Source organism: Carettochelys insculpta, chromosome 2 (genome assembly GCF_033958435.1).
Source record: "Carettochelys insculpta isolate YL-2023 chromosome 2, ASM3395843v1, whole genome shotgun sequence".
NCBI classification, from domain to species: domain Eukaryota; kingdom Metazoa; phylum Chordata; order Testudines; family Carettochelyidae; genus Carettochelys; species Carettochelys insculpta.
In genome coordinates, this window is record NC_134138.1 from 109872980 (window position 1) to 109945068 (window position 72089).

The window sequence follows — 72089 nt, forward strand, 5'->3', positions numbered from 1 at the left end:
TATCTTTACATTGTTTACAGTCACAGTAACAACTAAGCTTTGTTCTGTATCCTGTAATGTTTTCAGAAGAGCCTGGCATGTCCAGGTCAGCTATATTTATATAGTATTTTTACTATATAAGGATAATGCCATAGGGGGTCCATTAAATGTCCTTTACTTTCTTCACTGATAAATACCTATGTCCTTTAGGGGATCCAGCCATTTAGGCATTTCAGTTCAATTACTGGATAATTATGTACTTTGGGCCCAAGGGGTGGTGAGGAAGAATAACAATTAGGTCTAAGACAATAAATGTAGATTCTTTACATAATAATCCTTTGAAGTTTTGTTTACTACAGGCCTGCAAATATATGATTAGAGGTTATGCTGTATTGCAGGGCAACAGGAAGAGCAGTGAGTGAGAGAAAGTTGAAATGGAGCAAGTAATACTTCTAAAGTGGGCACAAATGTAATATAAATCCATTAAAACTCATTTGGAAACATTGCATGTAAATTAAGTTCTCAGCACCAAGTGACCCCCTTGGGAGATGTTTAGGGCATGGCCAAGTCTCTTTCAGTTCTGATAGCGACAAGATTTTTAACATGGTGACTGAGATTGGATGTTCACTCTTGAAATGGATTAAAAGTTAGCTAATTGAGGTATCTCAATATGTAATTATAAAGGATGGCTCATTGTCAGACAGGTGTGTTTATATTGGGGGCCTTCATGGATCTGTTCTTGATAGGCTATTTAACACTTTTGCCAATGATCTGAAAGAAAACAAAATAATCACTGATAAAGTTTGAAGATGGTGCAAAAGTTGGTGGAGTGATAAATAACAGAGAGAGATCACAAGTGTAGAATGATCTGTAACCTTTGGTAAATCAGGTGTAAGCACACAAGAGATGTTCTAATATGGCTGTATGGATACACATACATCTGGGAACAAAAAATGTAGACCACACTTACATGCTGGAGGACTCCATCCTGCAAAGCAGTGACTCTGAAAAAGATTTGGCGATTGTGTTAGCTGATCAGCTGAACATGATCTCCAGGTGCTGGGCTAAGATCAAAAAGACTAATGTGGCCCTTAGTTTCATAAATAGGAATCTCAAGGCAGAGTACTGAGGTTATTTTACCTCTTTATTTGGCACTGGTGATAGACTAAAAGAGTGCAGTCTATTTAGTTTGACAAAGAGAAGGTTAAGGGAGATCTTGATTGCATTCTACAAATAAGGGAGGGGGAGAACAAATATTTAATAATGGACTCTTCAAATTAGCAGTGAAAGGTACAATGCAATATCCACTGGCTGGTTGTTGAAACTAGACAAACTGAGCGAGAAATAAAACAAAGTTCTACAGGTGAGAATAATTAATTGTTGGAAAAATTTTTACTAAGGGCTTGTCTACACATGTCGCCACTTTGAAGTTTGACACTTGGAAGTTGCCGTGGGGGAGAATTAGCCTAATGAAGTGCTGCATATTCCCCGCAACACTTCATTAGTGATCTTCCATCGCCCTGATTACCATGCCCCCTTTGAAGTTGGGAGCAAGTGTAGTAGACCCAGCCTAAGAGTTATAGAGGATTCTCCAACACTGCTACTGTTTAAATCAAGATTGGATGTTTTTCTAAAATAACATGCTCGTTTCAATTATTATATGGCTTGTACTTTAGAGGAAGTCAGACTAGATGATCACAATGTGCCCTTCTGCCAGGACGTACTCTGGGAGGGAGGTGAAATTGATGAATGTCATTTCCAGTACTGCCATACCAACCAAATGCACCAGCTCACAGGGTCTACAGAGCCCTGGATCTGGCACAGTTGCTATGATTTACAGTTCCCTAGGGATGGCTCTGCTCTCTGTTCCTAGAATCTATGAATCGGTGACTCATCATTCAAGCCTAGCTCTGAACAAAGTCCATTTAGAACGGCGGGTGCATTGATGTAACATTTTGTACCGCAGAAATGGTCTGTGGTACGCTTGAATTCTCTGATTTTTCATCTATCAAAAAGAAGGTAAAAAAAGCAATATGATCATTAATCTTTGTATGTTGGTCATTGATTAAACATTTTATTTCCAAAATTATTTTATTGAGTAAAGGTAATATGCAGTTACATTTTTTTCTCTTAATTTTTTTTATGCTAGCAGCATGCAGGACAATTCTCCTTTCATTTTATGAATGGAAGAGTAAGAATAGTGCAGACTTACAACACCAGCTACTGTATGGAAGTGACCTGCATAACCTTTCAGAACATCTCCTGAAGAAAGACAGCTGTAAGGGCCTCAGGGCCTGTCTATACACTGTAAGAGTTTTTTTTTTATTCTGTTAAACATTCAAAAATCTATTGTGTGTGTGTTTCTTTTCCAAGACCCGTGCAGCTACATTTTCTCAACAATACATCTTGGTGTTTACATTTGTCCAGCTCTCTGTTCTCACAAGTGAAGGTCTCGGTTTGTGTATTTTGCAAGTTGGGTTTTGTATTGTATATCATTTATTGTTTTCGGGTTTTGGCAAACCATTGGGTTGCACACTTGAAGAGGTAATTGAATGCTGCTAAGGTCAATCCTGAAGGGATGGGAAATATTTTTTAAAAAAATAAAATGCTGATGGGTTATGTATTCTGATGGGTTATTATGTATGATTCTGTTGCAGTTTCTATAGGTCACTGTTGGTGGGTAAGTGCACTGGACATAATTACCTTTTGTGTTTGAAAACACTTAAAATATATTAAAGTACAGTGGAACAAAAATGCAGGAATTAAACTCATTAAAATGATGAATCGGAAAAGTGTCAGATTTTTGCCTACAGCCAAGCCACCTTGAAATATAAGCTTATCAAATCTCTTAAGCTAAGAAGTGTTGGTCCTGGTTAGCATTATGGATGGGGACCTCCAAGGAAAGCCCAGTTTCTGTGGGAGGTGGTTTTAAAAACTCAGTAGGTGGCACTCTTCTCTCTGATTCAATATTGAATAGTGAACTGCTCTCTCAGCATGATGTTAGGAGGCTGTGGGAGTTGCCATCTGTTCACTGAAACATAAAACAGAATCTTTTTTAACCACTTACGAGAATAGAATGTTAGCCCCACTTTCTTGGCCAGATACTAATATTAGTAACTCTTTTCTTGCAATGTAGGCTTTGTCTACCTTGCCCCATGGTTCCATGGGGTTGTGAATAGCAGTGCGCACCAAAATGCTGTGCTGTAACTCCCCCATGTGGATGTGGCGGGCATGGCTTAGTTCGTGTTAATGTAATCCTATTTGAAGAGGAATATTTTAATATGAATGAGGAACTTTTTAGTTTGTTCTGCAGCATCCACCTGCAGCAGCTGCAGCACAGAATGCTACTTTATACACTCCTTGTAGTCTGTACTGCAGGGCCCCAAAGACGAGCACTTAACTTCTTCCTCCTGTTCCAACCAGATGCTGAGTCCTTTGCTTTATGTGCTGTTTGCTGTATGCTGTTGTTTCTTTGTTTCACTCCAGAAGTAGCTGCACGTTTGCAATAGAATTGAGAGGCCTTTGGGCTGAAACTGGCTAGATAAATGGAAGTTGGTATTATAATGAAGGATAATCAAATAATGCACAAAAAGCCTGTAGGACTGTCAAAGGTTGGAGATATATATGGGTATGTCTACTCAGTAACAAAAACTCCTCAGCAATGAATCTGAGCCCAGGCCAACTCATTTGGGCTTGAGTGTTGGGCTAAAAAATAACACACAAACACTCTGGCTCTGGCTGGAGCTCAGGCCTCAAGAAGACTCTCTCAGGTGAGTTTCAGAGACAGCGCTCCAGCCTGAGCCTGAATGTCTACTGTGCTCTGTAGCACAAGCCACAGAAGCTCAAGTCAGTCGATCCAGACTGAGATTTGCTGCTATGGGTAATTTTTTTGCAGTAGAGTGAGAGGTTCCCATAGCTCAAGCTGCAGCCCTTTAGCCGGAGCTCCATGAGCCTGAGTCAACTGGCATAGGCCAGCCATTGGTTTTTAACTGAAGAGTAGACATACTCCTAGAGGGCCCATTTGGCATGGGTGATTAAAGTAATACGAAGAAAAGGGGCTCTTGAGGCTTGACTGTAAATAAGAGGAGTCTCTTGCATATATGTAAAACAACTTATTTTCATAGTCCTCATCAGCTCCTCTGAAGCTGGCTTTGCGGTAAGTGACAGTGTTCATTAACCTTGTATCAGTGTTCACAGTTCCAACCTGTTGACTCAAAGATATTCAAAGATTGGTTTGTGACTGGAACCTTTCACTAAGCTGTCATCAAAAATGAAGCCAAAAGGAGATATGGAGTCCTTTCAACTGGATCAAGACAAAATGCTGCTAACCCTAGAGCTCAGTATCATCTGAAGAAATTTGTGAAGTCTGAAGTCCTCTTCAGATTGGCATTTCATTTTCTATGTCATAAAGAATCATGATCATTCCAGGGGACTTTTTATATCAGTTAATGCCCCAGTCTGTTTTGATTATTCCTTTGAGCTATAATTGATTATTATCTAGGTTTTAAAAATGAAGGGTAAATAACGCATTAAAAATACAGTGGATGGAATTCTGGTTGCATCAGAGGCAATGGCAAAACTACTATGGATTTCAGTGGGGACAGAATTTCATTCACCATAATTAAAAATGTCCTGACACAAGTTTATCATCCTATTCTTCACTGGAATAAGATCATGTGTCAAAGCCCTGCATCTTAATCAACAAACAAGTTGATATTAAGTAAAGATTATCACAGTGTAACAATTCTTGTTTTTCTCACAATATGCTTATCGTTTTTAAACAGGTCTGTGTGTGCCTGTGTATTTGTGTGTGTATAATATTATATGGTCCTCGACACTGAATAATTTTAAAGCAACGTTACCTTTGTTTCTGACCCAGGGCAGAACTGCTCACCTTCTCATTGTACAGCATGGCTTATGTTCTTGTCTAATTAAAAACGGATAATGCTAGGTGACACTGGAATTTATAATAAATAATTAGCCCAAAGTTTCAGGACTCCATAGAAAACCTGTAGGGTCTAAGTTATAATTATCTGATTAAAAATGTAATAATCTCCATTTTGACTTTTATTATACAAGAATCTCATTCTAAGTAAGAACACAGGAGCTTAAGCAATAATTATGCCTCTGTTTTGCTGCTTTAGCAAACTAATGTATGGCCCTAAAGGCTTACCTAGATATTTTAATACATTTCTTATTATTGTTTGAACACTGTCAGTATTGTCATCCCTTTAAGGTACACAGAATATATTTTTATTGTTATTATAACATCATTTATTTAAATTTCTGTAGCATCCAAAAGGTGTTAGGTACTTCCCACACTCAGAGGAAACCCATGGTTTCTGCCCTACGAAGATGACAATTTAAAACCCTAGTCCTGCACCGGGCTTGGCAGCATCTCATGCACTTCAGTGTACTAGACGATCCCAGTATGGACAGAGGCTGAGGAACAAATACAATACTGAAAGGCCCAGATCCTACAATCAGATTTGTGCAGTCATCTGTATGAATCTGCCTGGATTGCAGAATAAGGCCAAAGTAGCTAGAATGATGATGTCTCTTTGATTTCTATCCCAGTTGTCTCTGTATCCAGCCATAAGTCAATTCTTCTATATTCTCTTTTATTTTTTCTTTTGTGTTTTAAAGCATATTTTAGTTAAAAATTATATTAGTCTTTTCCCAGTTTGCATTTAGTTGCTCAGCCAACCTTTTGATAAACATGCAAATGTTCAGACTTTTGTGTCAATATTTAACAGAATTTCTTTAAACTGAAACCCATTTAGCAAAGCAATTGTATATTTTCTAGTCTAAGTTATTTATACTATTTGGAGTAAGATGAAGTCCCAGAAGACTTGACGGTCTAACACTCTCTTGGTTTGTCATCTCATGTCTTAGCCACTAGACCAGATTCTTCGCCATATTTTCTCTGCCCCCAAATTATTATAATTTTAGGAGGACAAATAGCCCAGTCAAGATATACAGGGCATTAACACAACTTGGCATTAGAAGAGCCAATGTCAAAGCTGGAACAGATTCTTAAAAGAGTATTTTCAGAGGTGGACTTGTAGATATGACGTCAGTTTGGGAAATTGAGTAATTCAGTTTCATTATATTTTATTTTATGTCATCATGTCCATTATCCCTTTATCTTTTCCAAGCCACTCTGGATTCCTGAGTGCTGATATCCAGCATTGGTCCTATTATTTATATTGAATCAGGGTTTTTGCATTTCCGAATGGCATAATGACTATTATCTTGGAATTGGGCACAGTCTTCCTCAGCTGTAAATGAACAGAATGGGTCACATGACATTTGCCATCATTCCTTTCTACAATTAGTGGCAACCAATGAAATAAAATTCTGGGGAGGGCATTGACAGATCTGCCAATAGGGAGGGCAAAGGGGACAGTTGCCCCAGGTCGGTGTTTTAAAGGGGTGTGTAGCTATGGATGCTGCCCTACTACGTTAGTATTATTTGAGTCATCTAAGATTTGTAAGATTTATATTTGACTCTATGCTTTCTTCCACATATAGTAATACTCCCTCATCAGCATATCCTTCTTTATCATTCATGTATATTTTGTAAACTGGCATTGCTGTGTTCCATTGTCACCATTCCATTATGTTTCTGTGGTGCCTAATATATGAAACATTCTTATTTATTTCTGGGCACTCAAGTTCAACCATCTTACTATTTAGATTTTTTTTTTTTTGCATTTGTATACAAGGACTTAGAAAATTTGTTAATATTTAGTTGTCTGCCTTCATGTGATATCATTGAATGGGTCTCTATTTCTTTTGACTGTTTTTCTTCAGTTCAGTAGTCTGAAGAAGTGGGTCTGTCCCACGAAAGCTCATCACCTAATAAATTATTTTGTTAGTCTTTAAAGTGCTACTGGACTGCTTTTTTGTTTTGATAGTATATAGACTAGCACAGCTATCTCTCTGTTACTATTCCACTAAGGGATGTGTCTGTCTGAACTGTGTACTCCTCCACCTCTGTCTGCTTTTCCCCCAGCCCTGGACTTGGAGTAAGAGGAAGATAAAGTTCCAGAAGACTTGACAGTTTTCCTCTGAACACCATCATCTCATCTATTCTTTGAGATCCTTCTAACTGGTCCTGTGAATGAAGCTTGGAACCATTTGAGAGAATGTTCCCATAGAGGTCCTGGACTTTAATCACTTACCTAGCACCTAAATTTCGCCTCCAGGATCTCTCTTGTACCCTATGTCATTGGCATCTACATGTACCACGAATATTGGCTCCTCTCCAGCATTGTGCATAAGCCTGTCTAAATGTCAAAAGAGGTCCACAAAATTTGAACCTAGCAGGCAGTTCACCAAATCTACAATATTCACCTTTTGCAGTTCTCCCAGTCAGCATAAATCCAACTGTCTTATATTTCTAATAACTGAATCCACCATTACTATTACCTGTCTCTTCCTAATGATTGAAGTTCCTTTCCCCAAAGGAGGATATTCAGTATGAGAGGAAACCATGACATCATCTGGAAGGAGAGTCCCAGCTGTCATACTGTTTTCCTCTACTTCAACTTGATGTCCTTCTTTCTTGAAAATTTCATCTTCTTCAACAGGGCACAGACAGTCAAAAGGAGGGTGGCACTGCTCTTCTGTGTCCCAAAAGTCTCCTTTACAGACTTCTGTGTCTTCCTTACCTCCTCCAGTTCAAAACGTCTCCTCTACTTACCTCTCCATCCTCCTTAACTCCTCCAGTTCAGCCACTCTGGTCTTTGGAGACTATACTTGTCTTTGGTTGCTTGCACTGTATGCACGCATGTACCACCTGCTCACAAGTCTTGTAATTATCCATGCTCCATTCAGTGTAATAAACTGGATACCCCCCACTCTACTGCTAGACCTCTGTTGGCATTTGTTTTACTTTTGTGGGTGTTTTTTAGTTTATATTGAGCATTCTATGTGTCTGGTACTTTTTTTCTTCTGTTTTTCCTCTGGGCAGATATTGGTTTAAGTTTATTAGGTGTGTCTGGATCTTATGCTTTCATTCTAAGACTCCCTTGCAAAACTCCTCTGGTCATTAACTCTTCCTATTTCTTCAGAACTGTCTTATTCTTGACCTTGGAGTTGGCCCCACCCCTTCATTAAGGGACCCTGAAGGGATTAGGGATCATAGAGGTGGCAGGATAGAGCCTCATTAGGAAGCTCTTAGCCTTGCCTAGCTGATCACTAGGTTCAGTACACAGACACCAAAATAGAACAGATTTTGAACTTCAATAAAACAAGAAGGGCAAGCAGGCTATCCCACTGAAGAAACACAAAAAAACCTCAGTCCAAGTGTCACATAGTTACTCCTTCTTCACCTAGAGAATGCACTGGGGTTGGGTTCAGAACACTATTTTTAGCATCTCATTTCTTACTGCTTAGGAAAGGGGAATTGTAGCACTGTGGATTAATTGTTTTCAGTGTATGTAAGTCCTTGGCTACATAGGAATATTATAGCAATATAAGGTAGGGTTAGAAGTTAAATTGCTGTAGTTATATGGTCTCAGGCCCTGTGGGGAAATTCTTGTTTTGGTATACACGGGTTTTTTCCTGGTTTAGTTTATGCCACTTTAATAGCAGCTTAAGCCCAGTTGAAAAAACCTACTCTTGTTTCAGCGTAAGAATAGCCACATGAGGAAGTTGTACCAGTATGCCTATAGTGGTTTAACTATACTGGTAAAATTATGCCAGTATAAATGAGAAAATCTCCTGTGTAGATGTAAGGAATGTGCCAGCAGGAGCTCAGTACTGCTGAAGGATTTGGGGAACATGTTTTTTAGAGATCATTTACATGAAAATGCAAAGGTGTGCATATGTAATGCCTTGTAAACAAAGCCTGATGGGAGCAGGTGAAGCAACGAAGTTTTGTCTATTGTAAACAACATGTTGTAAAGTCACAATTTAAGCTATCACCCAGTGTAAGAATTGTGAAGTCTCGCCAATGCTTGAAGTTGTTGTGGAGGTACAGGGCAGTCATCTCTTCTGTGTAAGATATGGATTGCACAGGGCTCCCTCCATCCAAGCATCCCTCCATCCAAGTGTGAGGTGAAATGGGGGAGGGATAGTTGTTGAACCAGCTGTCTGGAAGCCTTTTGGCTATACAACTGTAACACTGGTTTGATTAGTTCTCCCCCACTCCCCCACACCACTGTTCAAAGGTAGATCTAAAGATGGATCTATAGTTATTCTGTGAGAATCCACCTACCTTGGTGGATACTGAGATACCGTAGTGAGGCGCAGAGCTGAATGTCACTTTGAACTGAAATCACTAAGAACTGAAATCCAGGGTTTTACTTACAGCAAAACTCAAAAGACAGCAAACGGATAGGTGACTGATGAGAGAAGCAGCTGGAGCAACTGGTGGCTGGCAGGAGTGACCAGTGGATGGCCAGAAGAAGAAGCAGCAGGTGGCTGGCAGGCATGACCGGTGGGCAGCTGGTAAGAGAAGCAGTGGAAGTGACTGGTGGGCAGCCGGTGGGGAGCTGGTAGGGGCAAGCAGAACTCCAGACCAGCACAAAGGTGGCATTGCTTCAGGTTCAGTGAGGGAGTGCATCAGGGTGGTGTTTCAGGGCCTGCACAGACTGGACAGAGTTGTAAGTGGGGCATTTGAAAGGGAGCTATGGAGAAAGTTTGGGTGTGTGGTTTGGCTTTTTACAGTATTGGACTGGTGAGCTTGAGAGGCAAAGGACACCGCTTAATCCATTTGAGTTGGGACAGTTACTTGAGGGTTGGTTATGAACTCTGGCTGTGGTGTTTTCCCAAGCTTAAGCCATATGACTTTTCTGCTTCTTTCATTAAAAGTTTCTTTTCTACACTCAGACTCTGTGCTTGTGAGTGGGGAAGCATTGCCTCTCCGAGGTGCCCAGGGGTTTGTGAATTTCCCAGGCTACTGGGTGGGGGCTTGAGCTGGTTCTATGTGAGATGGATGAAAAGGAACCTCTAGATGTTCAACCCAGCCTTGATTGCTGCCGACTCCTCCTGGCAGAAGCGTTATGTAGACAAACCTTGGGTTGTAAATGAAGAAGGCCAGCAACCTCAGAGTCAAGCCAACCTTGTTATTTTACTTTGCCATCCAAGTTTGGTGGGGCTTCTAGCCCTGCACCTCTTCTGAGGACTTACATGCTGCACTCAGGGACCAGTGGCCTAGACTGTATCCTCTCAGTCAGTCCCAGTGGCCTGGTCAGGCCTTAGCAACATGCTCAGCATTCACAGGCTTGGTGGCCTAATTAGTATTCACAGGCCTCAGCAGCCTGGTTGACCTTGGCAGGTCAGTGGTCCCCCTTCCTTGGGGTCATAGGGGTCAGAGTAGGAGATCCTGGGGCCTCCCTCTCCGCTGGGCTCCAGCCTAGGGCCCTGTCAGTGGTGAGTGTATCTTCCCAACCACCAGCTCAGTGGGGATCCCCACTGCAACACGCTGAGCTCCTGAGTTACCTCCCATTCCCTTCCCTGGGCTACCTCCTACCTGGTTCCAGACAAGACATGCTGTCCTGGCTTAGGCTGCTCCTCCTTGGGCTGCTGCTGCTGCCACTGCTGCTGCAGTCATTGGTGATACGGCTGTTGCTCTGGGATGGCTGCTGCTGCTTGGGTGGCTGCGGTTCCTCCTCTGGCAGGGACTGCTCCCAAATTCTAGTAGGAGCTCCTACTCCCCTGGTGGCCCGCCTCAACTGATTGGCCTCCACACTCGGGCTGTAGTTGGATCATACACAGCAGTGCCATGGTGGAGAGGCCTTTTCCACCCAGCAAGCCTGGCCCCCAGCACCCTGGCTAGTGTAAGGTTACACCAAGGTGGAACACACTCATCCCGTTTGCAGTGACTAAACCAATACATTGGTTAAAAAATAAGGTAGTTAAACAGGTGCCATATTCCATGTTCCTTTTACAGTCTGGTTCTAGGTACTGTTCTGGAAAGTGTTACATTCTTTTACACCTCACATGCCCATCCAAATTGTAAATCCTGGATGTGCTACTCCTGGGGTGTTACCAAAGGCTTACATTTTGCATACATACCATAGTATTCTGGCTACATAAAATCCAGTATATTGCTGTTATTTATGATCAATGACATAAGGTTCTGGACTCAATTGTGTGCCTGCTTGGTCCTGCCAAGAGGGCAGGAGACTGGACTTAATGACCTCCTGAGGTCCCTTCCAGTTCTGTGAGATGTGTATCTCCATATATTATTAGTGGACAGGAGTGAGTACTAAAGGATTTTGCATTGAAAAGGGTGAGGACTTTAAATCTAGTGCAAATGCTGTATGAGGCTCTCTGCTGGGTAAGTGATAAATTGAATGGGGCAAGAACTTCCAACTTCAGAGACAACTGAGGGCAGGGGAGAAAGTTAACCTAGATACACACATCCAGCTGTGCAAAAAGCATAGCTGGAGTTGATGCACATTTGGTAAACTTTCTCCGCCATCCGTATAGTGGAAGGTCAACGTCCCTACTCTTTCCCACTGCAAGAAGTACTGGGGTGGACGAGGATGCCCTGAATGTGTGACTCACTAAATGGAACCTGGAAGATCAATCTCCAGAACCTCAATCTTCCTGTAAGTATAGCTGTGCCCTAAGGATTTAAAAAGCACAAGTAACAAGTAGACGCGAGGACCAATGAGTGACCAGAAATGAGGAGTGAAGATCAACATTGTTAACAGCTGCCAGCTGGCTCTGCACATCTGGTTTAGGAAGAAATGTGGCTTGGAAATACGTAGTGCAAAGAAGCAAGGATCAGAGATTCTGCATTATGAGAAAAAACTGGCACTCAACAAGAGAAGAAATGATGGTGATCTTAGAAGCTAGAACGGAGCAGTGTGAGACTGGGGAGGTTTGGAAGCCTTTGGCGATAAGGATGCAGTGACTAAAGCTCAGTGGAACTCTTCATTAAGAAATGTGAACACAGGCACTTTTGAGCAGTGTGTGGTAGGTTGCTAGGCTGACAGCTGTTGCAGGAGCTTTGGAGTCAGAAGGAAGGTTCTGTTTCAGGGAAACTTTGCTGTGAGAGAAAAGGAAGATTTTAGGATTTGTAGTACAGAAGTGAAGGTTGGAACTGCTTAATGAAGTCTGCAGTAGCTCAAAAGGGTGAGGGCGTGAGGGGTAAGCTTAAATAGTGAAGATGGAGTAAAGATCCTGAGGCCAGGTCTACACGAGGGAAACAAGTCAATATCAGGTGCACAATTCTAGCTACGGCAATTGCGTAGCTAGAATCGACTTACCTGAAATCAACTTACCTGGCTGTCCTTGCTAGGAAGAAGAAACTCTCCCATCAACCTCCCTTACTTTTCATGGTAGTGAGGAGTATGGGGCCGGGGGGCGGTGAGTGGTTTGGTTTTGCACTTCCCTACCAGATATATAAAATCAGACCCTGAGTGGATCAATCTTCCGAGTAATGTAGTTGGGACCTCGGAAAAGGGAGGAGTGAATGCTGTCTGAGTGGTGTTATGGATTGGAGGGGCAACTGAAAGGCTCAAGAAAAACTTTGCTTAGAGGAAAACAGTGTTTTGCTCCTGTCACTTAAGTCACTGTAAAAGCAGCAATTATCCTCCAGTGACAGCTCACAACCACAGTGTGTTAGTCGCTGTATACACCTGTAATAAAAAAGACCGCCTCTGCCCCATGGAGCTTTTACTCTAAATGCAACCTGATCCACTGTAAATCTGATAAATGGGACCACAAGTCAGAAAGGGATTGTTAAGCGTTTCTGATATTGGGCCTCATTAGAACAGTTCAACAAGAACAGGAAAAAGGTGCTTGTTGTTGGTTAATTTTGTATAATATAGTATCCTCCAGCTCTTATACAAGCCGTATTGTAGTAGCTGCTGTACAAAAACATAGTCACAGACAGCCTCTGTGCCAAAGCATTTACTATCTGACTCAAGAAAAGACAAAACAAGTGGGTGCAAAGCGATTAGAAGCTGGGGGAGGAAGAATATTGATGTGAACATGTAGTGTGTAGACTACCTGTGAGCGCACTCGGATGCTTGTGAGTAATTTAATTAAAATATATTAGCTATGCAGCAAACAGTACTGGCCATTCACCCAGCTGTTATAAGCCAGCAATCTCCCTAAAAACAATGCCCAGATATAATAAATCAGAACCTAAAACTGAATATTTGGATCAGGGATGACTGTTTACAATAGGGAGGGTTTATTGTTATTCCAGATGGGAGCCTGATGACATGGCAATTTGGGCGGCCCTCGGATTTTATTTACTAATAAAGAAATGGGGGCAGAGGAGGACAGCTACAAGAGCTTAGTCCTTCTAGGGTTAAAGATCCTAAAGATTTAAAGAGAATGTATAAAAGAAAATTCCTTTCTGAAATAATTTATGGAAATGCTGTGCTCCCTTTGAAGGTTCCATGTCACTGCATGGCACTACGCAATGTTCTCTTTCTTCACCTGTCAGGCAAGGACCACCTCGAAGAGTCTCGCTGCTGATTACTAGTTAATTGTCATTAATAAGTGACAACTGACATTATGGGGGCTTAATGCAGAGAGAACAGAAAAGAGCCACAGATATTCTAATGAGCTGACTCCTACGTGCCCTCTATTGTTGTCGAAAATGAGGAGCTGTCGTCATTGTTCAGGAGATGGGCTTCAATTGCTCTAGAAAAAATATTCTCTTTTAATTTCTTTATGCATATATAATTCCTGGTGTGCGCTCTCTCTTTCACTGACACACACGCACACACACAAACACACACATATACTCAGAGACACTTTCCTATGAACACAGTGAAAACTTCCACTACTGATGCACAATAAGAGCCAAAGCTAAGTCATTTTCTCTGAGCAACAGTAGTATATAATTGTAAATATGTCCCTATGTGTGTGTCTATAGCAGACCACTGAAGTTTACTTAAATCCCTAATCCATTTTAATAGCTAACTGATAGCAGCTAGGGGGTCAGAACAGAGCAGGAAAAAGTTGTATGTTGCTAATTCTGTGGGGAAGAGGAAATAAAATATTTTTTCAAGAACAGCTCCACCAGGCACAATCTGAAAACTAAAAGTGAGCACCAAACACGAGCTGATGCTGCTGTAGGGTCAGGCCAGTGAAACCCTATTTGTTCTTCTAGTCTTACAACTTTAAAACAATAAAACAGAAATGCAGAGGCCAAGATTTTCAGAAATGGGTGAGTGAAATTACGCTCACGGAAAAAGAGCAGGAGTTTCAAAAGTGCTGAGCCGACAGCAGCAGCTCTGTTGGAAGCTGGTGAAGACTGTGGAGTACTGACTGCTCAGTGCTGTTGAAAACCAGGCCCCTTTTTAAAATGCCTGAATATGCACTTACGAGCCTAACTTCACATACATATTTTCTGAAAATCTCAGCCAGCAGAGGGCCTGCCATTTTGGGGAAAAGACAGAATTAGGTGTGAAATTCCTGGTTACATTGGTTATGATTTATTTCCATTTGTGTTTCTTAAATTTATATACTAGGTTTGTGGAAAATCCCAGAATATTAAGGCCAGTTATTTAAATAACAAAACAAAATAACAAAAAGGACAATTTTGCAAATTTTTTCAATACTTTCCAAATTACATATTTGAATTCTGTGCATTTATGTTGGGTAAGCATATTGAGTGTGTGTGTGTGTTTAGTTTTGTCAGCCATAGCTAACAAAAGTTTTCAGTTCAGGACTAAGGCAGATAATACTGGATGAAAGCTTCAGTTGAAGCCTAAGCAATTAGAAGTGCCAATGCCTCTTGAAAACAATTTGTGTTTGTCACCCTCTATCGAATACAAGCATGAAGCTTAATTTTGAGGTCTAAACCTTTGAGGAGAAATTCCTTATTTCCACTATTAAAAATCTTAAGCCGCGTCTACGCTCACCCCACCCCTGGCTTTCCGGAAGGGGCATAATAATGAGCAGAGCAGAAGATGCTAATGAGGTGTGGATTACAATATCACAGGTCTCATTATCATATCCCTGTGAGATCTTGCTTCCAGAAGATCCCCTTCTGGAAGCAAAGCAGACGTGTAGACAGGAAACATTTGTGGAAGAAGGGTCTTCTGCAAGGGGGATTTCCTTCGGAAGGACTCCTGTGTCCTTCCAAAGGAGCCCCGTCTACATGGCAGTTTTGCTTCCAAGTGAGATCTTGTGGGGATATGCTAATAAAGCATGAGTTATTTTAATCTGTGCCTTATTAGCACCTTCCGCTCCACTCATTACCATACCCCTTCTGGAAGAGGGCATAAGTGTAGACACGGCCTTAGCATTTCTATTATGCAATGGTAACTTGTGTGCTTGTATTTATCCCTAAACATGTAAGGATATGATTTGGTATTTTTATCTGAGAAGTGGTGATAAATTAAGGTATAACTGGCTTTGTTTACTGCTTTGGCCTGCTCAGTATCTCTTGGTTTCCTGACACGGGGCATGCCATTGGAGAACTAAATTTACTTTCTTTGCACACAGGTGAAAACTCAAGAGACATGGAACAGAAAGAAAAAATGAGATGCCTCTAATACAATGTGTTCAAGAGAAGATATTTCTTCATCTTTCATTAATTAATATTCTCAGTTTTATTGCTTGGCCAAACAAAGGACACAGCATGGAACAATGACCCAAAATGAGAGAGAGAACCAGCATTGCAGGAAGGTCTATCATTTTCCATAAGCCTAGGATTTGGAGGGAATGTGTAGTGGTTTGACTCATGACCAGGACTGGAGTAATATTCTTTGAGTAATATTATGACATCAGCTTTTATGCAGGACTTCCCAGAGAAGTCAATGGGAAGTTATGCTGAAAATTTGACAGAATCCATTTCCAGCCCTGTTTATGACTTTGGGCTTAATCTCCAGTGTCTCAGTTTACCCATTTGTTAAGTGATACCATAGTATCTGCCAGGCGCAAAAGGAAATGATCTGAGATCATTGTAAAAGATTCTGTCACAGTGCTACAGTTTCAGATACCACCTCCTAATGTTGGAAGTCTCTCCAGTTACTACTGTTTGATGAAACTTCCTTCTTGTGGAAGGTGTTTGAGAAAGTTGCGGTGAAAAAACTATGAGAGCACTTATGCGTGGGGATGGTCTTTGCGTCTCCATGTAGCCCAGTCTGTCTGGTTTGGGGCCTCGGTGTAGTATGTAGAGGACATTGCGTATATTGTAAGATTTTCCTTCTCCTGGGGATGGATGAAAGAATGGGTGTCAGCTGGTTCTTTTAGTTCTGTCAGCTGCCTCTGATAGCAGTGACTACTGTGATCCACCATAAGTCTGACTTGATCATCTTTGAGGCATGTACAAGGCTTATTTCTTTTCCCAGGCTTTTCTTCCAGTGGCAAGAAGGGTACAGATGGATGGAAAATCTTCTCGATATGGGGACAACTGTAAATTGTAAAACTCTTATTTTTAATTGCCTGTATGTATGCTTAGAGGTTGATGTTCAGTAACTTTTAGAAATTTAGAATAAATATGTTCAAATTATTTGAATCCCAGTTGCTGGATTCTTCAGGGCTTATTTAAGTAAGTTCTAATACGTAAAATGACCTCAGTGTGTCTCCATTTCTGCTGTTCTATCCAGACGGTCTCTTTCAGATGTCTTTGTGGCACAAGGGTAAAACGGGTCCTACAATGATTGCTGCCCTTGAAGTAAGTGGTTTGGAACAACCCAGGGCAGACAACAAAGCCAAGACTGTAGATTGCTTTATCTCACTTTTAGACTTCTAAATTATTTAAAAGAGGACTCCGCCTCCAGGAAACTGGGGTTGTAGAAAATGTTAAGCTTCCTGAATGGCTTGTGGCAAGTGTTGTAGTAGCATTTATTCACAAGCAATCAGGAGCTCTGAAGATAGTCAGCAAATAGGCAGAGTTTGTCATTTTCTTTTTCTCTTTCTCAGATCACATTTCCAGAGAATGCAGGGCTGAGGTTTAGGCCACTTTACATTGAATGCTGAACTATAAAAACTGTCCTTGATACCTGAAAACATATTTCCGAAATAAGAGATGCATCCTCAGTGCAGATGATGACTGGCTTGCACAATTCTATAAATAACAACAGATCGTTTATCTAAGCAAATGCAAGATGGTTAAATCTAATAGTTGTTCACAAAAAGCTAATCTGTGAAACCACGTAATGAAGTTGCATCATGCAAGTTGTTCGGTGACTGCTTGAGCAGACTGTATTGTTCTAATTAGCACTGGAAGCTGAAACATGCATTCTCCTTTCTCCCAGGCAACTTTACCTGATGTACATAATACAAGAAATATGACTGGAAACATACATAAGCATAGGTAAAATTCCCTTAATCAATATAGGCCGTAACAGAAGCCCAGCATAAAGCCCAGCATCCTTTTTTCCAGTAGTGACCAATATTTGATGACACAGAAGAAGCAGAAACAGAAGTTAGAAACCATTAAGTGTCATAGATTGGTGGAGAGAGACAAATTCCGTCTTGACTCACTGTGGGACTCTCGGCACCAATCAGTTTGTCCTGAAGACTGAGGCATGATTGTCCTTACCTTTGTCTTTCTAAATCCAGTTGAGAAATGCCTGTTCATTTAACATCTTTGGCCATTAGTTTCTTTTTCACAACCAGCTGATGAGTAAGTAGGTAAATATCATGTTTTGTTTGAGGAGCCAGTCTCTTTGTGCATGCCAATAAACAACACTAGGAGATGGGGGTAAAATTTCAAAGTGGTACTTGTCTTTATTTCCTTCCCTTTCAGTAGCGGTTGTTTTGATTACTTCGGGCCTTAGGCTATAATTAGAATCTTTCTTTGTGTGTGTGTGTGGAAGTATTAAGTCCAGAAATATGAAAATAAGCCCATAATTGACCTTTGCACAGAATTTATTTTCATTAGATTCTGCTGGTAGAAAAAAAACACCTACTTGAAGAATGCTGTTTGTGTCTGTAGGAAGCTTTACAGCTCAGATGGTACCTCATATCTTAGGCAACTTGGGTTTGCCCTTAAAGGGACTCCTCAGCAAGACGAGGTGAGGAAAAACACATCGTCTTGTAGTTCTGAAAGCACAACTGGATATGGCTGTAAAACACATGCACAGCCCATAGCATTATTTTGATTAATCTGACTGTGACAGAACAGCCCATAAAGAAAGGTGATCAGTGTGTCACAATCAGTATCATTAGATACCACGGCAAACACCTGGAGAAAGGCAGGCAATAGAGGCTGCTTTAGAGACCAGAGGTGCTGAATGAACTAACGCTGAACACACTGGGGCTGCCACACCTGCTTGTGTTTTTTATGGAGCTTTTCAGTTTCTCAGTGAAATGGTACATAAAACTCAGCAGCCTTCTAGGGAGGGTATGTATGGATGCAGCACCCTATGGATCACGTGATATTCCAGTTGTTGTCTTTGTTTGCAACCACAGCTGTAGTTCTGCTGAGCTACTAAAGAAAGTTTTGAGATCTGTTTTTTTTTCCCCTGTGTCTGGATTTTTTTCCCCTTACCATTGTGTGAAGGGAACATATGGCACTGCTATTACAGCAGGACCTGCAGGCGATTCCAGTTTATACATTTAGCTAAAGTAGGGCTGCAGATTAACGAAAGGGGAAAAAAAATGACTACTTCAAAGAACAAAACACAAAATCTCCAGGCCTCGCACTCAGATGCATACTATCAAATTAAATAAATAAAACCCCATGGATTTGCACGGTTAACTGCAGGGCCTAGTTTCTCCAAATGTTTTGATCCACCTTTTGGAGAATTTCAGGTCACTGAGCTGCAGGAGTGCCTTGCCAAAGTCATTGTAGTGAAGGGTTGCAATTTGTTTGACGCCTATAGGGCCCTCCTCAGAAAACAACTCAGCACATTTCTGCATAGTTGGTTCTCACATTCTGCATCTGGACAGCGTGAGACAGATAAAAGCATGTTTATAAGTTTTTTTTCCCAGCCCATCTCATCATTCTGTCTCTTGTACAATGGCAGCCCGCACTGGACAAGATAGTGAGATTTCATAAACTGTGTTTAGCATAGGATATAAATATTTGTTCTACTCTCTCAAAAAAGGTTCTCAAAATGATCTAAATTTGTATTAAAAGGGTTAAAAAATGGAGGTGCGGCTGGTGCCTTACAAGTTGGATCTCCTTGTGCCTTTGATTATTCTAACTAGTCTTTTACATAAGTGCCAGTCATTCTATTTATGTCTGGGACTATGCTGGGATCTAGAACCCAGCCCAGTGTAACACAGTAGATGCGGTGTGGAGGGAGGTGAAGAAAAGAACAGCTAGCTTCCTCTTGTCTCTAGAAAGTGTTGTGAAGAGATAGGAGGCCTGTTGCTGAGCACACATCTCCCCTCTGGATGGGAAGACCATTATGTACACACTGTGAAGTCATAGCCCATAGAGGTTCTCTAGCTCATAAATTGCTTCATGAATCCTGACTCACAGAATACCACTGTGAAAAAATCATCATCTTATTTAACAGAGAAAATCACCTGATTTCAAGATGGCTGCAGTTCAACAAGAAGCTGACAATGTGACAACACCATGAATTTGGCCCGTGTGAAAATGAAAGCCTTGGGAGTACTAACAAGTGGAGAACCAACTGTAGCTCTGGTCTTTGCGCTTGGTGGAGGCTAAAACAAGAGTAGGCAGCAAACCTGTTTACAGAAATTGTTGATACCTACTTTGATAGAAACGGTGCAGTCGTCTGACCAGAATTAAAGTAATCATCATTCCACCTCAGAGACCTCAAAAAACACTACAGAACATTTACCTTCCCTTCTGTACACACACTAACTGAGGAACTAGTTTCCAACCATACCTGTCAGTACATAGGATCCTTCCCAGAAATGCTCCAGCCATTTGTTGAAAGGGTGGATGATCCCCTAGTCCTCAGTAAAGAAAATGCACTTATGTGCCTAGTGATAGTACATTCAGAAATCTGAATAGTTCTCAGTGCCTATGACAAAACTAACTCAGACCCACTGTGTGCTGTGAAACTAACAGAACCATCTAAGCATCTAAGAGTAGCTCCCAATGTTGTGATGCTGACAATTCTATTGCAAATCTTATGATATTTCTTATTTTGTTTAGAGCCTAGTGGCTGGAGGCAAGTGATTGTATGAGAATCTCAGCTTTCATTAAAATAAAAAAGAAAACAGTTAAGTTTCTCGCCCTTGGAAAGCTTGGAAATGTGTCTCTAGTGTACACTAACAGCTCAAACACCTGAAGACAAAGTAAGAGAGCCTTAAATATATCACTAAAATACATCTAATTCTTTTAAAAAAAATCTCATGATATTTAAACCAGTTTTATGGATTTTTAAGGCCTGACATGATTATTCATAGATCCCAAGGCCAGTAGGTACCACTGTGATCCTGTAGTCTGCCATCCTCTATATAACTGCCCCAAAATAATTTGTACACCAACTCTTTCATAAAAACATCCAGTCTTGAGCAGAAAATTGTAAGCGATGCAGAATTCACCGAGCCTTGGTAATCTGTTCCAATAGTTAATTAATATAAATGTCAATTAATTGCACTTAAGTTACAATCTGCATATGTCTAGCTTCAACTTCCAATTCATTGGATTGCATTATACCCCACTGAATGTTTGGCACTGGCTTCAGCCAAGAATGATGCTCCCATGAAGAGATTAGAAAATAAAATGGACCCTTTTATCAGTCTGGTAGACATAAAGTAGAGGACATAGGTTGCTAGACTCTGAGGTAGTTTAGTGAAGGGATTACACTAAACAAAAGGGCAGGACAGTATCGTTTTGTCCATATGTATCTTAGATATTGGGCAATTTTCCCTATTCATCCACTTTCAATATCTCCTTTCAACATACAGATACCTTGTTATAATCATCAGTGGTGTCTGAGTCATGCTTGGATGTGTTAGATGGACATATTCTAGCTCGTGGTTTTGGAAGAACATGTTCCACATTAGTAAGGAGTAACAGACGGTGAAGACAAAGTTGTCTGCTGTCTGATAGCAGTAAGATTGTGGAGATGATGGGCCCTACTTGTGACAGTTACATTTGAAGAGCAGAGTAAATGGATTTGTACATAACAACTTTCAGAGAATCCTGAAGCATTTTACAAGTAAGAGGTAAATTTAGCAACACTTCCCTGAGTTTTTATTTCCTGTTTTCCTGATAGGTAAATGGAGGCAGAGAGGTTAATGAGCTGGCCCAGGCAACACAGTTTTAGCACGAGGTAGAAACCTGGAACTCTGATCCCAGGTCCAATTACTGGAAACACTCCTTCCTCTCACCCTTTGACAGCTGAGCATGGGGGGGAGTTTGCATGGCAGTGCTTTTCTGTGTTGTTATTTATTGCTGCATGGGGAGTGTTTACCAAAAAGAAGAGTGGGAGCTGGAGTAGTCTACTGATATTTAGCTTTTTACAACAAAAGGCACATTTTTAGCACAGTGCACTGAGTGAGAAGCAGTAGACACACAACTCCCATTAACAATAATGTGAAATGCGTGTGTGAGTTCCCATTCACTGTACTGAAAATTTACCCCTTAGGGTCCACATAAATTTGAGCTGTTGACCATGTGAAATGTTCTTTTATGGGCAATAAGGACACTGAGAGGCGGTTACATGTTTTCCTAAGCCTTGGCCACATGCTAGTATTTGTCCACATAATTTTTCCATTTTTCTTCCCATACAGCACACACAATGTCTACAGAACGTAAGAAATATCTGAGGCAAAAAATGGATTTAATGCATGCACGGTTTACTGAATGTAGGCATTGGAACTATAATTCCCTATCTCTGTATTTCAATGCAAAACCCTTTACAATGTTATCAAACTAATATATAATAGCAAATTCTGTAACTGCTGTCTGTGCAACATATAACATGCACCGTATGAAAAAGGAACAAACTTCAAGGAGATATTTCTCTCTCTCTCTCTCTCTCTCTCTCTCTCTCTCTCTCTCTCTCACACACACACACACACACACACACACACACACACACACACACACACACACACACACACACACACACACACACACACACACACACAAGCTGCAGCTTTAATGGCAGGCTGATTATTCATGCCACTCAATCTTACCTTTTAAAATTAGGTAAATAGTGGGGATTGGATTCTAGTACACACCTTGGCAAAATTTAACTTTTAGTTTATGCTTAAATCCCTCACACGTTAGCAATTGTCAATAATATTGTTTTTATTCTTTTATTTTGCAGCATTATCAGAATGTCTCTCAAAGAACTAAAGCAAAAAGTGCAGGAGAGGCACACAGCTTATCACCAGCTATGCTGAACATATTGAACTCTACAGTCATAAACAATGAACATGCATATATTGAAAAGAAAACTTGGAGTAATTCATCTTAATTGAAAACTGATGATTCCTGTTCAGACTTCTTTTTTTTTTTCCTTAGGAAAAATACTATCTGTATAAATTCTCAGGCAAACTCCTGGTAATTCATATTAATACATGAGAGGAAATGGTTTGGATTCAAAACAAATGTTCTCATAAATGAAGTCATTTCATTCTCTTTGTTTTCTAGATTCCAGAATCCAGCAGGGTTAACCATTTAGCAACAAGAATAGACAACTAATCCATACCACTGTGCCTGGAAGCAGGCACCTGAACCACAGAGACAGATTTGAACCTTTGGAGGTGTCTGACCTCCATGAAAGAGAAGGCTGGCATATACAGTCCTGTACAACCTGAGAAATAGACAGATAAAGTTCCAGCAGCATTAACTGTGAGTAGCATCTGAAATGAGTGATGCTTGGTTTGTAGGGAGGAGTTTGAGAGAGTATAATTTTGTTTCAAATTTGACTCCTGTTCTTAGTATCTGCTTACTCCATATGGTTCATTTTATCAGAAAAAGTGTGTTTAAAACAATTGGGAGATCCTGAAATCATGCCCTATAAATTATATATAGATTTGAGCTTTCCTACTAGAATAGGGACTTTCACTGTGCCTAACACAATTCTTGTATTCCAGTGGCTTTTGTTCTAGTATGTCTTTCTCAGGAAGGAATTCATGTCTTCCATAGTGAATCCTGGAACCCCAGGATATATTCTGTGGAAAAATCCAAAGAATGCATTTTCAAACCCTGTCTGCTGGAATTAGGCTCTACCTAAATGGAATGGATTTTTGGAATCTTTCTTCCTTTCTCTCTTTCTCCAGAATAATAAACAAACAAATGTAACATTCTGCAGCAATGAAGTTAGTATATACTTTCATTCTGTATAAACCCTTTTGCTTGATAATTAAAGTTTAATTGAAAAGTGGGTCTCTGAAGAAATCCCTAACTGCAGAGTGTCTACCCAATTACAGCAGAGTAATAGTTGCAGTGGAAAGCTGTTAATGTATAGCTGTAGTACCTGTTATACATGGAGTATATTTCAGATTTAACATCAGCATTCAGGGCTATGACTGTATTTCGACACTTAAAAGAGCAGATTTTATGCATTTAACATCAGTTTTATGCACTGTAGAGTTCACTGTATCTGCATATAAATATAACCATATGACTGTGTTATTCATACTGAATTAACTGTGAACAAAATGTTTGCATCAACTATTCATGCAGTGACTGCGTTTCCTATCTGTCTCTAGGTGGCAACTGAGTGACTCAGTGCTTTATTTGATTGGCTTTTAGGTAGCAGGCTTTACAGACCTTAAGCCATGAAAAGAAGAAGCTGGGTTTGGTAGCTGCACAGAGTCACTGACAAAAACTATGTTACTGCTCACATCAGTGCACTGCAGGCAGTTTCAGTTGTGATATCTTGTTTGTCTCTTGAGCAAATTGAAACTAACATGCTGAGAGCTGTCTTCTCTTAGTCACACTCCGGCGTATATGTGTGGGTTGTTTTTGTGGTCACAAAATTTTGAGAGTTGTAGAAAAGCAAATATATTAACATGGTGCCTGTTAACAATGTTGTGTCTTATCTTGCAGCAGGGTTTCTCTGATAACTTCCCTTGTTCCCAGGAGTTTTAAAATTTTACATGAAACACTGCAGTTTAAATTTGGGGTATGACATCTCAGGCTCTGCCAAGAGCAATACAGCTTTCCTAAAAATTAAAGAAAATCATCTGGGCTCCTTACTAAGTCAAGAAGTGTGCATTAGGGGGAAGCTCCCATTGCAATCCCCACAAAAAGTTAGTTGCAAGTACATTTATTCATTCTTTTAAAGACAAATCTATTTTTGTTTTCTACATATTGCTTTAGGGCACCAGTGACTAGTATGACTGCTTTAAAACGAACATGAAAATAACTTAAGCATTTAATTAATTTGGCACCTGCGTGTATGCTACAGTTCTCCCAGCCACCCCCAACAGAAATTTCGTAGAGACTTTTACTATGTCTTTTTATAAATTGCCATCACGTCAGCTCAAAAGGAGCTGTTAGAACATGAATGTTATTTCATAGCTTTGGTTGTACGTTATGATCAAAATGAAGGACTGAAGGTAGGATGTGCCTGAGTGACTTGAAGAGAGGAAGGGAGGGAACACCTAGAAAGGGGACAATACGGTGATAAGAGCTATTACTAAATGTGAAGAGCTGTGGAGAGGGTTTAAGAACAAGGCAAAGTCTGGAGGAGTGAAGAAGCCAGTGAGGTAGGAGAGTCAGAGGAGATTAGAAGAGTGGGAATGGGTAGAAATCACTCTTTCCTGCAGGGAGGCAATGGCTTCAGCCGTTGTAACAGCACATGCTCAGTCTGCATGAGCATGCTCAGTAGAAGCCAGGCAGCAAATATAGTGATGCTTCTATAAAAGAGGTAGCAGCCACGCCTACTGACCAGCAATTCTCGGCCCCAGGACTGAACAGTCAATGGACACGCAAGCTACACTTGCACAGATGCGATGCGCTTGACATTTGGGCAGTGCTGCGCGTTCACTGGTTAGCGGCCAGCAAGATGCTGGCTGCATGGTTGGGTGCAACCTTCCAGTACAGACAGGGCTTCCACTGCTGGTTCCAATCCACACCTCTCAAGGAACCCAGAGGCCAACCTAGGTGATTTTAAAAGGCCTGGGATTCCCAACCACTGCTGCTACTGAAGCTGGAGCAGCCTAGGGCCAATGGGCCCTTTTAAATCACCTGGTTTCCAGGGCAATTAGCTCAGGTTTCTCTGCTGTCAGATGCCTGAGTAGCAGCTCTACCATTTTTTCAATCCATGGTCTCGGCTTGCTCTTGGAAGACAAGCAGATGTATTTTGATGCCACCAGTGCCATCCCAGTTTTTATTGGAACTCCTTGTTCCTGGATGGAATCCTGCCTCAGTGGAGGCTAAAAAAGAAAAAAAAAAAGAGAAATTCAGAGACTCTGGATCTCGTTACTCATTCTAAATTGCAGCTGGGACCAAGCCTCGTAGATTTGCACTAGCTTGGGTCGAGCAAGCATATAATGAAAAAACAGTTTAAATGTTGAGGCTCAGGCTCCCAAGCTGATCTGACTGCCTTGGCTTGAGAACCTGAGCTGTGACGTCTGCACTATTTGTTTATTTGTTTGTTTGTTTTTAGCATGACCGATAAAATTCTGCTTTACCTGGGCTGGAGGTTTGCTCCCAGCTGCCATGGAGGTGAAGCCATAGGGGCCTTCTTTGCACCAAGACAGGTGCATAGTAACTCAGCAAAATGCAGACACCGGGTAATGCCAACCACAGAGGGCTAATCCATCTGCTGGTGGTACTGCTCTTCTTAGGCCTGCATGTAAGGGTAGGGAAGATCTCTTTGTCTGAACTTCCTTTCCAAAGACAATCTTTGTGGGCAAATAGTAAGTAGGCAGGAGTTATTTGCTCTTTATTTATTTATTTATTGAAGAAAGCTTGGATTTTATTAAAGTTGCAGGCTAGACTTGTTAAATTATTATTATTTTACTGGTTTAAATAGTGATGGCCATTTTGACATGACTGAAAGCTGAGTTTTAGATGAAAGTGCTAATGAATAGTTTCAAAAATTAATAATGTGTCAGGAGAAGGTTGAGCAACACCTCCGCCAAACCTTTTTTTTGAGACACCACCTCCCTAGGTGCTCTGCTTTTCTTTCTGCAGAGTTGAAGAGCATGAGCTCTTACCAAAACAGTAAGAATGGCCGACATTTTCAGCTATTTTGTTGGTAACTGTTTTTAATTGCACTTTTTTGAAGGAAAAGATGGGTGTGTTTGGAGCATAATATAGTGCAGAGTATTAAACTGCACTGTATTAAACTGTGAAGATCTCCTGGCCCTTCCATGCTGAACGCTGTAGCATTGCAGATGAAGTGGCAGTGCTTTGCTGGCACGCAGAAGTAACTGGGGGACTCCTGCAGACACTCAAAAATGTAGTCATGAAGTACCATCCCTCTCCTGAGCTTCAGATAGTCCCAAAATAAATTCTACTGTTGCTGATCTGGCAGTTGTCTCTTTCCCCCCTGATAGTAGCAGTCAATTTCCACATAACAGCAAAGTCATTTAATTGTCTTATTCACTGATTAATCCTTGGTGTAGGTTTCCAGCACAGAGCAATCTGTGGCAGGCTGCACAGTACAATAACCACAGCCAACCCGAGTTTTACCAAATGTAATTCCTATTATCGCTCTTATTGCTCAGTAGTGTGTCAGAGGGCTGATCCTGATCCCTTTGAAGCTGATGGCAAAACTCTCATTGAATGTGTCTGAAGAAGGTGGATCAGGGTTTTTTGTTGCTTGAAAACAACTAAACATTAGGGTGTTGTGATTACTGGAAGACTACAAATAACAATGTATAGATACAGTGTAAGTTGCCTGTTCTTAAAGATATAACTGCCTCTTTATTATATAACTTCATAATAAGTGTACACCTTTAAACACTACCCTTTATCTGATTCCCTCATCCAATAACACAGACTCAGCAGTTCCCAAAACACTGCAAACACCACACAAGGCCCTTTGTTGTGTTAGCAGGATCTGGCTTCCAGCTCCTACCCCAGCAGCAGAATCACAGATTCCACAGCAGAACTACTGGAGCTACTTCTCTAGCTGCATGAAATTCGACAGTTTGGGGTAGCAGAGATTTGTACAGAATGACTGGGTCACAGTTACCTCTATGGGCCTAGACACCTGCAGTTTGTAGCTCACTGGGCCCAAAGGGGTAGCTACGCCAGGGAAGAATTCCCTTGAGGGAAGACAGGCTACCATAAACTCCAGTCCTCCAATAGGTTTGTAAAGAGGAAGACAAGTGTAAAATTCATTGGCTGCTACCTGGGAGCTGTGTTGAATCAATATATGTGTGCCTGGCTTCTTGTTCTCATTGGGTGGACACATGCATTTTCAGGACTATGGCTTCCAATTTCCCATTGGAGTGATGGGATGGCAGCTTCTGCTACAGAGGAGCTCTTCCATGGGGCAGCTGCCCCATTCCGCAGCACACCACAGCAGCAGCCCCTTCTACAGCAAGCTCCACCATAGGGTGGCTGCCTCATTCCTTGGCATCCGATGCCTTTGGGCAGCAGCTCCTGCTGTGGGGAAGCTCCTCTGAGGCGCAGCTACCTTGTTCCCCAGCATGGCAGCCCCTGCTGCCAGGGATCCCTGCTGCAGGGCAGCTCCTCACCTGCCACCAGGAGGCTGCACAGCCCTTATTTTTGGCACCCCCTTTCCCCAGAAGCTTGTGAAGCCCCCACATTCCACTCCCTCTCATTGAAATGCTGCGGAGCCTCCATCTCCAGTGCCTCACCATGGGGCAGCATCCTGCATTGCCAAGGAGCCCTGATGTGGGACAGCAGCCCCCATCTCAAGAGACTGGTGGTCTGTGTTTGCCATATATTGCACTCATTACTCAGTGGTGCAAACCGCTCTCTGTTGTGCAAATGACATCAGGATGCTCAGAGCAGTACAGAAGTAAACACATCATTTTCAATTATTAATAGACTGTTAATGGTTAATGGTTGGAGGATCTTAAACAAATTTTGTTTTCACCTTTATGTCTCAACACACATTTTTTTGCTGAAGAGTTGTCACCTCGGCATTTACTACTAAGGCTATGCCTACACTAGGCAACGTAAGTCGACTGCAGAGGTGCATTTCTAGCTACAGCAATAATGTAGCTAGAACTGACATGATCTGCGCTCAGCTTACTTGGCTGTCCCAGCTGAGAAAGGTCAACAGGGGAGTTTCTTCCATTGACCTCCCTTACTCTTTGCATCTCTCATGGAGTACAGGAGTCCACTGTGACCCTGAGAAGTCAATTCTGCATGCTCTTGCCAGATGCACAAAATCAAACCCTGGAATATTGACCCTGAGCAGGTCTATCTTCTGGACTACTGCAGACATAGTCCACTTCTCCCACTGACAATGTACAACTCCCATTGGCATCATTGGGATCTGCCTTTTTCAATCCCCAGGAATGCATTTTTTTTTTTTACCTGCAATCCTTTTCGTGAAAACGGGACCAGCACTGAGGGAGCTCAGAAGCCTTGAAGGCTATCTTCTTGCTATTCCTTGATTTCAGCATACCACCCTTTCACCTATCCAGCTAAATTTCCCAGCACAACTTGAATTTAAATATTCTAATAAATTTGTTTTAGAAACTCTTACAGCTCCCTTGCGCCTTTTGCAGGGAAACACTCTCTGTTTTTATTTTTTTTTTCTGGGAGATGGAGATTTCTTTGTGCTTGGGGGTGACTGATTGAATTTTACCTGAGCTAAATTATATTTGCACATTCTAGTAATTGCAAAGGGCTACACAGAGAAACAAAGCATTGACTGCCGTTGTACCAGGATTTCCCAGACGTATCATTTCAAACTGATATGAAAAAAAGCCTTGCAATGCATTAATAATGGCAGAAAATATAACTCAGTTGGTGAAGGTTGAACAGAGGGCTTTTTTTTTCTTAGCTACAAAACAAGCTGTAGACCTCAGGTGACTAGCATTTATTGTTAGAATGGGTTTTCTATTGCACACCTTCTGAAACACAAAATAAAGATTTATACTGACCAACTCTCCTTTCTGTATGCTATAGAGCTAGATTGTACATGGGAAACACTCTCTTCAATAGTGTACTTTGTGAGGCTCTAGGGTTTTGTCTTAGTCAAGGGAAATGGTTCAGGATTCAGTCGTGGGGCAGGTTAGTCATAGTACGGTGTCATCTCATGGCTGGAAATATTATGGCAGCAACAAAGATCTTTGGAAAACTGTGCAAGCTTTTCAAATAATATCACCATGAAAACAAGAGAGAGAACCACTAGCAGAACCATTTTCAACCATCTCTTGTACCTGTATGATTATTAATAGAGCAGGGCACAGCAGTATGCTTTTTAAGGCATATTATAATGACTGAGGAAGAGTTCCTTCTCTCTCTAAAGCAAGGAATAGTGAAGCCCAGCTACATGTAACAATAATATTTATCACATGTCTAGCAAGGTATTTAAATACATGCCTAAATTTAAGCATTTGAGCTATCCCATTGACTTTACTGGAACTACTCATGTACTTCAAGTTACGTGCATGCTTATGTAGAAGTACTTCGTTGAAATTGCCCAGACAAAGAAGATACTGGGTTGAATGGAGTTGCAGAGAAATATGCATAAAATATAAGTATTGTAATTGAAGAGAGGATCACAATATGTCCCAATCTGTTGTAGGATTTTTCTTGGGCTATAGTGTAATGCTTTGACACAGTTATACAGATGTACAGAGCCATCATTGCAATACAGCATCCTGGTGTTTCACCATGCAAGTAGCTCATAATTGTGACTGAAACTACATTCAAAGACATGGAGACAGATCCTCATGTCACAGTTCCTTAATTTATATCAGCTCAGGATCTGGTTAGGATCTCTCCAGATCTCTAAAGCCTAGTGCCATTTACATAGTAGAACTGTCTGCTTTCTGACTATTCTGGTGATGTGATGATAACAAGATATCATTTGCTCTCATAAGGGGAAGGAACATATAGAAATTTTAACAATAGCATTTTTTGATTCTGTTTTGCCCTTGCCAGTGTTCTCAGGTAACGGCACTAGCAGCACTAACAAACCTGTATTGTTGTTGTTGTTGTTGTGCAATGCTACGAGAGACTCTAAGTAGGAGCCACATCCATGTCTGGTGTTTTACAAGCACTTCTGCTTTTCCATTTCAAATTCTGGAAGTACGCAGATCAGATCTCTCTGCCTTTACGCTTTTGCAAATTTTAATGCATTATTAATAATTTTGTAGCTGTTTAGCAGAAAATGTTATTTCAGTGCTGTCTCCGATAAGAGTCTTAGTCACCGTGTGCACAATTTTCCAAGCCACCACACAACCTGAGTTTCTAATTTGCTTCTTCTGTTCAAATACAGGAGGGACCTTCTGAGAATAATGTTCCTCATTATCTGATTGCTTTTGTGAATGGTTTCCGGCAGCCCAGGTGTACTTATCATCGTATCATAGATATTAGAGATGGGAGACTTATTAAGTAATCTAGTCCACCCTGGCTAACCATTGATCATTTTATCTGTAGAACACATTTTATTTGTAAATCATTGTATTTGTAGAACACTGCTATACCCAGGTTCAGAATTCAAGAAACAAATAACGTGTGGAATGACAATCAAAAGTAAATTTAAAAAGCCACCAGAAAGAGATATTGCTGGAGCTCCTGCACAGTGCAATCCGGTCACAGTATCAGCTTTCAGTCTGCTGTCAGTGAAAGGTTGCAATAACACGATCAGAGACTTTTCCTGTCCCAGCATTGCTGAACAGTTGACCAGTCAGACAGAAGGTGCCAGGAGATTAAGAACGGAACGGATATTTTCTTGTCGTCACTGCAAATGATAGAAGAATAGGTCAATCGGCAACAGGTAAATAAGTGGCCAGGCAGTGAAATGGATCAAGGGAACACATGGAAAAGAAGAGAAGATTTTGACCCTTTTCAACTGACAAAAATGTTGTCAAAAACACCATCATGAAACATTTGAGTTTTCTCTAAATTTTGTTTTTTAATGAAACACTGAAATGAAAATATCTTGCACAGTTTTCAGAAAATTTCAACATATTTGGTATTGATAGGAAAAATCTCATTTTCTCTCACTTTTATCGCTTTTTGTCTCATCTTTCTACTAAAATAGATGGGGGGAAGAGAGCAGAGAAATAAGGGTAAGCAGAAGGGAAACAATTTTGTCACTTTTTCCTTCTGAAAAAAAGTGGAACAATCAAGGGAGGGTAAATTTTTTTCTTCACCAAAAATGAAGCAAAATTTTTAAATTGTTGTTTGGAGAAAAAAGGAAAACATTTCCAACAAGAAATAAGTCCTATATATAAGACTGGCTCTTCTGGAAACCTGGATGACATAGGGTTTGATGTGAACTACAAGAAAAATCTTTAGCATGGGGGAAATTTAAGTCCTGGTAATCTATCCTATACCTAGAACAGTGGTGGGCAATAGCCAGCTCTCAGGCCAGACGTGGTTTGCCACAGTTATTCCAGGTTGGGCCACCGGCACTATATTCAGCTGTGTCTCCTATGTTATGGTTTTCTGCAGCTCCTGTTGGCTTCAGATTGCTGTTTGGAGCCAATGGGAGCTGTAGGAAGTTGTACAGACTGGGCATCACTTTGCTCAGCTCCCATTGGCCAGGGATGGTGATTCAAGGACAACAGGACCCATATGCACCCATACCTGCAGAAGCGCAGGTACATAAATAATGGCAGCCTGACAGGGGTAATCCTAGTGAACAACCTCCATCTTCTTACCCATTCCTGCTAATATGGAAGGAGGGTACCACATTGGCTTCCTATATGCTTCTGTAAGGACTGCTAACAAAAGCAAATGTTGGTAGGGAAGTGAGGGAAATGGCAGCAGGAATAGGCTAGTTTATATGTGTATGAATCAACAGGCAAATATTTGAAGAGCAGAAATGTTTAATGTTAAATATGAACAATACAGTACAACCTTTGAGTTACAAACACCTTGGGAATGGAGGTTGTTTGTAACTCTGAAGTGTTCATGACTCTGAACCAAACTTTGTGGTTGTTCTTTCAAAATTTACAACTGAGCACTGACTTAATTCAGCTTTGAAACTTTATTATGCAAAGGAAAATATTGCTTTCACTTTATTTTTAGTAGTTACATTTAACACAATACTTTACTGTATTTGTCTTTCTTGCTTTCTTTCTTATCTCTCTGCTGCTGCCTGATTGTGTATTTCCAGGTCCAAATGAAGTGTGTGGTTAGTTGGTCAATGTAGTGTGCACAAGTCTGGGGTTCCACTTTATTTCTGTTGTTTGACAAATTATTCCTGTATTATTCAGCTCATCCACCCTTAATAAATGTAGTCAACATATATGTTCAGTTAGCAGGAGGATATCAGTCTGGCTCTGTCAGCCTGGTAACCCTTTTTATGAGCTGGATGTTTTTGCTTTTAACATTTGAGTTGAACCAAATATGAAAAGTGGAGTCCGAGGAATCCCATTCTGCCTAATTTCTGCCACCTGATTAAGTCTATCCATAGCTTCATGAAAGTGGATCCCTATTTAATATTGCTGTCTGCTTTACAGCATCCATTACAAATGCTCTTAATTTTTATAGCTGTTGCAAGTTTTTCTTCTTTTCATGCATTTGAGAGCTATGCATTTCAGACAAACAATATGTTCTCAGCTGTCTGAAGCATGGATCCAGTGTTCTGTATGTGATAGCACAGAGCTATACTATACACTGGAAGGCCCAGTGTTAATGCCCTACCTCATCAGCTTAGCATTTTCTCTTACCTGTCCTGCTTCACCATTCCACTCTTTGCCATCCAGAGGGCAGGGTGGACCTGTAAATCATCAGTAACTGGCATAGCTCCCGGTTAACTTTGTCTCCTAGACCTAGATGTCTCCCAGACATCATCTCCAGACCCTGTGCCTTTTTTTTCTGCTTGCATAGCAGAGGACCAACCTTTTTAAATGGGAAAAGCTGGTTTTCCATTTCTCAATAAGTGGCTCCCTTTCCCCAAATTCCTGACATGTGTTCTCCATACAACACACCTCCCAACTGCCAATGTGTGGTCTTATTGTTAGGGAATTAATAGCTGGGAAGCAGGTCAGCCAGGCCCATTTGATGAGGTAACTAGCTGGGCAGGGAGAGTTGTCTGAGTAGAGGAGCAGGAGAGACAGCACTTGGAAGGGGTCAGGTATTGAATGGTGGTGGGAGACTAGAACTGGGATGGAGAGGAGGCAATAATTTGAGAGTTTTGTGAGCGTAGGGTGAAAATTCCTGCAGCAGGCAATGGTTTGTGCTAAAGACCCCTTATTTGATTCCTAAAGTCTGGAACAGGCCTATAATCCTATAGTACAGAAACCCAGTTAGCATGAGTGGAAAGATACCTCATTGGGCCCCCCTCCCTCATCTCACTCACAAGACCCAGGGAAGGTTGTCCCTGCTTGGGCAACACCTTGGAGTCTGAAGGGAGGACTGTTGCCTCAGCAACCACATTCCAAAGAGGCCCTGTATATGAGAACTGAGTTTTGGTGCTTTCTCCTCCACCATCCCAGACTTGTACTTGTACTCAAAACAAGTATGTTATCGCTTTATGCTGTTAATGTCTTTGCTTCAATCCTCTAGATACACACCTCTGGATGTATTAGTGTGGAGGCACCATCATTACCCATGTAGATACATCATCCATCCTATCCAACATAAATATGTTATTGTCTATCGGTTTTGTTTTAATAACTTGTTAGGGAAAACCACCGGTGCTAGAGATAAGATGTTCTATAAGCTATGGGTGGGGATACTCTGTAACCTTTTTAGATTAGTGGCATATTGTGCTCATTTCGTCTTGCTGCTAGGACCTATCCAGGCGTGGGTGACACCCATGCTGTAGTTTCCTCCTGCCCATCAATAATCTATATAATCAATTGTAACCTATTGTCTGATGGTGATCACTGAGCCTAACATGCAAGGTGACACCCCACCAGCTGTGTGTAATAAACCGTCCTGTTTGCTTCATACTCTGTGTCCAGGCTTTGTTCCAACAGTGAGTGCTTTTGAGAAGGCCAAAGAGGAATGAGGAGTGAATGATGACTATAGCAATGCTCTGTACTCTAGGACAGGGATGAACAAACTTTTTACGTCGGGGACCACTTTTTGTCCCTGCAGTTAGCAGTTCCCTACAACCTGTCTAATGTAATCCAAACTGATGGAAATTTTGGTTATGTTCATATGAAAAAGAAACCTTTTTGGCATGTGTAAGAAAATAAGTATGTAGAATGTAAAAACTTAATTCGTCGGTATATAAATGTGAATACACATATGTCAAAATTGCAACATATTTCAACATTAATGTGATGGATGAGCCTGAAACCCAGCAGCTGATTGTGCTGTGCCTCCCTTATGAAATTTCATGCCCCCTCGGGGGCCCACTTTGCATGCCCCTACTCTAGCAGTCAAGAGGGAAAGCTATATTGTTTACCTCAACCAGCCAAGAACTTTGTCATCCTTAAATGGCATATTGTCTTCACAGGCAGATAAAAGCTATAAGTAAAATGGTGGTCCACTGTCATCTCTAGTTCTCACATCAATCTGAGAGGAGGTGTTCTTCTGAAGATAAAGGAGAAAAGGAAAATTTGAGGGAAAAGAGGAAAGTGATGCCAGTTGAGAGAAGTTGGCTATCAGATCTGTGTGAAAGTAGGGCAACTCAAGAACAGCTTGGCTGTGTCTACAGTACAAAAATAACTTCGAAGTTGGTTAATTGGAAGTACAACTTTGAAGTAACCAACTTTGAAGTAGAGCATCTACATGCCCTACTTTGAAGTAGGGCACTACTCCTTTCCCATGAATGGAGTAAGGACTGCGAAGTTGGGCTCCCTTTGAAGTTAACTTCAAAGTAAGGGAAAATGTGTGTCGACTCTTTGCTGGTTACTTTGACGTAGTGCCTAACTTCAAAGTTAACGTTGAGTTAGTTCCTAGTGCTGACGCACCACTAGTGAGAGTAAGGTAGTAAGGTAATTTTGAAGTTGCGCAGGTACCACCACTTCGAAGTGAGCAACTTTGATGTTCACATGGTGGGAATTGTGCTAATAAGTTGCTGCTTATGCAGCACAGAGCCTCATAGCTATTCCCCAATCTAGCCGATTAGCATGCCCCCTTTGAAGGAGGGGGCTAATGCAGATGAGCCCTTTGTATGGGACAGTTCTGTGCATTGTAAATGAAATGTAGGTATTTATTTATCAGAGGAAAACACATCAGTCCCCTTGACACCTTTGACCTAGGAATATGCCAAGAAAAGATAATGCAACTTGAAGTTGGTTGCTGGAGTGGCTTCCCTTTTAAGGAGGGTCTCTAGTGATAGCTATGGAGAGTGGGAAACAGCCTTTCATAAGCTGAGAGATATGCAGAACCTCAAATGGAGCAACTGGCTTCTGCACGGATGCCCCTGGTCTTTCCGATCACAATAAAATGTGGAGGGTTTCCAGGAAACCTTAACAGGGAGGTAAACCTGAAGGCTCAATGTCAAGAGGAAATTCTCCAGAGCTGTTCTCCCATGCAGTCTTCTGCTAAGTAAGAGGGCAATCTCCCCCCTCGTTATTTAATTCCAACATTTTAGTGTGTTGTTTCAGTCTGTAATTATATGAAAGGTAGGGAGTATAAGGGAAGAGTTTGTATGACAGAAACTATGAAAAATAAAGATGCATTTTTATGAGTAGCTGGAAGTCCCTTCATGGTTTAAGCACTGAATAATTTTTCCATGTGTTTTGTGACTCAGATGATCTTAAAACGCTGAATACATTTATTCACAAGACATGAACTTGCAGTAGGAAAACCAAAATAAAAAACAACACTAAGAAAACAGAAAACCACCTCACTGGCAGCTTTGATAACACATGGAAGGGACAAATATTGTGATTTTATTAAGGAATATTTTAAATGTGATCCAGAAGACTTTGAAGTTTAAACTCGAGAACATGCCAGAAATTTCATTTTGCTGAGAAGTGGAAGCCATGAATATGTCCTTCAACCAGCTTGTATTATGTCATACGGGTGGTACTTCCATCCTTATTGTGACCTTATCATTACCAGCAGATAGCTTTAATTAGAAAATATGTTTAGTAGTAGGACCATTTTCTGAAGGACAAAAAGAACTCAGCTACTGTAGAGTTTCCTACATTTGCATTATGTAGCACATTAAAAGCAAATGCATAGAGATATTTATTATGTAAATACTCATTATATAGCACAAGCAATAGCAAATATGATGGATAAGGTTAAAATGGATTTCGATTATAACCTTTCTTTCTTTTTAGTTGCCCGTATTGGTTTCTTAAAGATTTCCTTTGCACCTTACTCTCTCGGAAACTTTCCAGACTTCTAGATGGGCTTCTCTTACATCACAGTTGACGTATGGTTTTTCATGTGGTCCTCCTCCTGTGACAATGCATGGGCTGATATGTGCTGTTGCCAATAAAATGCCAGTCTCTTTTCTCCACCAAATCAAAATGGAAGTCAATATTGAACTTCAAAGTTTTAAGATGCTTCTAAGAATAGAAATCAATTCATATCTTATATGTTGTTTGAAGGCTTGAAGCTGGTTGCAGCTGAGTTTTAACTGTATTTCAGGTGGACTTTCCCCTCCATGCTTCAATAAAGGCTTTTACAATTACTTTGTCAAGGCACCATTTTAATAGAAGGCTCCTCTATTTAGATCCTTGGATTTATTTCAGTGTGGCAACGATGTTCTGAGTATCAGCTTGAGCAAGGTACAGTGAGATCTACTTCCCCTCAATGCAACATGTATGCAAATGTCTTGAGCCTGTCGTGCAGTGCGTTGACTATATGCTGAGGTAAGTCCCAGTTCATCTCTGGCTTTTCAGCTGCAATATTAGTGACTTTGAGGGGAACAGTGTGTAGAGGACCTTGGGGGTACTTTACAAATAAGATTTTACAAATAAGCACACAGTTTGAGAAACTCATTGATTTGTTCTATCTCCATCCTCTTTTTGTTTAGCATGAAGCCCAATTTCTCACTTAACATGTCATGTCCTAGCCAGTTACTTAAAATGACCACAACAGTGAGCACTGGCACCAGCTAAGAGGAAAGCATGATAGAAGCACCAAACTGGAGGAAAAAATAGGTCTTAGGTTTGGGGAAGAGGGAGATTATTTTATTTGTGCATTGTGGTTCTCTCTGGCAACTTGATCCTGTCTGCTCATGGAGCAAGAATGGCAAAGGACATAAAAGGCAATGAGGAGAGGTTCTGTAATTTTATTATGAGCAAGAGAAACGTGAAGGAAAATGTAAGTTCACTATTTAGTGAGGAAGGAGATCTAATAAAGGCACAGCATCAAAAAAAAGCTGAGGTGTTTGATGCCAATTTATGTCAGTCCTCATTAACAAGATAAATAGTGACCAGATGCTTAACACAAGTAGTATTAACAATAAGTAGGAAGGATTTTGCAAGTCAAAATAGGGCAATAATAGGTTAAAGAATATGTAGAGAATATGGACATTTTCAAGTCAGGGGAACTAATATATATATATATATATATATATATAATTTACATACCTATCTCATAGAACTGGAAGAGACCTTCAGAGGTCATCAAGTCTAGTCCCCTGCCCTCACAAAAGAACCTAATTTGCTTTTGTTTAAAGGTACTTGCCCAGATCCCTAAATGGCCCCCTCAAGGGTTGAGCAAAGAATTGGGTTTAGCAGGCTAATGCTCAAACCACCAAGCTATCCCTCCCTTGTCATGAAGTGTACATGAGGGTACTTAAAAATTAGCTGAAACGATCTTGGACCCATCACTGAGAACTGCTGGAGGATGGGTAAGGCCTGAAAGGAATGGAGAAGAACAAACACTGCGGAGAAAAGGAGGAAAAAAAGACAACTTAGGGAATTGTGGAGCATTTAGCCTACTTCTGTACCTGGAATAAGTATTACACAATCAATTTGCAAGCACCCAGAAGATAATAAAGTCCTAAGGAATAGCCAGCATAGATTTGTCAAGGACTAACCAGGCAAATTCACTGGCCTATGGGCTTGGGTGGTGGAGGCAGGCCATTCCTTGGGAAGTGCAGGGCCCAGGACAACCTCCCCACCCCTGATTCATCCTGGCCCTTCCCCCAAGCTCTTCCCTCTCCTTTCCCTCCCAAAAAACACACCTCCCCGACTGGTGTGACTCGTGGGTTTATTAGGGTGCCTGGCTTTGGCAGCCAGAGTCACACCTTTCTGTGCACTCACCACAGCAGTGGAAAATGGAGCAACTTGGCCCCAGCACACTGTGCTCCCCCAGAGCCCAGCTCCCAGTTGGGTTGCTTGTGGGAGCTGGGCTGGCTGGGGTGCTTCCCCTCTTGCTGCTGCATGAGGTGAAGCAGAGTGACCTGTCTGGGAGAGGATGGACTGAAGGGATACACACTAGGGCCAAATAGCTCTGCTTACTTTGGCTTCCATTGCTGCTGGTTAGTACAGGAATGGGCCTGATCCCCGGTGCCAGTACCAGCGCCATCACTGCCCCCCGTTAATCTCTCAGACCACCCTTGGCCCCATGGGGTCCCAAACTATCCTATGGATGGGACAACTCTGGTTGGAGGGAAGCTGCAGACTTGATATATCTTGATTTTATGAAGGTTTTTGACATAGTCACATGTAGCATTCTCATAAGTAAAGTAGGGCAGTATGGTCTAGAATAGATGAAACTACTGTAAGGTGAAGCCAAAACTTGCTGAAAGGCTGTAATCAATGACTAGTTATCAATGGTTCACTGTCATTCTCGGGGGACCTATCTCGTAGTGACCTGGAAGGTGGCTAGCACACTGGAGGAAAGGATTAGAATTAAACTGGCATTGAAAAATCTGAAATAACTAGATAAAATTCTATAAGGACATGTGCCAAACACTACACTTAGGAATTAAAACATCATATACAAAGGTTCACAAATTGGAATGAATGACTAGGTAGTAGTACCACTGCGAAGGGTTATAGTTGGCTATGGTGAATCACAAATTGATTAGTGAGTCAGTGGTGTGATGCAGTTGCAAAAAAGGCTAACAGAGTGAGGTGTGTTAATTAGTGTGTTGTATCTAAGAACTGGGAGTTAATTTTTCCCCCCAGTCAGCATACTACTCCCTCAGCTGGAGTATTGTGTCCAGTTCTAGGAGCCACTTTTTAGTAAAGATACAGACAGATTGGAAAGAATCCTGAGGACAGCAACAACAATGATAATAAGTTTAGAAAACCTGACCTCTGAGGAGAAGTTAAAAAAATAAACTGTGTGTACTTAGTTTTGAGAAGAGATGACTGAAGGGAGAACCTAGTAACAGTCTTCAAATGCGTTCCAAGGAAGGCTGTGGACTCCCCATCACTGGAGGTTGAAACAAACATGTTAGACAAACACCTATCAAGAGTGGGTCCGGGCACACTTGGTCCTTCTGAAGTGAGGGGTTGGGATTAGATGACCTCTTGAGCTCCCTTTTAGCCAGACATTACTGTGATCATGTCCTGGGCAGATTAGAAGAAAGTTGGGAATTTCTTGAATATCCCTGTGTGCATGCTCAAAGACCCCTCCAATCCATTCTAAATCAGGGAGGAAAGACAAAGCCATAGCAAAAGCTTATGCTCAAGCCTGAGATGCACACATTTGCATAAAGTGTTCAAACAATTCTGAATAATAGAATTATTATAAAAATCGGATTTTTCCCCTGAATACTTCATGAAGCGCAAGGAAGGGACTCGGTTATCTGAATAAATAATTCACTGCGAATTTCTCAGTTTTAGCTTGTCCCAAATATTTACATTCCTATCACCTAATCTACTGAACAAGTCAGATAGGCCTAAATCCTGGAGTGTTTTTTACCTTCCTTGGCAGCATGGGACATGGGTCACCAGCTGGTTAAATTGGAGTGAATTGTGGATTCTCTCTACCTTGAAGGATTTGGGTAACTCAGACAGAGGTTCTGAGGCTATTACAGGAGAGAGCGGGTAAACTGCTGTGGCTTGTGAGGTGCAGGAGCTCAGATTAGATGATTAAAGTCCGTGAACATCTATGAAGATTAATGCCAGAGGAAAAGAAAATTTTGCCATCCGTCAAATAATCACACAGGGACAGGGCCATGCGGAGGGAGGGGTGGGACTTGGGGCAACCCTCCCTCCCCCCACAGTGCAACCTTCCTGCACTTCATGCCTGACCCCTCCCCAGCTTCACCCACACCCTGTCTCCTTACCCTCTTCCTGACCAACTGGGTGAGAGGATTAACTAGGGCAGGGTACAGTGGTGGTGGTGGCAGCAGCAGCAGAGGGTCGTCTCCCTCCAGCCCCTCTCTCACACTCAGCACCCAGCATGAGTGGCAGCCTGCTCTGCCCTGCCCCACCACGCCCTCCTGGCCTGCTGAGCTCTGCTCCTTTACAGTTGGTGAGGAGAGGAGGTCAATTCCCAATGGGGCAGGCTGCTGCTCATGCTGCCTGCATGGTGAGTACGGTGTGTGGGGGAGAGGCAGAGGCAACCCCCTGTTTCTGCCACAGCTTCCTGCTGCCACCACTGCACTCTGCCCCAGGTAATCCCCCCCATCCCATACATAGGGCAGCTGGGGTGGCTGCTGTGGAGCCTGAGGATGGATGGAATGGCTCAACATGGGGATGTGTCAGGTCCAGGAAGCTGCTATTAATTGCATTGGTATGTACATTTTAAAGTGTTGGTCACTGTAGTCCCATAGACTTGCTAAAACTTCCACTCTATGATCAAGATTCCTTGTTTATTGGTGGAGATAGCAACCTATCCATATAGAAAATCATACTGCTAGGTCATGTAAGATTACTGTATGTTGCAGCCATCATTCAGAATCTGGACATGCTTGTTTGTAAGCACATATCTGAATGCTTTCCTGAGTCAGGTCCTCAGTGATGAAATATGGCTGGTATTTGATGTCCAGGTGAATACCAAGAGAAGGGATTTATTCCTTACATAAATACAGCATGGCTTCAAATTTTACAAAATGGTGGTGGCAACGTGGATGGAAAAAAATCAACATATAAGGGTTAATTATTGGATTCTTGAAAACTGACAGCTTTTAAAAGTTTTCAGCTGACTGAAGATACGCTTGCAAAATTTGGAATATTTTGCAAAGTCCATTGAAAAAATGTTTTTTTTCATGTGATGGCTATATACAAAATATATTTGAAAGGGTTGTTTTGTGTTGATATTATAATGATGACTTTTTTTGTCTTGAAGATTCTCATGTCATATACCTTTCGTTTTGTTGTTTATATACTCACTATGCTATATGTGTCCTTTTAAGAGCAGAATCATTGCATAAACAATGGTATTTCTAATAATTCAAGTCAATATTGTTGTATCAACATTCAACATTGACAAAACAGTTAAAACACTGTATTAGAAAAACCAATGAGAATATAGTACTTTGACGATTCAGCTCACTACAGCTCCAAGTCATTACAACAAACAGCAATGAAAAAGTACAATCAATTAATTTGGATTTCATCAACAAAATTTAACCTTGATCATCATCAGTAGCAGTGTGGTGTTATTGAGGACCACATAATGACCTCTCTTCATTTCTCAGTTTGAAAGCCTTTTGCTGAATCAACATTTCCTGGCCAAAGACTTGTTCTGTCTTCAGAGAGCATTTTGTTTTTACCCGTACTTAATTCCCAGTGAGTATGTATCTTCTCTTTGTCTCTGCCATTCAGAACCCTTTCCATTTCTTGTTAATTTATAAACTGTGCAGCGAAATCAAATGAGAGTCCCATAGGGCCTTCTTTTTTTTTTTGTAAACATGCGACTGCTTAGTGAAAACATAGAGGTATTTCAGTTGCTAAACACAGCAGGAAAAATAGTCTTAGGGACATCATGGCAAATCAAATGCAGCATCTGTTCCAAACTGTACCCTGCCTGCCTAGTTATGATACGTATTTTTGGGGCAAGCCGTATTTAAGAAATTTTCTGGCTGTATCTGGACTAAAATTGCTGTTAAACTTCCCCTGCTACATTATCATTAGTTGGATAGAAGTGCAAGATGTAGCTGGTTGAAGCATTCCCATTCACTGAGAAAACAGTGACACACTGAAAGCCAATTAGTTGAGACTTTATTTAATCTATTGGATTGCAAAGGACAGCATCACCTCTACTGGCTGTCTCTTTAAGAAGCTCTGAAACAAAACAATGGGATCAAAATAGGCTGAAATGCTATGAAAAGTTTGGTTTAGACCCTTATCAGAATAATCTACTGCTTCATCAAGGACTTCCTTTTTTACAATGTTCTCATGGCAGACCTCAATGACTGCTTCTTGTTTAGAAAATGATCACAAAGCTAAAAGTCTGAATTGATTACACCGAATACATACATTCCAATAGAAATCATTTCTATTTCTTGTTAGGGGACACTGCTCTTTATTGTTCTTATGATCTTGTGGAAGTTCAGAAGTTACAACATGCCTTAAAAATGGATGCCAAGAGTTCTCATGTAGGAGCGCTAGATTTCTCTGTATTTTGCCAGTGATGAGTCTGGGCTATCGTGTGTGTGCATAGTGTATGTGCTTTACAGTCAATGTGTCTCTTCTTACTCCATGAAGCAGTTACACAAATTTTAAAATAGTGTAATAGGGCAAAAGCATAATCGCTTTTCTAGGGTGAGTCTTAAAGAAAATGAGAGAGCAAAAACTGATAGACTTTAAATAAAGTCTGTAAAAAGTTAACAACCTCTTTCAATAATTATGTATCTACTAAAAATAATAAAGAAGATACAGCACCTAAACTTAATAGCATTTATGCTAATAGGATGCTGAACACTCATAGGCAATAGATATCAGCCAAAGTGGGTCATGTATAGCTTAGAAGCTTTGCATTGTGTATTCCATTTAACATGCATCTGTTCAAATTATTGTTTTCTGTGTGAAGTAAGCAAGTCACCTCTAGTAATGTATCGCCTCTGTCCAGGCGGTCTGTGATTCACTGAGATTGCACCTTTTCATACTGAAAACTTCCATGTTTAAAATTTCCCAGCTGTTGTTGTGGAATGATCCTTCATTTAATTTTCTGACTGCAGGTGAAACGCCCCAGTTCTCACCCTGTTTTTAGTCTCTGAAGGCAATGGAATTTTACATCAGCGTTGCCCCTGTGTAAAAGCAACTCCCGATTCACGATAGTGTGAATGAGATGAACACAATGACTTCTGTAAATCTCACAGGATTGGACTTGGCATGTACACCTACTAACTTACTGTTCCTTGTGACCTTCTGCATCTGTCTAATTGACAGAGGCTTAAAAACAGTATTTGTGGGAACTAAAATAAGTGAACAGTGTTGCAGTAAGAGGAACACCTAAAGACGTAAGGAGCTACATGGAAATATTCCCCCCACCACTGGGTTCTAACTTGAAACTCTCATCCCCATTTCATTGCTTCTGTTTTTGTGAGAAATCCAAATTTACTTTGGGCATTAAAATGACAAATTGGCCGAATGTGTACATTGTTATATTATAAATAAGAACCCTTGTTTGCTTGTCAAGCAGCTTGATAATTACCAGTGGTCCATGTGGTATCAAGGCAAGAGATCATGAGATCAAGTTTCATGTTTACTCCACAGCCAATGTCTTCCCCACTGCTAATGAAAGTCTCCTAGGGACTGGCTCATCTGAGGCTGGCAGCTCTGTAACATCACTCTTTGAGCTTCAGTTCCAGCCTATCCCACATTCTGGGTTTGTTTTTTGATCACATCACATATTTATAATTGTATCCAGTTAGTAACCATAGTTTCAATAGTGCCTCTGAAGGCAGCTCAAAATAATAATGTTGATGAATTGTTTTTGTTACTGGCTAATTGTGTGTACATCTTTGTAGCATATTTGTGTCTGTGCATGTACATGTTCATATGTACTTTTCCACAGGTTGTCCCAGCTTCAAGTTTTGTAAAGTTAAGCCATCTCTTCTCTAGGGAGTAAATGCCTGCAGGTTTTTCCTACCTCACATTTTGTCGCTAACTTCGGCTGCTTCTTTCCAAACTTGAAACACTTTGGCCATGGAGAATAAAATGTCTCTAACAGTGATTTAATGAATAAAACATTTGCAAATAAAATAAGAATGGAAATGGCCTTCCCAAGAGAAATCCTACTTGAATTTGCTATAATGCTCCAGGTAGAAAATTTCCAAGTCTTACCTTTTCCCTGTCTAGCAATAATACTGGTGTTATGATTATTTATATGAAATGTGAACTAGCTGATGGTACAGTGTGAGTAACAAGATCATAACACCTTTGATATTGTAGAATTGGATCAGTTGCCGTGTCATGACATACATATTCATAACCTAGCAGGCCTTGTAGCCAATGTATGCATAAGGGACTGATAAAAGAAAAAAATTGATTTATGATGATCTCAAAAACATGGTCTCCAAAGATGTATTCTGCAGCTTTGAGACCTATAGTTTAGGCTCTATTAATTTTACTCTGCTGTCTGGAATTATCCATCTGTTTAAAGGTTAACTGTCTTCACACTTATGAAATGGGTATTTCTGTTTTGATTCCTGCTTTGTTCATGCCACTGATTTATAAAATGTAAGATACATAATCACATAAAAGGCTATTTTTTTCAATCTCCAGCATGCATTATCTACTTATTCCAAACTTTTCAATATTATTTTGGGAGTCAAAAGGGTTTCAGAAAAAAAAAATTAACTGCAAAATTTATGCAGTACAAACTAAACAAGAACACACCCACCTTCCCATATGAACATATGCAAATTCGTTACCACACACATATAACATACAGACTAACTGCTTCATTGCCTACTTGCTAATATGTAATGATAGAATCCTTAAAAGTTAGTAAGCAAAGATATTCATCAGGATGAGGCTGAAGGACATGTCAAATGTAGCCAGAGCTTACACCATTAAAGGCTTTACAGACCAAAAAAGCTAACTTGAAATCAATCTTCTGCTTTAAAGGCACTACGTATAAAGAGGACAGCTGAGGTAATAAAATCAGTGTTGCTCAAATTCGTAAAGAGATAAACGAAACACAAGTATTTGAGAAGTCTCGATAGGAGTTAATTACAAAAATCAAATTTCATGGCCAAGAGGCAAGAGTTGTTGTGAAGCAGTCATGTGATAAGTACAGGTGCAATATGTACATCTGAAAAGAAAAAAAAACTTTATGTAATGGCTTTCCATGAATATGGCAGGATTTAAAGAGATGTTATGTATGAGCTGAACACATCCTCTCAAGAAGGGAGAACATAGACACAAAGGTGTAGGAGGTGCTCCTGAAAATATTGCCCTGCATCTTTCAGTTAGACTTCTCGAGGTTGAGGGTGATAAAGATTTGACACATCCAGTTGTCTGTCTCATCTAAACATTGACATCAATGAAGTACACTATGGATGGTTTTGTCCTGCAGTTGTTTGCTTTATTAGGATCTACGATGGGTGTACCTGGCCTTTGTGGCACCCTACAGGAGACCCTGGATTCCTACTATAGGTTGACACTTGAGATTCTGGCACCATCAGTACCTGACTGGTGACAAATGAGAGAATTTGCTGGACCATGGGAGGTCAATATTGTCTAACGCATTACCAACACTTGCATTGCTTACTGGGCTCTTAGAAGACATCTAGGGGTAAATTACAGCTAAATAACAGCACAGAACACTGACATCCAGGCCTAGTGGCTGTAAACAAACTTTATGGGAGCACAAGAAACTTGGTCACACCATGATGAGTGGTCATCCAGCTAATTCAAATCATGCTGGATTACATACGTTGCTGGACAATAGGGTGATGAACTAGAGAGATTCAATCTGTACATCAAGCCCCAGGAAGCAGTGAAGTGACAGAAAAGGAGCAGAAGAGGTAGGGCCTCTAGGTCTCTTTAGAAAAACCAATTCAAGCCTGAAAGGCACAGATAAAAGGGCCTGCAGGGTATTAGCTATTCAGTGTTTGGATAGGAGCAGAGGAGTGAAGAAGGATGGTCCTCTTTGAGCCAAAGAATAAGAAGCTAAAGAAGATGGATAAAAGAGGCCTGGTAGGGTGCAGCCCAAGGAAACAGCAGTGTCAGAATGAAGCAGACAGGCAGTACACAGCTGCTGTTTAGAGTCCCCTAGGTTAGACCCCAGAGTAATGGGTGTACTTGGGTTTTCCTACTGGCCATAGGCAAAGTGGCATAACCCCCAAGAAGGTGACAGGTCTTAGTTGGGAGCCAGAATAAAGTGAGTTTAAGGGAGTTAGAACCAGGGTAAAATGTCTGTCCACTTACTGGACTCTTTATGACCTCAGGAGGAGTTTATTTTGACTTTGTGTCTTGGCCACAGGGAGAAACCACTGAAGACCCTATCACGGTCAGCGAATAACTTGCAAGGTGAACCAGCAGTAGGAAAAGGTCCTCAGTACGGTACCCAAGCACAAGGATTTGCTGAAGAGGTTAGTGCCCTTCTTACCAGGTTAGCTTACAAACCCTTGGGTATTTGTTGGTCATTGTGCAGTTCAGAAACTTCACCATCCTTCAGGAACTCCTGGACAGCTTAGACCTGTGGGCGGAAGGTGTGTCTGCTGTGTCAAATTTTGGAAAGGTGTGCCCTTGCTTGTGCACTTTGGGGAGCCTAGCAAAAGTTGGACATGTATAATCATTGTATCCCCTGAGCTGACATACTGCAGCCCAGAGCCTGTGAATGGTTTTACGTTGCGTGAGCATTATTCAAGCATGCAGGAATACCTGCTGTAAGGTTGATCCTTCAATGTATCATGTACCTTCTACTTTAAAACTGGCACCTATGTTACTTTACAAAATGCAATGGTTTGATCCAAAGGCCTTTTAAGTCAATGGTCCCTTCCTTAATTGAGAAGGAAAAATCTGAACAGAGAGGTAGTAGAAGTGGAATAACTCTTCAGCACATGCAGCCCTAGAGCAGATCTCCTTAGGTAGACAGAAAACAGAGAGATCTCCTTAATACTCAGCATAGAAGTACAGTAGTTGAAACAAACCCAATACTATTCAAAATTTCAGGAAAAATAACAACATGCTGTTTTGGTATACCAAGTCTCCCATCACAGAATACAAAAGTGACTCTTTTTAACTTCAGTGGAAGTTACTTGTATCCTACAGAGGAGACTCTGGAACTTTGCAGATGACTGGAAATCACAGGTTCCCCAGAAAGAGCAGAAACTTAGACAAATAATTGAAGAGAAGACTAGACACTATATTTTGATACTAAAAAAACACCTCTGCTTCATGATCACCTTTGGAAATTCTGAGGATTAAATCAGCATGTGACAAATACAGGTGTAAGGGAACCATAATTAGTTACAAGCCTTGGAGTGCCAGCCTTGATGGAAAACAAGTTGGTGATTCTACATATGTCAGAACCCCTTCCTGTATTTGTAGTCAATGCGAAGAGTAAATCCAAAATAGCAACAAGCTAGTGCTACAGATCCTTGGACAGAACTGTTACAGTGCAGACCACTGTGAAATCTGCAAAACTAAAGCAGACCCTCACCATATGCAGAACCAGTGCCCATAAAACTGGCAAGTAATTGGAGGTACAAACCTCAGTCTATACCGAGACAATGAGACCAATGTGCTAGGGGGGAGATTATGATAAAGAGATGTTTTCTGCTCCAATATCAGTATACTGCCAGGAAATGCAAGAAAGATATTTCTCCAAGAAGTGATGATGACAAATGGCGCCTGGCCCTGGAAGAAAGGAAAGAGAAATATGGGGCCTGTGTTTGTGGGGTAGTGATTCTACACCTGTACTTGATCACTCCTGATCAGAAATGGAGAGTAATGACAAATGGGTATTGGGGTGTGTGTGTGTAAAACCTAAACAGACCTGCGGTGCTGACAGCTGCCACAGGCCTGAGGACAAGGTGGGTGGGGGGACTTGGCTTCCCACTCCTGGAAGGGGTGGGGAAAAAGGCAGAAGGGGTAGGGCTTGGGAAGGCAGTCGTGGGGGGACTCCCATATTTCCTCAGAGCTACGTGTGCTGCAGCGGCCGCACAGCACTACTGCAGCCTTTCAAAGGGGACCAGAGCTCTGGTTGCGGCCACTGTTGCTTCAGCAGTGATGGTGACTGGAGCTCTGGGTCCCTTTGAAAGGCCAGGCCCCATCACCAAACCTGGAATAGACCATGCAGAACTACTGTGTGTGGAACTTGCCCTCCTTTGACAGATACCTGAGGGTTCCCTCTCTTCTTTATACTTTGGCAATCCTATTGCTTGTTGTACAAATAAAATCTCATTCAACTGAGGCTGTATTAGGGTAAATATTATCTAACAACTGTGGTGACCCAGAGTACTTGTAAAACAGAAGTGTCTCCCTTCCACTTGCTTTTCTGGACTTGAAGCTATAATACTGTATTTGGTACTCCAGGCATATCTTGGTGAATATTATTTGGTAATAAATGAGAATGAGGACTGCTCACGTGTTTAAAGTGAACCATGTACTTAAGTGCTTAGCTGGATTGACACCTTAGTTCTGAAATTCTTGAAGAGGTTTTAGTCCAAGTCAAAAATGGGACAGTACAGCAGTGGACATGGAATAGTGTGTATGAAAAACATTGAGACGGTAGAGGGAACTTAACCACCAATGAAGTCTGTAGCTGACTGGTCATTTTTATCAGGGGCCCAAATACGAGCAATATGGTAAAGGAGATGCTGGCTGGCTCAAGTTTCTCTTTAAAATTCCCCTCTCTACCTTGGAGCCATTTCTTTCTGTAGGATACTAGTGGAGGCACTCTTGAACAAGCTCCACAGCTGGGTAGGCATGTTTGCTGTTCAGTGCTACGTGGAGAAATAAAAAAAAAGTGCACAGAGATTTTTAGTTGCTGAGATTAATTTTCACATTCTTATAACTATAGTTACCAGCTGCATCCAGATGTGGCAGATTCAACAGTTAGACAACCATCCATTGCTTACTATTGATTGGGGTGAAAGGCCATTTATTGCTCCCAGATTACTCTTTTGCCTACTCTGTAATTATTAGTTTCCATTTGTACTAGTTTTTTTGTTAGTTTGTGCTTAAAATGAGCATAATTAATTTTTGTGTATGTTTTGAAAGTGTGACAGAGACTCCCGAGATAGATAATTGATTGACAAACAACACTTGAGGAGACCCAAGAGTGTTCATCATTTGCTGGGGAGGGTGTGTTAAAGAGAATACTAGTAAGATCAAGCCCTCCAGGACAAAAAATGAAAGAGCCATTTAATTGGAACACTTAACAGTCACAAAACCAAGACAGAGGTTAAATTGTTTTGAGCAAGGGAAATTAATACATTAAAGGGTTACATTTCCAACTGTGAGGCTGCAGAGTCAGGCTCTTATGCAGTGTCAGAATTACATAAGGCAGAAGAAATGGCTCTGAAATGATTGTGGAATCATTAACAAAAGCCAAGGCAGAGTAAGACATTTCCCAGCAGGAGGGTGTGAAGAAGAATAAAGACATGGAGAGAGCTCATTAAGAATGAATTGCAGACCATAAACATTTGAAACCACTAAGTGTGGAGTTCTATCGGTTATCTAATGACTCAGAAATTATAAAACTAGCAATGACTTTCAGAAAAGGAGTTGACTTTGCAGGAGGTTGTTTGCCATTATGACAAAAATGTAATTTTTTTTCTAGTTGGGGTGAAAAATATAAAAATCCTTCTTCTTTGTAAATCAGTGCAATTTAAGCAACTTCAGCTATACCCCTGAGAGATTTCCTTCTGTATAATGACACACTGTCTCTGATTTAGACACAAGGATGTTGGATGGAGGAGCTATGTTAAGGATGAAGGAAGAGACAAGGGGTTCTTTCCTTATCGTTTTACTGCAAATGATTGACCTCTTCATCTTGAAACATACTGAGCAAATGCTGAGATCTCTGGATAGGGGGGAATCCTGAAATAGACATGCTGCTTCATTTAGATTAAGGTCTGGATTGATTTTTGCATAATAAACATATGAGACAAAGAATTTACATGAATGAAACACATTGACCAAAAGGTGTCTCTCAGTTAAACTCCATCAGTTGCTCAGTGCTGTAAAGAACATAGAGGAAGGTACATTCCCTGGCATGGATGTGTTAACACTTTAACATAGATAACATTTTGCGCAGCCAATGCACCAGACTGCCAGGAAATGGTCTAATCCCAGATTTGTAAAGATTTTGCTACTATTTTATTGTCTTAATGTTCAAAATTGTGATAGAAGAAGTATGTTTAAGGTTTTTGAAAGAAGAGGACAACAGTTGGAGCACAAGCAGCGGGAAGGAGGTCCAAATTTAGGGGGTGGTGTGGAAGGAATTGCAAATGGGAGGGGCGTGAGAGGGAGTGTTAAGCAAAACAGCCTGGGTGGAGGATAGGGAATGAGTGGGGGACTAGCAGGAAATGAAAGCAGAATTGTGGGCAGGTCAGAGTTGAGGTGTGGAGAAGTATCTTGAATATGGTGTAGGATAAATACATCCACAGTGGTTCTTAAGGCTTAAAACCCTGTGCCCAGTTCTCTCTTGTTCCAAACTAGTCATGCCCACCAGCTCCAGATGCCCTAAAGTGTCCACAAAACTTCCGGTTTGGACCCACAAACACAACACATAGGTATCACACATGTAATTATGAAGATTAATCCTGAGTACAAATATGTTTTCAGCACCATGCTGCTCCCTTCTTGTGAACAGATGCACCTCAAAAAGCGCTTCTTTGAAGGTCCTGTCATGAGGGTTTTCATTAGATGGGGTCAGGAGGTCAGGAGATTTAGCTGCTATTTTCAGCTGTGCCACTGACCTGCCGTGCAACCTATGTCAAGTTTATTCAATTAGCTGTTTCCCAGTGGCAATGAAAATACTTACTTGAGCTGCTTGAAAAATGGGATACAATTATGACTCCCTCTTTTACGTTAAAATTCAAAAATTTGATTAAAAATATAATCAGAATTGAAAAATGTCAGTCAGTCCTGATACTTAACTACTTTTTCCTAGAGGTTTACCATAGGAAAACCACATACGACCTAAGCATTATTGAAGGGAACTTTCCAGAAAAATTCATTGTAATTGGGAAAGTGTTGCATTTAAAATCAATATGTGTATAGCTCTAACTGATCATATAATGGGGATAACTGAGTTTTTATGTTTGGTCTCAGTCTAGCCACTTACATTGTTACTCTTGGTAGAAAATTACTCAGGCAGAGAGAATACACAAATATCTGAAACTTACTCCTCCCATTTCAAGGCGCTGGTTTATACAATGGGCCTTCTTTTTTGTACCTGAACAGATTTTTATTGTCAGATGAATCACAGGTACAAATTGTAGAGAGTACGCATTTAACAACCAGACTGAGCTGACAGTTTCAAAAGTCACATATTTGTGCCTGCTTTTAATGGTGCATGCAACACTGCATCCACAGTTACAGGTGTAGTCCTGACCAGTCTCCTCTATGGCTGTGAAACCCTGACCTTGTACAGAAAACATATAAAACTGCTGGAGCACTTCCACACACACAGCCTGAGGTCAATACTGCACATTCGATGGCAGGTGAGAGTTACGAACCTGGAAGTCCTGGACAGAGCAGGAACCACAAGCATCAAAGCCATGATTCTGATAGTCCAGCTTCATTGGACAGGGCACGTCATGCAAATTGAAGGGGTTGAGAATCCCTAAGCAACTCCTCTACGGTGAGCTCTCCCAGGGCAAAAGGAATCAAGGTAGGCCTCGCAAGAGATATAAAGACTGTGTGAAGGCCGACATTGCTTATGCAGCGCTAAAACCAGATCAGCTAGACCAGCATGCAAAAGACTGAACAGGCCGGCATGCTCCTGTACGACACGCGTATGACAACTTTGAAGAGCAGCAACGTGTTTGCCTCATTGATGCTCGTGAGAGGAAGAAAGCAACAGCAGCAGCCTCACCAACAGAGCCAGGACATTTCCCTCGCCCCCACTGTGAACGCCCATGCCGTTCAACGCTTGGACTCCTCAGCCACATGCGAGTCCACAATCAATGAGCCTGTGCAAGCTCAAGACATCATCGTCGCACACAACAGACTACCTACTACTACTACTCCTTGTGGGTGCAAAATTAGAGGTCACACTGGTGCCTGTACCACAACATTTTTTGTGTATCTACTAAAATCCAAACACTGTGTTTCCATCTAGGACCAGTTCTAGCATTTTGGCTGCCCTAGGCCGCTTGCCCACTAAATTGTCACCAAAGAGTTTTCTGCCCATACTATTCTGTTGCTTTAGGCAATTACTAGATCTGACTGAATTATAGAGACAGTATCACTTTCAACAAAATGAAAAAAGCCCGCGGTGATGAAATAGTGTAATACTTAGTGGCTACGTCTACACTACCCCAAAACTTCAAAATGGCCATACATATTCAGTGCCTTATTAGAATTCTGGCAGCCATGGCACTTCAAAATTGACGCGGCTCGCTGCCGCATGGCTCGTCCAGATGGGGCTCCTTTTCAAAAGGACCTTGGCAACTTCAAAATCACCTTATTTGTAACAACAGATAGGAATAAGGGGATTTCAAAGTTGCTGGGGTCCTTTCGAAAAGGAGCCCCGTTTGGATGAGCCACACAGTGGTGAGCTGTGTCAATTTCGAAGTGCCGCAGCTGCCGGCATTCTAATGAGGTGCTGAATATGTATTCCGTGCTTCATTACTAAACTTTGAAATGGCCATTTGCCTGGCTATTTCAAAGTTTTGGGCTAGTGTAGACACGGCCAGTATGTTGGAAATATAATGGATCAAACACATCTACTTCAGGTGAGCATGAATCTCCCACTGGTTGCAGGGTGGAATTTGGTCCTTCAAATGCTTGGTACGTTCTTAATAAAACATTTTGCAGGTAAAATGCAAACTAAAGTTATACTTTGTAGCCTGAATTTTTCTTATGTATCAAATAACTATGTGGTACTATTCAAATCCTATCCTACTCGTTGGAAGGATACAGGCTGACATCACTAAGTTTAGCTTGACATTCAGATTTCAGAGGAAAGGTTGTGAGCAGATGAAGGAAAGGGGTTTGAACTGACCCACCCACCCCAAAACAATGACTATGAAACTTCTTTAATTAATAACCAGCATTAAATGGTTACACCATGCAGGGTAAAATGACAGGCGAATGGAAAATATTGCATAAGACTCCTCAGACATTTTCCCATAGCTGCTTTTTCAGTATCTCTAGATACTGCAGGAAGAGGGTTTATTGTGTAGCTCATTTGCTGCAGAGTGTGCAGCAGGCTGCTATGACAGAAATACTTCCCATTGCCTTTGCTGCAATGCTATATACTGTATGCACTTAGCTGAAATCAATGGGACATGCAAATCAGCATAGGTAGAATCCCTTCTACAGTTATGAACAAAGAATCTGTGATATCCTAAGCAAATCAAAGGATCAGTTCCTTCAGGATACACAAAGAACTGTGACCACACTTTACTATAAGGGCACGGTTGTGAAGTTAAATATGCGTAACTTCCTGTGGTTTGAACAATGTAAGGGTAACTCAGTACAAGTACACAAGCACTTAACCAGTTTCTAGCAGGGGATATTGGTTAAGGTCACAAAACACAGGTTTAAGAGAAACATCCATAATTAGAAAGCAAAATCTTCAATGAAAGGAGGGGGAGGGTTCGCTATGTAAAAGACAACCACCTAATAAACAAATGATATGACACAGCTAAATGATTCATTGACCTGAAGAAATAAATGGAGTAGGCCAAACTGGAGATGAAAAAGGAAGAACGGTATTTCAAGGACGGTATATAACCAAACCCTGAAAGGAAACACAGATTCTTGGAAAATATCACCTTGAAATAAATGGCCACCTAAACAATCACAAGCCTCAGATGAAACAAAATTAGAATAATGAAATAAAACAGAAATAAAGAGTTTCACTTTGTCACTTTTATAGGAATACAAACTGAGCCTCATTCATATGGGAATAGCCTCTTAGTGTTTACTTGTGGCTTTGTTTCTCCTGGCTGGTTAGATTGCATCTTCTCTGGAAGACCTGGGAAATTTAAAAGCAGAAATTTTGATAAGAATTAGTTACAGAGCCCCCAGTCTTTCCCTCTAAAAATACCACACCTTGCAAATTGCATACCTTTATGGATATGTATGATAAATGAGTCAATGTATTCTTGCAACAAAGGATCATATGAATATACTTATATACATTCACGCACAATACCCACTGCTTAGTTAAGTACAAGGGAAAGAAAAGATTTTCTCTGAAGACCAAAAGTCACACCCGAGGTAACAAAAGTAAAGCATAATTTACCCTGTAGTTAAAAACCAAAGGAATCTTTTTTACTAGGGGCTGCTGGATCTATTCATGCCATTTGAGAAAAATATAAAAGAAATGCTTTGCGATTTTGAAGTGAAAATTCAGAACAGTATGTCTTTATTTTTCCCCCCTTCAACCAAGGCATCTTTTGCTGGAGTCCTTTATCTAGAGCTTTGTATACATATTTTTAATCCTATACAAAAATGATAGGATGTCAAGAAGGATCTATAATAACACCATTTTTTTATTTCACTTCAAAGACTTGGCAATTTCTGATCCATGTGACATTCACACTCCTTCAGGGTCAAACAACATCTTGCAGCCTTCATAAAATGATTAAATATTTTAAACAGCTCCTGCTTATACCTCCATCGCCCCTCGAGACTGATACTGTTATCGTTTTTGTCAAAGCCAGTTTCCATCCGCATTTGTCATTCCTGCTTGCATTTATGAGTTATCAATCGCCACGTCAAAATGCAAAATAACTGATGTTCTTTGGGCGGTATTGGATGGTCTATCTGGGGCTTTTAATCAATGCTGATTTTTATTTTCCATACCCATACATAAATCTTTACCATTCTGGGCCACATATTATGCGTTTGTACAAAACGCAGTGACAGAAGCAGTAGTTATATTATCAAACATTATACCTCGGGGCTAACTGAGTATCAAGGGCTTTCAAAAGGGAACATTGGGAATTACTGTGGAGGAGAGATGACTGCAGTAGAGAATGTAAGGGATTGGTTGTTGCCATTTATAAATCAACATCGTGCAAGCTAATCCTTCTCACTTAAATGCAGTCCAAAGACTTTTCCTGATAATATTGAGTTTCAGAGCATTTTTTCAAAGCATGCATAATGCACACAAACAATAGTTATATGCAGTTTCCTATTTCTTAAGCTTTTCCCAGGGGATGGATGCAAAAGCAGTGGTGCTGCTTTCTCCCCTACCCCCTCAGATGCTGCAGGCCAGTAAATATCCTCTTTTTTAATCATTCGTGCATTCATAGTGCCTTAAACCACTCCACACCAATTTTCACCTGAGCTGCTTTAGTTGGAAAAAAAAAAAGAATATTTCATTCACTAAAAAGGGTATGTGCTTCATTTATCTAATGAGAATTACCAGCTACAGCAATGGTTCATAACCTGTGCCATGCCACCTCTAGGGGATGGATCTGGAGGAACATTGAGGACCAGATGTTCAAAAACGCTAACACCCAATGTGCTGGACCCTTTCGAAAAATCGAGCCATAACTGCTCAGCGTGGTGAGCAAAAATTGGGGATCTTTTGAAAAGATGTTGGAGTGGGGGTGCAGGGAACACAATTTGCCTGAGAATCTAACCTCTGGGTAACTGGAATTCCCACCCAGCTGAAAATTGTTCAAATTGTTATTAATGTCGATGGGCCATAGTCTGGGTTACTGAGGTATTGCAATGATCTGGGAAAGGGGTCTTTTTCCACTATATGGACCTGATTCAGGGGTACATTTAAGTTGGTATATTGTAAATCAAGACCTGTATAAGACAGCACTTTCAGCATGTGCTTAAGTGCTTTTTTTTGAATTGGGGTCATGTGGAAGGAGTGTTGGCACAGCAGAGTGACTGTGTGGCTGTACAGGACAACCTGTATTAAACAACAAACACACAAACAAACTCCAGCTTCTGTTTCTGAAGTGTAAAGGACAGGGCAAGCTTATGATAATACAGCATGTGATTGCGATTTCACTCCCTGTTACAGGCTCTCACTTACTGGTGGAAGCAGCCATTGCTGTTTTTCTGCTAGCATTGTAGTTCTCAAAGAAGCTTGTGTGACTTCTTTTAGAGAAGGAGCAAAATTGCTAGTGTATCTAATCTGCTATCAAAGGGATGGATCCCAACATCAGATAATATAAAATACAGCCCAAGCTGCCATTGGCACTCGACTTGGTTAGAGTTGTCCAAACGACTGTCTAGGAAGGCATACTGTGGAGAGGGCTTTAGGGGTCATAGTGGACGACAAGCTAAATATGAGTCAACAATGTGATGCTGTTGCAAAAAAAGCAAACAAGATTCTGGGACGCATTAACTGGAGTATCATGAGCAAGACATGAAAAGTCATTCTTCCCCTCTACTCTGCACTTATTAGGCCTCAACTGCACTACTGTGTCCAGTTCTGGGCACCACATTTCAAGAACAATGTGGAGAAATTGGAGATAGTCCAGAGAAGAGCAACAAGAATGATTAAAGGTCTGGAGTACATGAGATATGAGGGAAGACTGAAAGAATTGGGCTTGTTTAGTTTAGAAAAGAGAGGACTTAGAGGGGACATGATAGCGGTTTTCAAGTACCTTAAAGAGGGTTACAAGGAGGAGGGAGAAAAATTGTTCCTCTTTGACATCTGAGGATAGGACAAGGAGCAATGGGCTTAAACGGCGTCAAAGGAGGTTTAAGTTGGACATTAGGAAAAACTTCCTAACTGTCAGGGTGGTCAAACACTGGAATAAACTACCTAGAGAGGTTGTGAAATCTCCATCATTGGAGGTTCTTTAGAGCAGGGTAGAGAGACACCTTTTGGGGATGATCTAGATGGTGCTTAGTACTGTAGAGAGGGCAGGGGTCTGGACTAGATGATCTCTGAAGGTCCCTTCCAGCTCTAGTGTTCTATGACCAGAGAAAAATGGTGTGTGCTAGAAGCTGGGGAGCAGAGGAGGGAGAAGGAGAATTTCAACTTTAAAGATGGCAGGTGAGGTGCTTGTGATGTTCTCCCTTTCTGCTTTCAGGGTCATCCTGGTTAGGCTGAAGTCAGATATAGCAGAAAACAAATGGAAAGTTAAGTAGTTTCTTTACTTCTTCTTTGGGAACTAAGGTTTCAGCCACATAATCAAAACCTTTTTATTAAGTTTGCAGTAAAACCTTTTCATCATAATTCACTTTTATTTTGCAGTTTTCTGCACCATATTTGCCCTCTGACCCAGACTGATTTAAAGTATGTTTATGAGCCTCTGTCACAAAATGGTTTAAAGGCATTCTGTCTGGGTGCCTCCTGAAGGGAGATCACCAAAAGTTTCCCCCTTCCAGGCAGATTGGCTTTATTCCTCATTAGATGGCCCAAGTAGGAGAGTGTTTGAGTGGAAGTCCAAGTGTGAGAGAGAACCACATTTTGTACTGGTGGCACACCAGCGCCTTTGCACCATTGTGAAGTAACCTTGGCTATCTGCTACCATTTACTGATAGGGAAGTGTAATGAAATGTGGGGTTAGGGTAACTAGAAGGTGTGACTATGATGACATACCATGATCCATGTAGAATCAATGCCCGGTTTTCCAAAGTCTCTGAAACTCTTCATAAAATTGGAACTGTAGTGTGGATGATCAGACACAAGGCAGTGGCCAAAAAGCAAAAAGACATCCCCACCTCAAAAACTTCACATGTATTTATGGGCACGCTTCAGTATTTTAGAGGGAAAAAAAAGAATAGTAATGGCCTCCGAAGTATTATAATCACAGTTGTCCCCTTTTTCATGGGCACTAGTGCAAGCTAATTGGTCTTCCTTTCCTTTATGCACTTGTGTCTTCAGCTTAGGATATAGAAGTCGCATAGCAATCAATTGTCTCACAGGATGGTAGTAGCAGCAGCCATATAGGGCTTGCGACGGTAGGGGCTAGCACTTAATTAGTTCTGCCGGATTCATAGCTGAAACTGTGAAATAAAAAAGGTTGACAACTGCAAACTTGTATTTACGCAGTGCTTTGTTGTCATAAAAATGTCTCAAAGTGCTTTGTAGGAAAAAAATGTATGAATGTAAACAAAAGTGTACTCTCTGAGAGACGGCTAATGATTAGTACTACTACACTTCAAACAAAATGAACTGTGGATACTTAGGTATATTAATTAACAGGAAAGGTTATGTTTTCTGTAAACACAGAAATGACTTTTCATCAGTCCCAATCCTGCACATCTTACTAAGATGAACTCCCACAGAAAACAGGCTAACACAACCCAGTTTCCCTTAAGCAAGCTTTAGACCCTGATTCAGCAAAGTACTTAAGCAAATACCTAACATTTGAGCCCATCCCACTTCAGCAAGGCACTTAGACCTCAGTTCAGCAAGGTAGTTAAGCACATGCGTATCTTTCATTATGTGAACAGTACTGTTGACTTAAGAAGGGCTACTCATGTGCATGAAGTGAAGCGTGTACATGAGCCCTTTGCTGAATCAGGATCTGAAAGAGCAATTTTACATGAGTATTACATGAGCAACATTACATGAGTATGTGGAGTAGGTTGCTCAGAGTATTTGTTGGCTGAAAATAGGGGTATAATATTTCAGTGTTTGAGCGGATCCGCTCCTTATCTCAGTAATTAAAGAAAACTGTACTTTCATCTTTACAGCCAGATTTGATACCTTGCTGCATTCTGAATAGCATCTTGCTGCTCATGTAGTCTCACTGAAATCAGTGGCACTATTCACATAGTCAAATTCTGTTCTGGTGAGTATGGCTATCAAGCTGGTCTTCAGTTTGTTTGTGTTCCTGGTAAAGACTTCGTATAAGTATTCAGTCTAAATGGTCACTTTACGCTTCATTTGAAAATTATGTGTATTAAGGTCCCAATAGAAGGAATTACATTTTCTTTTATTTTTACCAATGAACTAGGACCTGGGCTCAGCAAAGTTTTGAATACTCTCTTCTTTTTAAAGTATATAATTTGGTGGGTGTGTCCCCTTTACGCAGGTTTCTTTGGGGATCAGATTACTTGACACCTAGCACATAATCACATGCTATTTGATTTCTAAACACTACCATTGGTTTTATTTTCACTTCTGCAGATGAATTCATTGTCAAAGTAACTTTCCTCAGTTTTGACCTTCAGAGAAAGAATGCAAAGCATTCCTATCAGTTACAGGAGGACTTTGTCTAGGGCTTTGCATAGTGAATTCCCTGCAGGCTCCTGGAACTACTTGGGAAATGTAGCTAAAGATATTGTTGGTCACCTTTCTACTGTCCTTTGGGAAATCTCCATCAATTGTAAATTGACAGGCATTACCTAATACTTTCCTTCAACAGCCAGAAAGGTGACTCTGAGTTAGAGTAAAAAATATCTCAGAGCTTCTCCCTTCTCTCATGCTTGATCAACTCATTCCAAAATCCTTCAGGGACATATTTTTAAGGAGCATTTGAACCAGGAGAGTGCACATCACAGTTTTGGGCATGCACTTTATGTCTGTATGTTTCAGGTGTTCGTTATGAATTGGACAGTTGTGGCATCTCACTGGACTGCATTCATACAAGTGCAAGGCTTTGCGGGTGCCAAACTATGGGTAAAAATACACTTGTCCTCAGACATCTGGCCACAGTAAGCCACCTGGATTTGAATTGTTCTGAGCTGCATCCAGTGTGATTTTCCCACCAGGACTATAGGACATGATCACTAGCAAAGCTTTTCTAAAGGAACTGGGATTTTGTAGGAATATGTATTGCTGACTCAAATAGTAATAAATACACTCTATCTCTTATGCATTAGAGCCAGAGGAAATTTGAAAGCAGAATGGGTGAGAGGTTTACCAGTATGAGATGCGGCAAGAAATCTTGCCGCAGTATGAGCAATTTGCAATGTATCTAAAGCATGTAGGGATAGCTACGTATAAGGGCAAAGATTTCTACGTTTTCGAAAAAGCATTTCTAAGAAGCAGTACTTAGAAAGGTATCAAGCATAGACTTGACTGTCTGTTCTTGTAAGAGATTGTCCAACACCACAATGACTTCTGTTTTAAGTTCTCCCTAAATATGGAAATAAACATGTAATTCAATGGGCTTGTAAACACCATTGGTTTCAGGCCTTCTGGGTTTAGCAGTAGAAAACCTTTATGTTCAGTCCACTCGTGCGTACTGTTCAAAGATGAGGAAAGGGAAGTGACACATACCCATGGTCACCCAGTTAGTCAATGATATTCTGAAGGCCGGGACACAAGTCTCATGACTCCTCCTTCCATGCTCTAACTATTAGACTATCCTGCCTACCAACTGATGTCTTCAGATCAGTTGTGGCTATTCAGATAGCGCATATCTGAAAATGTCAACAGATACTGCCTCAGAGGAGGAGGCAAAGGAGGAAAAACCCCTCAAGAACTTGATAGGGAAGAAAACAGGATCCTCAGAGACTGCACTGGCCAAAGTTACGATTCTTTGTTACAATCCTTGGTCCATTTGGGGGTTTCTCGGCTCCATAAGGTGAGATAGGGCAATTAAGTGGCAACAGGAACACCAAAACACACACCTTGATTCCCACTGATAAGAGATTGAAAGGACTAGGGTGGGCAAGTCACCTGCCCTGCATAACCTGTCTGTTGGTGGATTTGGGAAAAGAAGTGGTGGTGTTAACTTGCCAGGAAGAGTTTGATCTTCCTTCCTTCCTTCCCATTCAATGTATGTTGCATTTGCAAAGTAATCAGGCAGAAATAGACAAGTGCATTTGAACATGAAAGCTATGCTCTTTAATGGAAGGTAGACTCATGTCTGTCCTTACCAGTTACCTTCACCTACAAGTTTCTCAGACATGAATAATAACTTCAGAAATGGTCCTTTGACAGATATTTTAAAAATATAAGTCTACTCTTAAAGTTACAAAATCCTTGTGTGAGGGAATAGAATTCTGATGGCAGAAAAGAGAGTGTTGAAGGCTGACAGGATGCAAGTTACACACTCTGTGACCCTGCTGCAGCGAGAGTCAAATCTTCTGCTGCTGATAGACTCGCGGGTGCCATCCCTAAATAACAGATGCTGAGCATGCCAGGATGAGGTTCAGAAAGAACTGGTTGGGCCTATGATCTGAAGGATTATAAAAGCCAGCCGTGGCATCTTGGTATGAATCTATCACTGTTTAAGCAGCCAATTGGAAGGAAGTGGGGGGCGGGGCTGGGCACGATATAAGCTGCTCAAATCAGTGAGTAAGTGTGCTACTGCATTACAGACAAGCTACAAAAGCTGATATACCCAATTTGGAGTAAAACTAATGGGAAATTACAATAGCCAGACCTTGTGACCAGAGCAGCACATAGGGATGTTGTGCGATATCAAGGGAAAAGGACCAAGTGGGAATAAATTGCACAGCTGTAGTTTTTTCAGCCTCACATGGTTTTCCCTGGAAATTATACCACAAAGTCTCACCCTAAGATTCTTAACCTTACTCAGCTCTTTCAATTTCTTTTAGTCAGTGGTAACCGAGAGAGAATCACTCCCTTAACAATCCTATTTACATATCAGCCAGACTTCTGTATTCCCAGAACTGAGGAGAGGTAGCTCTTATTTTTAATACTATTAATATAAAAAGAATTTGGCAGCTTTGTCAAGTCACACTATCTTCCATCCTTAAAGTGAGACTAAATGTATTTGGGCATCAGAGTGATAGGAACAATGAGCATTTAAAAAAACCCTGTTATGACAAGTGACTAAAAACTACAAATGAATGCAGAAGTCTGCTATTTAATGTAGTGTATGCTGGTATTTAAGCAGGTCTATATCTGTCAAACAAGCCTCTTTTTCTGAGACTGGCACAGGCTGTTCTGCATTTGGTTTCCAGAATCAGCAAATTACATTGGCAGAACAAAGCTGTCATATTTGGTGGTATTTTGTTACATCCATTATCTCACTTAAGTTTAGACATCTCTTAGCAAAATCAGATCCCACTTAAAGACTGTCTTATTTTGCAACATTAAACGAAATGACAGGCTGCTTTTAGAAAAAAAAAAGTTCATTAGTAAGCAATGAGTTGGTGGGAAATACTCCACAGCTGCTTGAGATGTGAAGAATGAAGACAAGAAATGCTGTAACCTTTTAACAATGGGCCAAAAGACATGCCTCAGAAATGTATTTGATTACACAAGCATGCTAAGTAATTTCAGTAAACAATAATAAAGGGAATGAAAAGAATCAAGGATGATGAAACTGACTAAAAAGGTTAGTCAGGGCTCTGTGGTGGGTTGAAATGATGGACACAGTAGTGGCACATTTTTATGCTTGTAACCAGCACGCGCAAAAGCAAGTGTTTTTGTGCTGGTACTTGCTGGTACTGAGTACCAGCACCTGGGCACCCCCAACCACGGGATTGGCTAGGGAGGTGGGGAGGGAAACTGGCTGAGTACCAACTCCTCTTTTTTTTTTTTTAATTTTTTAAACAAAGAAATCACCATGCAGAAGAAATGTTAGTTGAAGTATAGACTCTGTACTTCCCCTTTCTGTGGGAAATCCATAGTGCCACAGTGAAAAGGTGGAACTTTGAAAGAAAAAAAAATTGGTAGTCATGATGAGCTTTTCCCTCTCCCCATAGTCTGCTCTAGCTGGAGGACTGCAACATCTGGGGGCACGAGAAATAGGCTTTCTTTTTAGCCTCTTTCCTGTTTTGTCTTTCAGCTCTTGTTTTATAGCTGACTGCTTGCAGTTGCTTCAGCCTGTTAATGGAGGCAAGGCAGAGTGTAAAAAGTGTATTGCATTGAGGTGATGATAGACCACTATTGTGTAGATGTGTACTACAAAGGGAGGATGGTTAACCTTTGCTATGTGGAGTGTGGCTGTACCGGCATGGAGAGACACCCATGGAAACGTGGGGTTGTGTCCCTGGGGCTTATAGACTATGACAACATGGTGTGGTGGAGTTAGGTAGAAATCATACCCCTAGAGAGGGATGCCCCCCCAAAAAAAACAACCAAAAAAAAGGAAAAAAGAGAGAGAGAAAAGCTGTGAACTGCTATCCCAAAATACCAACAATATTTTCTTCCTTCACACACACACACACACACACACACGTCTGGTGACACGTATAGGCTTTCAGGTTCCCCTTAAAACAGGTGAATAATTAAACAGTATTCAATATTTTTTGTCACATTTGGCTTTCTTTCCTATAACCTCTGTGAGGGAATACACGTTCTTTGAAAAGTTACTGGAGGCTCAGAAAGGTTCAGTTCGAACCTGCTTTATTCTCTGCATCTTAAATAGCACAAAGAAATACTGTGATATTATGGACCCATAATTATAGGGTCTGGGGGACAACCTGTCTCTTCTGGCATGCTGAATTCACTTCAGCTGCAATAATACAGACAATAAAAGTACTTACTGGCCAACCCTATCATTTTAATGAAATCTACACTTCAGGGTCTGCAGTGAAAAAGTGAGATTCAGAGGTGCTTGTAAGCATATTTCCCCCCTCTAAAGTTTATTGTGGCAGTGGTGGTGTTGCTTTAAACTGAATTCAGATTGGTTGGCTAACTGCAAGCTTGTTGCATTAAGCAGTTCAATTACAGCTAATAGGCCTAGAAGGGAAGGTCATTTAAAAAGTTGTAGGTTTAGTGTAGCTGCGAAAATCAGAATTTGTGTGTGTGTGTGTGCGCGCATGCGCATGTGTGTGTGTGAGAGAGAGAGAGCAAGAGAAAAAGTGTTTTTTTCACCCAGAAAGTGAATAATGTCATCGTTGATTTAATTAGCAAATTCTAGATGTGCTGACGAAGGAAATTTTCTTGGGAGATGCACTGTGTTGTGTCAGTGGTCTAAATGAATAGGCTGAGCTGAGTTCCTGGTAATAACAGATGAACAACACAACTCGCCAAACCTCAAACAGTGCATAAATCAATTTGCTGGGAATTAACCGCTTGCTTCAAAATTAGGGGTTACTTGACAGGATTTCAGTGATTAGGTTGTCAGGGACCTGTATTTCTAGCTGGGATTTATCTATCATTGATATAAGTACATCCCCTTACAGGGAGCAGATGGAGTATGGGTAACAGTTCAGAGCAGCCAGGCCAGAGGAAGCATAGTTTTACTCTTTATTAGCACCAGACAGCATTAAGAGGTGGACAAAGAAGGTTAGAAAGGGACAATTATCAAAAAGAAAATGTGCTGGCTTTGTGAACTGCTAATAATGCCCAGGATATTAGTAAGAGAATTGTGAATGAGGGAAGAGTTTTAGAATACTTGCACATCACATGGCTTTTCTGTGCAATAAGGAGCTTAACAGTTTGTTAAATGAGATGCCTAAAAATGTTCAATTATACAGAGAAGTTAATGAAGAGCAGTAAGCCACTTGGAGGTCATTTCATCTCGTGGAAGTTGAATGTTCATGTAATATATGCAGCCCATGCTACCTATTTTATGATTTATGTTGTATTCCCGTACACATCAGACAATTGAGATGGGTGTTACCGAATGCCTGGCAGAAAGCTAGGAGATTAGGCACAGGCATAGAGATTAGATGCTATGGTAGAGAGAATGAAAAGGGATTATAGAATCATAAGGCAAAATGCTGAGAGTGCCATTGCTCAGTACCACTGAGGATGTTACCCAGGGATGATAGGGTTAGAGAGTGCCAGTTGGGTTGCTTAGTACTTGATACATCTACTGTGTATAGCATTCCCACTGTCATGAGCCTAGCCCATTTGTGCATATCTCTTTGATACTCCTCCCTTGGTAATCTACTTCAGTGTCTATGTGTATTTATTGGTAAAGGTGTTTCTGGTTCTCCCAACCAGTCTTCCAAGATGATCATCTAGGAAGTTGTGCCCCCAAACTCTTCAAGTGACAGAACTCAATCCAGATATTTATAACTCAAATCCTTCCTTTCACTACCATTTCCCAACACCTCCCCTCTCTTTTCTCTCTTGTAGCTGTCAATATCAGTAGAAGTTTCAAAAGAATCACCTATTCATTTCTCTTTGTCTGTTTCTGAAGGACACAGAGTTATAAATTCAAGGATAAATTCTCTGTGGCTGTAAAGTGTTGAAGCTCCATTTAAGTCAACAATTTCAAAGAAAGTAAATAAGAACTCCATTGAAGGCAATGGAGCAGCACTAAACGACAACAGCAGATACATTGGCTCTGCATTCTTAAATGTTTCTGTCACCTTTTTTTACCCACTGTCCATTCCAGTTTGGATAACAATGAGCAACTTCTCTCCTTTTAAGATTCCATTCTCCTCATTCTTCATACCTGTGCATGTTCTGGCAGGTAGCACACTGTCCTTTTATTCTTGCTTCATTTCAGTACATTGGACTAACACTTTACCTCACACCTATGGCACATCCAGCTCTTTGGAGTCTTTGGGCTTAGTCCTCTCCCCATGATCCATTAGATCTCAATGTCATGTTCCTGTGGTTGTTCTTTTTGTATCTGCAGAGTATCTCTCTCTCTAGAGTTTTCCTGATTTGCTTTATGCAGAACTTGCTCTCTCTCCATCTTAACTTTTCATATCTTTATACTTGAACTGCTTCAGGAATATGATCTTTATTTTTTGTGTTTCCTGCTCCGTGTTTTTAATCTCCTTCAAGAACTCTCAATTACCTGGGTATTTTCTTGGGCACTTTTTGACCTCTTACTTCTGTCACTTCATTTACAGTTACTGTTTCTTAGCTCAGTTCAAGACACTGATTTGCTTGCATTTGTCTGCGAGGTTTACCTTCACTGCTTCGTCTCATAGTTTCAAAACAGAGCTCCCAGACAAGGCTTGTTACACAGATCCATTGCCATACCCTAAACCCAGCACCGCACATGCAGATCACCAGACTTACATCTTACTTTCCACCATTTGGCCTCTTCTGCTTCTACAAGCCATTGAAAATGGAACTTACGAATGTAGACGATGGGGCCTGCTCTTCTGTTAGTGACGTCACTTGACACTGATGAAAATTATTCACCCACATCCCTCCAGTTTCAATGGAGGGAATATATATCTGAAGATGAATTCTCAAGATCTGAGCCTCTCAGATCATTTAATTTGTTAGAAATCAAAGTTTACATTGAAATTGTTCACTTTTATTTGAAGCCAAAGTTTTCCTTATACATAGACATAAGTGCTGCTTCATTGAGGTTGCAAAAATCTGCCTAGGGAGAGAATGAACTGGCAGTGGCAGCAATGAAAGTATGAGCACCTCCTACTGGGGAAGTCATCCAATATAAGTTGGGGGGTCACAAAAATCACACCTGAAAATCATCACAACAATGGATACATCCTGTACCTTTTTCTGTCCTCATTATGGTCTCCATCACAAGACCATGGTGTCCCGAAAGCTCCATATTTGAGATGCTGTCTTCTCATTTTCATCAAATAATCCCTGCTCTTGTGACAAAAGATTGTAAGTAACAGGAACAAAAATGGCCCCAAATGAAGCCATTCTCATGACAAAGACTATAATGAGAACAGAAAATGGCACAAAATCAATTCATTCTCATGACAACCTGAAGATTGTAATGAGGACACGAAAAACAGTCTGAAATTTATCAATTCTTGTGACAACCTTGAGACAGTAATGAAAGCAGCAAATGGTATGAAATTGGTCCACTCTTGTGATAGACATTGAAACAAAACTGGAAAATATCTCCACATTTATCCATCCTTTGACAACCCTGAGAGTGGAACAAGAACCGAAAAGGTTAGGAAAATTAACCCATTCCTGTCATAAACAATCTGATAAGTACAATCTCCAATTGTCCTTTTAAAATGGCACAACTTACCACAATTTGAGGAATGGCTTTGTACTAGACTGTGTGAGTAATTAAGTTTCAGTATATATTTCCAAATAGCTTATATTTGGTTCAGCTACAAATCCAACACAAACTTATTTGTCTTGAAAAATCATGAAAACATTTAATGGTTGTAGATGTAGGACTCAGACATCCTGCACTGGGCGATACAGTCCATTCTCAAACGTTTCTGTTGTTACCTTATTTAAATATTTTGTTTGTATTCCTGCAGCACCTATCGGCCCTAAGTAATGGCTAGGCACCCAAACACTATGCTAGGCCATGTACAAACATGACACATAGACTGTCCCTACCCCACATGACTTGCAAACAAAAGACAATAATAGACAGTGCTGTTCCCCCTCCTTCCTGCACATGCGGGTGCATAGAAATCAAATTCAAAAAGTTTATTTTCATGTTCACTTGCAGAAAACGTGGAAAAAGTACACACTCAGAGATTTTGTTTTCATTCTTTCATGCTTCCAGGTAGGCCCCTGAATCAGTAATTAGGACCTAAAGAAGGGATCAACAACCCTTGGCATGGGTGCCAAGAGTGGCATGTAAGCTGATTTTCATTGGCGTGCAAGAGAAGAGCTCTGCCCTGCCCCTCCTCCTCTAGGCAGCTGAGGGCTCGCTCAAAGCCAGGCTGCCTATGGATTAACAAAAGACCAGCTAATGCTACCAACCACCGCCGAAATGATAAAGATCTGCATCTTATTTATTTATTAATGAAGCAGGTGTAAGTAGGAATACGAGTGACTTCAAAAAGTATCACCAGCGCTCAGACCGCATGTAGAGTAAAAAAAGTCAAATTTTGGCCCTCTGCCTCAGACAAGTAGCTGACCCCCACAGTATCAGAAATTAATCTGAAGGACAGAAGAAAATCAGAAAGGGCATAGAAAAAGCAGGAGTGAGAGTGAAGACCAGAGGGCGGGGAAGAGGGAAAGGGAGGAGGAAGTGAGCTGATTGGTAATTGGGTACTAGAAGGAAAGACAGATAGGAAAGCACTGTGGAATCAAAAAATAAGTGGGAGCAAAAATACAGTAAATAAGAGGAAAGAGACAGGAAGTTAATCGTTGGTGCAGACTGGAACCGCATAGAATCAGAGGCTGAGTTAAGGACCTTTTAAAAAATGTATCTAAAATCTTTGGCTGGCACCTGACGTATACTCTTTGTTTCTGCAAATGCACGTATTTTTAAATACTTGAGAAAAATACTGGAAAAATCAGTAGAAAGAGAAACTCATTTTGAAGCCCCCTTCGATAAAAGCCGGTATGCCCCAGAGTAGACAAGCCAGCCTTTCAAAAAGAGTAAATGCTTAACCTCGGTTATGTAGGATCAAAGGGCAGCATGCTGGACTGCTGGACGAGGTCCAGAGAGGAAGAGAGTGTCAGTATGCGTTCATGGGAAATATGCTGTGGCCTTCTCATGAGCTCCCAATTCCTTTTCCTCTTCACTGTTCAGATTTATGGTTCAATGGCCCCTGCATACCTGTTCTGGGGGTTCTTCACAATGTGCTATCTAATGAACTTAGTCTTCATTTAAAAATAAATCCACCCCTCCTCTCTAATGGGGCCTGTCGCTTTAAAAAAATATCGGTTGTTATAGTCATTGTTGCCCCACTGCCAGCTTTATGCCTTTCACTAATGTGCTTCTCCAGGAGCAGTCTTTAAATGAGAAGTTACGGCTGCTTTTCTGATTGAAACAAACTAGTGTTGATTGCTGATCAGCCATCTGTAAAGGAGGGCATCTCAGGAAGGATATGAGCTAATGAAAAAATGGACCTGATTTGAAAGTGTGATGTGCTTCATGCCACAGGCCAGTCTGAGTGGCATGAGATTATATCATTGCAAGTGAGAGGTAGATTGAGAATAAGTAACTTCCGTCTTAAAGATTAAATGGCAAATTTGCTATTAAATGTGAAAGACGTAAAATGGAATTAACGCTTTGAGGGTGTTAGCGGTGGTTATATACACTCTGCAAATGGCACTTCCACCCTGTCACTTGCATTGTCAGACGGCACACTCGTCTCTTTGCAGCTCAATTAATACTCATTCAGAAGTATCAATTAAAGAAATGAGAAATGAAGGGTTGACCCTAGCAGCCGCCTACACATCACCCACTTCAGAGGCATATTTCGTGTGGCATTACTTCTCCAAATGACCTTTGTATCTGATAAAATATTATTGATGAAATCATTAGGTTTCTCAGTAACCAATTGATAATTCTCATGTAGGTTGCCTGGCGCCGATATCTTTACCCTTGTTGTAACTAAGAGACAGAGAGCGGAGATGGAACCAAGGGGGGTTTTCTAGGTGATGCTGCACATTATGTTCTGTGTTTCCAAAACTGTTCCTAGCACAACCAAATAGGCAGTGATGATCCAATGCAAAAGATAAGAGCATTTATTTTTAAAGGTAGCTGCCATGCTTTATGGTGTGTGATGTGTTATGCTCAACTTCATTGCGTTAGCCCCCTGGATGCTTGTGATGTATGACATGATATAATGGGAAATAAGTGAAGATTGGACTGAGATGAAAAATTTGGATCCAAATCTGGATTTTAAACTCACCATCCATTTGTTTTCAGGGACAGCTGGATCTGGATTTTGCTTTGGCTGATAATAAAGACAGGGTTTAGACAGAATCTAAACTGGATATTAATCTGGGGTATTGAGGACATCAAATGCATCGTGACTAGTAAAAAATGATCAAATACAGAACAAAATAAAATAGTAAAATAAAACCATGTTACTTTTATACTGCATTTGTACCTATATCTTTCCAACAGAACCAATTTTATACAGAAACTCCATTTGATGCGAGTCTCACTAATGTGAATCACTTTCCCAGTATAACTCCCCTGTATAGCCAAACATTACTTTACATGATTTTTTAGTTATCTGATTATTTCATTATTTCAATAAAACCCTTCAAATAATATGGTTTTTTGGCATATACTTGTAGGCTTTGTCTTAGTTCTCTCCTTTGTTTGACTGTTTGTATCAATAGCGGCATAATGTTTAATGTTAAATATTTACCAGTAGAACTTTAAATATAAAAAAAACTAATTTATTTGATGAATTCACTCCACCCAAGAGTGAAAGATTAGTAGCACTAGCACGATCACGGTGCTGGCAGGCTTCCCCACTTGACTTTTGGCATGGTGTTAACTCGCAACTCATTTTCATTTTAGCTCTACGATAAGGATGATAGGTCTCCAGTCAGTATTAAAAGGCCAGTGTGCTAACACTGGATCTTATCATTTTCTTACCTACTACATCAATCCCAACAGCCATCATTTCAAACTGAATGCCCCAACAGGATGGGCAGTGTTGCAGCCGTGTCAGTCCCAGAGTGTTAGAGAGACAGGGGTGGGGGGGTAGGGTGATATCTTGGTTCAATAAATCATTTTATTGCACTCTGTCCCTAACACTGTCAGACTGAGATTTTCAGTGTCACTTAAACGATTTATAATTACCTTGGCGCCTAGGTACCCTCGGGCTGAACTATTGTGCTAGGTGCTTTCTAAACAGACAAAAATCTGGCCACTGCCCTGGAGTACTTAAAATCTGTGTAAAATTATTAGGAGCTCACTGTCCAAACTAATTAAATAGCTTTGAAAATCTGATCCATAACATTTATCTAAGGGTGTCTAAGAGTAAACCTACCAGGGCGACAGATACCTCACTGGGAATGAGGTGCTCGTGAACTATGATGCATTGAGCCAAATAACTATATGGGAGCATGGAGGTAAATGGCCTGTCTTCACTTTATACTAATAAATGGCCATTCCAGATGACGTATGGGTGATGACTGGAGTAGCAGTCCTTACTATCTAAAGGCCAGACACTGTCAACCATGCTACTCAGTGCCTTATTAATTAAGTGGCTCCATTGATATGAAGCATATATTGCTACCATGAACAGCGGGGATGCAGGTTGAATAAGGTACTGCACTAGTCATGTGAGTAATGGGGGACAGGATCAGTCTGTGCATAAAGGCCATCTGCAAAGTTCAGAACTATCCCATTAAGAGATGAATTGTACCTTATATCTATCCTTAATTCACCCCATTCTGTTTATTTAATTATGTGATCTAAGACTGGATCATGAACATAAGAATGATGATACTTGGTGAGACTAAAGGTCCATCTTGCCTAATAGGCCATCTTTTGACAGTAGCCAGTGCCAGGTGCCCAAGAAGGAATGAACAGAATAGGTAATCACCAAGTGACACGTCCCATTGACCATTCCCATTTTCTGGCTAACAGAGGGTTGGGATACCATCCCTGCACATCCTGGTTAATAGCTACTGCAGGACCTATCTTCCATGAATTAGCTAGTTCTTTTTTTTAACCTTACTGTAAGCTTTGCCTTCTCAACATCATCTGGCAAAGAGTTCCACAGGCTGACTGTGCATTGTGGGGTGAATCAGAGCTGTGTAGTAAAGGAAGCTGTCTATGGGACCACCTGCGTCATGCAGCAGTTGAAAGAGGTGTAGTGAATCACAGGAACAGAAGCAGAGTTTCAAGTTTAAGACAGTTGGCTGTTGCCCTGGAGAACGGGACTCTATTCCTTCCCCTACCACAGAGTTGCTCTGTGATGCTGGGTGAATCATAGGAAAGGAATAGGTAATAAGACAGAAAATATCACATTGCCCCTACACAAATCCATGGTATGCAATCTTGAAGACTACATGACGATCAACTTGCCCCGTCTCAAGAAAGATACAGGAAAGGGCAACACAAATGATTGCGTGTATGGTATAGCTTCCATGTCAGGGAGTTTAATAAAACTAGAACTTTCCAGCTTGGAAAAGAGATAACAAGAGGGATATGACAGAGCTCTATAAAGTCACAATTAATGCAGAGAAAGTAAATAACAGTGTCATTTACTCTTTTTTTCATAACACAAGAATTTGGGTCCATCAAATGACTAACAGGCAGAAGATTTAAAACAAACTTCCTTCACGCAATGCACAATTAAAATCTTTGCTAAAGGACATTGTGAAGGCCAAGTCCATCACAGGGTTCAAAAAGAACTAGCTACATACATAGAGGATAGGTCCAACAATTGCTCTTAGCCAGGAAAGGCAGAGGACGTCCCTAGTCTGTGTTTGTCAAAAGTTGGGAATGGGCAGCAGGGAATGGATGACTTGATTATTACCTGATATATTTATTCCCTTGGAAGCACATGGCATTGGCTGGTGTTGGAAGACAGGATATGAGATTAGATAGACCTTTGATCTAACCCAGTATGGCTATGTCTACACGTGAAGCCAACATCGAAATAGCTTATTTCGATGTAGCAACATCGAAATAGGCTATTTCGATGAATAACGTCTACACATCCTCCAGGGCTGGCAACGTCGATGTTCAACTTCGACGTTGCACGGCACCACATCGAAATAGGCGCTGCGAGGGTACGTCTACACGCCAAAGTAGCACACATCGAAATAAGGGTGCCAGGCACAGCTGCAGACAGGGTCACAGGGCGGACTCAACAGCAAGCTGCTCCCTTAAAGGGCCTCTCCCAGA

General features: G+C 41.0%; 1 long non-coding RNA gene across 1 annotated transcript; it reads left to right on the forward strand.

The window, feature by feature from the left end:
- Positions 1-22586: 22586 nt before the first annotated feature.
- On the forward strand, positions 22587-41447 carry LOC142008991 (uncharacterized). Its single transcript, XR_012644299.1, has 3 exons — positions 22587-22648; positions 36507-36645; positions 41382-41447. It is a non-coding gene; the product is annotated as an uncharacterized LOC142008991 (long non-coding RNA).
- Positions 41448-72089: the final 30642 nt, after the last annotated feature.